At 41.6% G+C, this 72,089-nt stretch overlaps 1 protein-coding gene across 1 annotated transcript; it reads right to left on the bottom strand.

Annotated features, from left to right (window-relative positions):
* Positions 1 to 29,501: 29,501 nt before the first annotated feature.
* HPRT1 (hypoxanthine phosphoribosyltransferase 1) lies at positions 29,502 to 63,053 on the bottom strand. Its single transcript, XM_057538972.1, has 9 exons — positions 62,872 to 63,053; positions 51,401 to 51,507; positions 49,802 to 49,985; positions 39,822 to 39,887; positions 36,496 to 36,513; positions 34,336 to 34,418; positions 30,956 to 31,002; positions 30,731 to 30,807; positions 29,502 to 30,214 (listed from the first exon to the last, which is right to left on the bottom strand). The coding sequence occupies exons 1-9, from the start codon at positions 62,896 to 62,898 to the stop codon at positions 30,167 to 30,169; spliced, it is 657 nt and encodes a 218-aa protein (XP_057394955.1). The 5' UTR covers positions 62,899 to 63,053; the 3' UTR covers positions 29,502 to 30,166.
* Between the last annotated feature and the right edge of the window lie 9,036 nt (positions 63,054 to 72,089).

Genomic DNA, 72,089 nt, shown 5'->3' with positions numbered 1-72,089 from the left:
GCATGTAACTTATTACTAATGTGTGTCCATTTTAAAAAGGAAAAAGTGGTATCTAATGAGTTAATCATTAAGGAGTATGCACAGTGCCGGCCATTTCAGGACGTGAAAGAGTTTCTGTGGAACTGCTTGAGACAAGAAGGAGTGATTTGACATCAAGTATTGAAACTTTTTGATTTATGTTTTGATAGGTGACATTGAAAGGTATAAAATATTTATAAATACGTTTGAGTAATCAGTTTCATATGTAAACAGCCAGATATTTCATCTCGGGACAGTTATCTCTCATTCTTTAATACCTTTAAAAAGAACTCAAAGCAGGGTGTTTGCTGTAATAATGAAACACTGGCGAGTTAAAGAGGACGTCTGATGCTTCTGTGGATGGATCTATATTTCCCAGCTATCATATATGTTAAAATTAGCTGAAGCTGCCAGAGACATTTTGGTGATCTTCTTTAAGTCAATAAATGAAAAGTTATTTTTTTAGTGGGGACATTGAGTGAGACTTATTTATAATATACATCAGGAAGAAGTTTCACTAAGACTTTGAAGCTGGCAAGAGTGAGCCAGATGTTGCCAAACTGCCTCAATTTATTTTCTTACTATTCTTACCTTCAGAGGTAAGATTCTTTCCCACCCTAACTCCTCTGTCTCAGCCCTTGACTTTTCACCGCTACACTTTTCCAAGATTCATCCTCTGGGGGGAAAAAATTGAGAGTCACATTTTTCACTACACCTGCCGATCCTGGAAATCAAACGGCGAAGTTCTAAAAAGTACGTCGATTTGGACTGACATTTTGCTTTATTCCTCGCCATTGGACGGGGCGGGACCAGGCTTCCTTTCAGTCACCTTGTCTTTCTCCATCTGCAGGTACCCCAGAGCGATCCCCCTTCGTTGACTCCGAGGGGATGCAGCAGCAATTCATGTTTTGAAGTGCTTTAAACGGTTCAAAACGTGAGGCGCTGCTATACCCCCTCGCGAGGAAGTAGGAAGGTGGGGTTCTGCTGGACGTGCGTTCCCGCGGGGCACCTGCTCCCCAGGCCAGCTCTGGAGCAGGTAGGTGGGCGGGGGCTTGCGTCTCTCTTCCTCTTCCCTCTGCCCCCTTTCCCCGCCCACGAGGCCCCGCCAGAGTCCGGGGAGGGCGCAACTGCATGCCAGGGGCTGGGGGTGGTCGGGGCCGTGCGCAGGCTATGAGAGCCGAGGAGGGACGCGGCGCCCCGCACTCAGCCGTGCCCTAGCAGCGGGAACAGTACTGCAGTGGGCGATCGGTGCTCTGGAGTATTGTTTCTGCTGCCCGGGCAAGGCTGGGACTCCTGCACGGGCCCACCCACTAGGTAAGTCCTAGTCCAGCGCCCGCCGTGTCCGCCCCAGCAGCGAGACCCGGGAGAGGCGCGTTTTTCCTCCGTCCAACCTTTGCCCGCCTTTGAATGTGTAAATAGGTGTGAAAAAGATACTGCATTTTAGCACTCCTTTCCCTGCCCGGGTAAAATTTAAACGATCGGAAAAAAATTCCTCGTGATTAGCTAAAATACCACCCACAGGACAAAAAACGAAGAAAGACTACCTTCAAGACCCAACAACTAAATGTGGGGGGGCGGTTATTGGAAAAGGAGTATGGGGGACGCCGGAAGGTGACCCGCTGCAAGCAGTCCCCAGGCCGCTCTGCGGCTCCTGGTAAATGGCTCGCGTCCTGCATGTGGAAAGGACGTTGGAGTCCAGAAAAGATGAACGTTTCTGGCCCCTTCTCGACACCCTCTCCACCCTTCTTCCTGTCTGTGTTGCGGGGAGCTTCTGTCGAGATCGGGCGAGGCCCGGGGCCTGGTCCGCCGGTGAATCCCAGGCGGCGTGGAAGGGCGCTGACCTGCCCGATCTGAGGCCTGCAGGGAGCGCGGGGACCGAGGGGGTGGCTGTGGAATGAGGCTCTGCGTTTCAAGCTGCTGCTTGCCCTATCTCCCAAAATCTGGTCCCAGAATTCTACCCCGGACGCGCCGCCCCAAGGCCACCTTGGTCGCCCGGGGCCCTCCCATAAGGGATTGCCCCGCTGGCAGGGCACTAGCTTGACAGCTGAGAAAATGGCAGCACCTGAGCTGTCGACTCAGGGGCTCTTCGTGCCCCCCAGGACTCTGGACGCTATTGCTAATGACCTCGAAAGCCACCTCCATCCCTCCCTGGGGGCCCCGAGTCTACGCTAGGAGCTTGACAGCGGGCCTGGAAAAGAGAGGGCTCACTCTCTGGCTGAGGTCGCACTTCGCCTGTAAAATTCACTTTAGGATTTTGGTTTGATCCGGCGCACGGGCAGGTCAAGGACTATTGGCAAAGACAGAGGGAGGTGTGGAATCTTTCCCACGCTTTCCGCCATCCTGAAGGAAACCAAGCACACGAAAACCCCTCTTGTCTGGACGGGCTGCCGGGCTCCTCCTCCCCGGAGGAGGTCGGCTTTGGGGAGCCCGGGGTTCCCGCCGCCCCCACGCGCACTCTCCCAGACTCCCTTGCGCCACGGCGGACGCGGGCGGGTCGGGGCCCTTCCGGCCGCCGCGGACCCTCGGGTTCCCGGGGCGCCGCCACCCGGCTGCCTGGGGCCAGGCCGCCGCCGCCGCCGCCGCCCCGCCCCACCCCGGCCGCGATCCCCGGACCGGGAAGCCCGAGAGTTGGCTCCCGGCCGGCCCAGGGCCCCGCAGGCCCGCAATCCCGAGGCCTGAACGGCGAACAGGTTCCCGCACCCGCCTGGCTTAGTGCTTCGGGTTGCGGAGGCACCTCGAGGCTGCCCCCCTGCCTCTCACCAGCTCCCTTTTCTCCCTTTCTCCCCCCTCGGGACGGGTCCCCTCGAGCCAGAAGGAAGCCCGGCAGCAGCCGGCGCCCACCCTCCGGGAGGACCCTCCAGCGGGACGCAGGTGAGAGACCGCGAGGGGCGGAGGGCGGGAGCCGCGATCCTGATTGGGGGCGTTGCCTTCCAGATGCGCTGTGGCGCTTTGCCCCGGGCCCCCAAGAGGCATCGAGATTGAGGGCGTCCACGGGGCCCTCAGACTGCGTGGTGCCCTTTTTCTGACTTAAAGCAGTCATCTTTCACCATTATTCACACGGTCGAAGTTGCAGTTTGCCTAGATTTTCCTCCAAGGAGAGAAATGTGAATAAAGCAATATTTTAGCCAAACATTTCCGTGTCAATTAAGAAGATGGCAATTCGTTCCAGACTATAAATTCTCTGTAACAACTCTCTAAGGTATTCGTTCAAATTGTTTTTCAGCACTGCTAAATGTGCATCATAATGTGTGGGAGACTTGTGTAAGATGAATCCATTTATAGTCGACCGATCAATTGATCCGATGTTACCACCTTCAAGGAGGCACCTTTCCATTGTTTCCTCATCTTTTCCCAGCATATGTTATTTGTTAGGAAGCTGCGTGCACACGGCATTGTATTAAGTTTATTAGACAGGCGTGGCCCATAAACTAGGAAAAGTTTAGTCAAGCTCTAAATTTAAAATTCCACATTTCTGTAAGTTGTGGGACAAGATACATAGGTTACTTTTATAAGCTAGAATTGAACATAATTTAAAAACATTTTAAGCACAGGGATATTTTTTGAAGGCATCCAGCATTTCCAGTTAGCAGTACTGACTTTTTTTTTTCCCAGCAAAGGAACACTACATCAACACTCTTGGCCCGGATCTGGACACAGAAGACTCCTGTTTCAAGAAAATACAGTCATCTCTCAAATCCTGTAATTTATATGCATTCTAAACTCACTAGGTATTGAAAACCACCCAAGTGTCCCACAACATGGGGTAAAATATAATCAATCACTCAGTGTAATATTATACATCCTTTAAAAATGTTATTGGAAAGTGTTTTATGATCAGTAAGTCAAAATAACTCTCTCCCACCGTTTCTTTCTCCTGCTGCTCCCTGATACCCACGCTTCTTTGTTCCATTTGGCACTTAAACTTGTTTTTCCCGCCAAATGAGTCAGTCATGATGGGAACGTCAATTGATTTGAACAGATGTGTGTCAATGTTACTTGGGAAACTAGATGCCAATAACCAGGGCCACAAAAAAAGGCAGTGGTTGCAACTCTGTAAAAATTTACGCGTGCATACAGACAATGACTAAAGTGGAACCCCAAACAGGAAAACAGTTGGATACACTCCAGTGCTTGGAGATTGAATGATTGTGTGCTGCTTTTGATTTTCACTAATACGAGTAACTGTCCAATTAAAAAAGACCTACTAAGGACTCTGCAGTGCAAATTATTTTGCTGATTGTTTTAAAAACACCATACCTATCAAATCATCAAGGCAGATGGGGCAGCAGGGGACTGGGTTTGTTCCCCCAATCCGGGACCATTAGGCTCAGGGCAACACTTGGAGAAAAAGTCATCCTACACAGGTGGGAGTTAACTTCTAGGCAGCTTTCCTGAGAGACGGCACAAGATGAAAATAGAAATAGGTCCAAAAAGCATTTTTTGGACGATCAATGAAAGTTTATTAATAGGAATTAAAGACTAGAGTCGGGGCTATATCCAAGTTGGCATAAATTTTTAGAGATCTATTTTCCCGTCAGCCTACAGTGTAACTTATCCTCATAACCCTAAAACTTGACACATGCCTTTGTATTTAGAATAATTACATTACTCTTAAAGGAAAAACTATCTATGCACCAATTATAGCAAATGTGTATCTCCCTGCCACTCTACACCCCAGTCATTCTACCCATTAGTTACTGCTCAATAAATGAACAAAGATCTGTTAGCGCTTTCATAATATCTTACCTATCTGCAGCCTTTACCTCCCTCCCCCGCTCCAGGAGTGATCTGTTTGGCAAGTTCAAAAAGACGTAGACCCCTGTGGGGATTGTAAATTGAGCCATTAGGGAGGAGCCCTGAGAAGACTTCCATTTCCGGCGTTGCTTGGCTTTGGAGCACTCTCCTTACACCAGTGAGCTCTAGAATCTGAGCAGCGGGTGGGAGTTTGGGCGGTGGCCCTGGCTTGGCCGCTGCTGTTAGTCTGGGAGCTGAGAACAGAGCAGTGTCCTGTAGTCTTGAAGACTTTGAAGCGTGATTCTCCCAAAGCAGCTCCCTCACCTGTCCCCTAACCCCACCCTGACCTGCTCTCCAGACTCGACTGTTGCCCCAAGACCAGACTTTTTAAAGTCCCGGCCACAAAAACCGCAATAGTCAGAAACATAATAATCCCAACATCTTGCCTTTTTTTCAGACGTGCGTTTACATGCTTTGCCAAATGCTTTCATATTTTCTTTTTGCAACAACCCTGAGAGATAAGTAGGATAAGACGTCAACAAAGCAATTGCCAACAAGAAAACGGGCTTCTGGAGGTTGCGGATTTGTCCGAGGCTAGTCTGGGGCCTCTTCCTCCAGACCTCGTGCTGTGCCGCTTCTGTCATTACCTGTTAATCGGAACCGAGCACACAGTAGTGACTAGAGCAGGAAATGGAGTTGAATTTGTTTGGTTAGAAAAATTAGAGGTGAAACTCATTAGTCATATGATGAGCTTTTGCCTACACCCTGGACACTTCCTGGGTGAGGCCCAAGACTGGCCCCAGGATGACTAAATAGTGACAGTAAATAACGCAGCTGTATACACGTAGGTGTGCACAAACCAAGAAAAGTGTTATTTAAAATCATTTAAAATCTCTGACCCGTATCTAATACTTTCTAAAGATTCAACCAAATTAGTCTTAAGGAAACGGACTGTCCAACCATAGGGGTTAACTTAATTTAGTCACTCACTCAATGGAAACTTTTTCATCAGCCATTACAAATAATAATTTTAAAGACTACGTCGAAACCTGGAAAATGCTTATGATACCATGTTTTACAAACCAGGGACATAAAATCATGTGGACACCACAGTTCACAAGCGGGTCTATATAGGAGCAGAAACTGGAAAGAACTTCAAAGCAAACGTACTTGTTGCTTAAGGTGGTGGGATTCGAGCTGAAGTTCTTTCTCTGCTTTTACAATGTGTTTTTCGTTATGCCATATTTTTTGTTACGTTGTCAAACATAATTCTCTGAAAAGTCTTTAGGGGTCACGGGCGATGCAGCAATTTTGGGTCAAGGATGCACAGACCTCAGACGTCTCGGGGATCATCATGTCACGAGATACCACTGTGCACTTGTGACAGATTGATAACTGAAAGGTCTGGGAGCCGCTCATCTTCACAGCAATACAACTGGTAAGTATGACAAGACCCATCGATGAAAAGATCGAAAAGTGGGCCCTAAGCAAAGAAGAAAGAGGTTGCTGTCGTGGAAGGAGGGGGACGAGTTGTACTTTAATAGTTTAATGAGGGGGGTCAGACTTTGTGTCTTTAACTGTTATTTTAAGTTCTTTGTAATGAATTGAAATTCATTTAAGGCATAAGATTTTATATGCATGCTAGAATGTTAAAGAATTTATGCTCAAGCACACAACTGGAAAAACATGAACCATAAGCACTGAGTCGATATCAGTGGTCAAGAAAAGGCATAACAACTCCATGAACAAAAAGTCACAAAAAAAGAATACATTAAAGATGCTCATTTCAGTATTTTTGGGTTTTTTTGGCCACACCACACAGCCTGTGGGATCTTAGTTCCCCGACCAGGGATCGAACCTGCGCCCCTTGCATTGGAAGTGTGGAGTCTTAACCACTCGACCACCAGAGAAGTCACTCATTTGACTATTTTTAAGGGTAGAAATTAGAAACATCCTGATGACCAATAACAAAGATCGGGTAAATAAAATATGGTGTCTCTAATATGTGACAAGAGAATATGCTCCGGCTGAAGCATTTAGCGATAAAAGAAATAAGCAGATTTTTTGCACTGTTCCCATCCATGCAATCTGAGTATACAGGGAGCATTCTGCGTGCAGTTTTGTTTCAATATACAGATAAAAGGCTGAGAGGAAATATGTCAAAACCTTAACAGTGGTTATCTCTGAGTTGTGGTATAAAAAGTGATCAAAGAAAGATGCTAAACTATTTTTGCGATGTGTTCCTAATATGTAATCTAAATGTATTGGGAACATTTTGCATTCATAGTTTTGTATCAATAATATGGAAAGAAGCTAGGAGGACGGACACCAAAAGTCTATCAAAGAAAGATGCTAAACTATTTTTGCGATGTGTTCCTAATATGCAGTATAAATATATTGGGAGCATTTTGCATGCATGGTTTTGTATCAATATACAGATAAAAAAGGCTGGTGGGAATAAACCAGAACTTGTATAATGGTTATCTGTGGGTTATGACATCATAAAGTGATAACAGTAAGATACAAAATTATTTTTGCAATATGTTCCTGAATATGTAATATAAGTGTATTGGGAACATTTTGCATCCATAGTTTTGTATCAATATTTAGAGAAAAGGCTAGGAAGAAATATAGCAAAATTTAATAGTAGTTATTTTGGGGTTCTAGTATTATAGATGATATCTGTCTTTCTCTTTATACTTTTATGTATTTTCCAAGTAATACTTGTATAAACAACAAGATGCATTACTTTTATAGCGATAATAAAACTTATTTTATGTTTTTAAAGAGTTTGTACTTATTTAAAAAAAAAAAGCATGGTCCCCTGACCCGGGAATGGGGAAAGTCTTCCTATTTGGGTAGCAATGGGCCTAGAATACATTTTCCCACCTGTCTGGGCAAAACCTACACAGCTTTGGTTGGCTCCGTGGTGCAAATGTATGTTATCATTTACTCTTGGCAAAGGAAAGAGAAAGTATAATTTAAAAATATAACCATGACAGAGGAATAATAGTACTATTGCTAAACAGACTGCTATCTCCTGTCTAATCAAAGTAACACTTCAAGAAGTATAGAAAGTTGAAACAGGCTGCTTTTCCTCCAGGAGCAATTGAGGTCGCGGGACTTGGATTGCCGCCCAGGGCCTCAAGACACGTTGGCCAGTTTGGGACATGCCTGAGTCAGGAAAACACCTTACAGAAAGTCTAATTCCACTTAGCTAACTTTTTGCAGATGCAGATAAACCCCCTGCATTTCCCACAACTCTGCTACACTCCATAGCAACCCTGGTGGTGGAAAACACACGCGCCACTCGAATTTAAGCTTTCCCTGTTCCCTTAAGAGAGACAGAGGCATTTGGAGACACACTAGGCAATTGCACTGATTTGAACAGAGACACTACCTCAGAAGAGGACGAGGGTCCCCCGCCCCGATCCTTTTAGAAGCACTCTGGGGAAGCTGTTTTCCCCCCAAAGAATCATTCACACCCTGTAGCAAGTCCATATTATTAAACATAACTCTTTTTTTTAATTTTTATTTATTATTTATTTATTATGTTTATTTTTGGCTGTGTTGGGTCTTCGTTTCTGTGCGAGGGCTTTCTCCAGTTGCGGCAAGCGGGGGCCACTCTTCATCGCGGTGCACGGGCCTCTCACTATCGTAGCCTCTCTTGTTGCGGAGCACAGGCTCCAGACGCGCAGGCTCAGTAATTGTGGCTCACGGGCCTAGTTGCTCCGCGGCATGTGGGATCTTCCCAGACCAGGGCTCTAACCCGTGTCCCCTGCATTGGCAGGCAGACTCTCAACCACTGCGCCACCAGGGAAGCCCTTAAACATAACTTTTGAAATATATCCGTCATGTCCTTAAAGCAGAAGCTGCAGTTGTGAGGCAAAAATAGACTTTGAGAACGTTCTTCCCGTTTCCTGGTGCCATGCCCCTTTTCTGCTTAAGGACAAATAATCATACAACCAAACGTGTCCTTTTGCAAAAATGGGCGTGCGCCTCTTTAGTCTTTCATACGCATTTTCCTCTGCCGCATTCTAGCAATCTGAGCACGTTTTCGGGGTGCCTAGCTCTGGGCTACTCACTTGTGGGGAGAGGAGAGGACGGGAGAGAAGCAGGAGAAGGTGATGCTGGTCCAGAGCACCCCTGAACACACGAATCCTGTCCTCTGTCTGCTACTGGGTACAGAGCTGGGGCTTTGACCTTCTTCTGAGCCAGGGCAGACCATACAGAAAATCTGCTTTGCTCAGCTGAATTATCCAGCATCTTCCTTTCGCCTAGGCTAGAGCAAGAGCATGGAATAGGGGGAGGGTGTAGGAGGGCGCCCTTCCTCAATGGAAGCCTTGCTGTCCAGCTGAGGGGGCGGGGAGGTGGAGAAGGCGGGAGACAGAGAGACAACCCTTAACCTAAGCACCGACCATAAACTCATTTCATTTACCGGAGAAAAAAAGCTCCAGCCCAAGAGGGGCTGGGGGGCAGGGCAGGGGCCGGCGCAGAAGGAGCTGGGAGCTTCCCTTTGCTAACAGTGTCAGTGCAATCCCTCATTTTACAGAAGAGGAAACCGAGTTGCTGAGAGAGAGGAAATAACTTGTAGAGAGGTCGCGCAGAGAATTGGTGGCGACGTTAGAACTTGAACCTTGATCTTCAGGGCTCTTTCCACTGTAATACACCGCATCTAAAGGACAGAGAGAGCGACCCAGGAAGCCGCTAGAAAGGATATGGGGCTTGATGAGCACCTGCGAAGGTGGACGGGGCCAGAAGAGGCAGAGAGGCAGGCGAGGACATTCTAGGTGGGGGACAATGGCCTGGCACAGGCAGGGATGGATGTGCTGTGGCAATACGGGGGTCAGGAGGTAGGTCTGGAGGAAATTGCTGAGGTCAAGTATAGCTTCTCAACGTGGGCTCTGCAGACCCTAGAGGAGGTAAAACAGTGTCCCACACAATACATACGGCACAACTTCCTAGAGGACAAATTTGATTCAATAGCGGGTCATGTAAAGCACTGTTTTTCTAAGACAAGCACAGAGTCCAAAAGATAAAACTGAGATCTCAAAGTCATTTCAAGTTTGTTGCAGGCCCCTGTGGGCTGCCCCATGACTCCCACCCCAGTCTCATTCGGAGGGAGGATTTATGCACTCGTCTCTAGACAGTTGGCTGTTTGTTTTTCCTGCCAGTACGAGGGTCCTCGACTTCTGATAACAGCTGCCCTGCTCTTCCCTTTGGTGGTTGCTGCTCCCCAGCCAGTCACATGATTCTGGAAGAGCTGCCCATCACAGGAAATTGCTAGAGCCTCATGTCAGGCACATGGCCCAGGTCAGGCCAATCCCATAGTATCCCATGCCCCTTTCCACATGGATTACGCTCGAAAAAGCTCATGTGACCCAAGCCTAACCAATGAGAATACTTCTCTGATTTGGGGGCTGGGGGTTTAATCCTGAAATAGAGAGTCTCTCTTGCAGTTTCTAAGCTTGGGGCTGTATGTGGCTATGCCCTCACCCACCCTGGTCTTCCATGTCCATCACCGGGAGGAAGCCCATCTTCAGCAGGAGAGAATGAGAACAGCATGCACGTAGAAACACTTAGAAACACAGGAGGAAGGGGGTGGGCAGTGGGAGGTGAGGGAGGAAAATGACCTAGCTTAAGTCCCTGATTCAAGGTCTGGAGCACGTATGGTCTGTTGCTTTTTTGTTAAGCAGGTTTCATTTGATTCATTCAACAAATACTTACTGAGAAGCTTCTAGGTGCCAGGCACCATCCTAGGGTCTGGACATAGAGTGTTAAACAATGTTCTCGTGGAGTTTACATTCTAGATTGAGTTGTGCTTCTGTCACTTGCAACTGAAACAGTGCTGCCTGCCAGATCGTGGAAGAATGTACACGCTAAAGATAAGGACCAGAGAGAGAGAGAATCTATACTATAAACAAGGGAGTCTGAAATTTCTTGAGCAGAGAACTCACGTGATCTTTCACAGAAGTCTAAATTTGAGGCAGGCCAGGTTGGAAGTGGTGACTATGAAAAGGCTGGAATGGCTGGGACTTCAATCTGCTCCATTTTTGAAAGACTCTCATGAAAAGGATGTCACGGTTCCTGGGATGAAACACAACTTAGAAGGAAAATAAAGTGCTTCTGGGAAGTGCTCCAGGCCCAGCTCTTCTGGCGCTCCCACCGCTCCCCACCCCCATTGGTTGTGTGCTTCAGCCTTCCCTGGGCCACTCCATTTTCCATTTACGTGGGGTACAGATGCCACTGACCGGAACATGGTAGCTGAAGGGAAGGCCCATAGGAGCTCCCGTCTAGGCTGCCCTCTCCCTGCCCCAACGCACCCACCTAAGACCCATCCCAAGTGCTTCCTTCTCCAGAAGACTCCCTTGACTGCACCCACCCATGTAGAACCTCCTTTGAGCTTCAGCCACTCTCATGTCCAGGCACTTTGCTCATAGCAGAGGAGGCTTTTTTTCAGGTGAGACTCCTGCAATTCAGTAGGAAGCTGCATGAAGACCAGAACCAGACTCGCCTTCACCACCTCCCCTATGGAGACTGAACCTGTGCCCGATGCTGCAGAGGGGGTGTTCCACCCCAGTTGGTTGATGGGGCTGATTGTAGAGATGGCTCAGGGGTACGATGAGCAGAAGTCCTTCTCCTGGGACAGTCCTGGTTTTGGCCTATTTCATTGCCATAATTATCAGCAGCGTCCTCTCACTTTCAAAAGTATCTCGTGATAAAACACATTGTCACCTACTCATCTGGAGAGTAGTGAAGGGGATACTGTCACAGCCAAGTTGAAAGAGCTCCTGATATAAGACAAAAATATTTATAAAATCAAAACCGCATTATATTGCAAATCTGTGCTCTGTCACTTGGAACTGAACACGCTCCTTGCAGAGCTCTGGAGAGTCTTGCCTGCTTGGCTGCATCTGGTTCCCACACTCGCTCGAACACATGAAGCATTAAAGCCATAGTTCAGCCTGTCACAAGATTCAGGTATTGCCTCCATTTATTTCATGCCATGGTATGTAAAATAGCACTGTTACGCCCCACAAAGACTGGAAAGGCTCCCGAGCTCAACCCAGAACCAGAAAGAGTTCAAAGGCAATCATGAACACACGGGAAGTCCAGCAGATGGGGCAAACTGCTGCTTGATGATTCTTTTCAGCTCTTAGCTTGTGAAAGTCTGCCTCCCAGGGGCAGCCAGAAGAGAAAAAACCAGCCTCATCCCATCACCCTCCCATCTTCCTCTCTACCTCTGTCTCCCCAGAGTTACGGCATCATCCTGCCACTGCTCCAGTTGGGAAGTTCCATCTGCTTACCATACTCACGGTCTTCAGAGTGGAGTGCCTACGAGATAAGCATTTCTCCCTTTGGTGGATAAAAGAGGACTACAAATTCCTTTTTTTCTTTTGAAACATTTTATTTTATATTGGAGTATATTTGATTAACAGTGTTGTGTTAGTTTCCAACAAGGGCCACAAATTCTTTGACATTACTCCCACTGGGATATGGGGTCTATGTGCTCTCTCCTCACATCTGGCCTGGCCTCAGTGCCTTGCTGCCCAGTGTGGCAGAAGTGGCCTTGCAGCTTCCACCTGGGTCTCTCGGAGCCTTGTACTTCCACGTACAAGTCCAGCTGCTCTGAGGATGTGGTGCTGGAGAAACCATGTGAAGAGATGCCGTGGACTCCAATAAGGAGAGAAAGAGATGCCCAGGCAGCCCCTAACTGTTCCAGCCCCCAGCGGTTTGGATCATTCCAGCTGAGTCCCTGGATATCACAAGTCATCCCTGCCAAATTGCAGATTCCTGAGCAAAATCAATGATTGTTGTTGTCTTAAGACACTACATTTTGGGGTGGTTTGTTATGTAGCAATCCATAAGCAGGGTACTCCCTCTTGCCAGTATTGATTTATCACTTCTTGGAGCATAAGTCTGATGCGCTATTAAGCTCTAGGACCAAAAGTGAGGATGGGGAAGGACCGAGGGGTGAAGGGAACCCTGTACTTCTGCACTCCTAGTTCCGTAATGTGAGAGCAAGACTGGGGGTAGGTGAGAGAATTGTTAGACAGTAAAGGGGATTTTTTAAAATTTAGTATTACGTGATTATTTTTAGTTTCCTTTTGTTTATGGCAAGTGGAAATGGTTTTGTGTTTACCATAGTGAAATCAAATTATACTTAAAAAAATAAATGTATGTCACACCCATTAGGATGACTACTATGGAAAAAAACCCAGAAAATAACAAGTGTTGGCAAGGACATGGAGAAATTGGAACACTTGTGCATTTCTTGTAAAATGGTATAGCAGCTGTAGAAAACCACATGGCAGTTCCTCAAAAAATTATACATAAAATTACCATGTGATCCAGCAATCCCATTTCTGCATATATACACAAAACAATTGAAAGCAGAGATTCAAATAGATATGTATACACCAGTCAGTGTTCATAGCAGCATTATTCACAATAGCTAAAAGGTGGAAATAACCCAAATATCCATCTACAGATGCATGGATAAAGAAAATGTGATATATCCATACAATGGAATATTATTCAGCCTTAAAAAGGAAGGAATTTCTGATACATGCCACAACATGGATGAACCTTGAAGACATTATGCTAAGTGAAATATGCCAGACACAAAAGGGCAAATATTGTATGATTCCATTTATATGAGTTATATGCTTTTATGAGTAGTCAGACTCACAGAGACATTAATTCTGGTAGCTAGCTGCATTCTTCAAGGACCCAGCAGCAGAATGATGCACCGCTGAGTCATCCCAGTTTTATTGCCTGGGGCCCAGCAGCGGGGGAGCCCCTCTGGCTCAGCAGCTCCCCAGAGGGTGCTTCCAGCCCTCCAGTAAGAGACCAGACTCTTACAGGTCAGAAGAGTTGACCACAGGGCATAGGTACTGCTGGGACGTCCCGCAGGCATGCAGGGCTTCCCACCTTCCCCAAGGACGGCGAGCGCACGCACACTCTCGGGCAACGACTCCGGAGGACCACCCCTCCCTGCGGCCTCGGGGGTGGACCCGTGCGCGTTACCCGGACCTGGGTTGGGGTCGGAGTCTGGGGGAGAAAGCTCAGGCCTCCCGGCTCCCCCCAGGGCCAACCACCTCGACCCAAGGCTTACCAGCTACCGCCCAAGGGTCTTTAAACCTCCGCTCCGGATGCGCTTAGGTACCTGGACGGGGGACACGCGACTGGGGAGCCGGGGAGCGGAAAGGTCTGTCCGCGACCACCCTCGGGACACTAACCTCGGCGCGGCGCTGCCAACCTGTGAGCACGCATCCATGTGGAGGGACAGCCTGGCACATGTGGGGCGTCTTGGCCCAAGTGGGTTGAGGAAGGCGTCGATCTGGGGGTGGGGGTGAAATCTAGAAGATCTGCTGTTGCTAACACTTGACACAGCTGAGGATGCGAGCTATTCGCCAAAGCAAAATGGAAAGGATTAACTGAAAGTCTAAATGAATGAGAACTCCACCACCTTCGCCCCAACCTCCCTTCCCCACTGAGCTTCCAGAATCCTGGCAACCTGGCTTATGACCCCAGGTAGGAGGTGGGATTTTACTCTATGTAGTAGACACCTCTGGTGCCTCTTGTCCTTTCTGCTTAGGCCACCTCTGATTTCACCTGCACAAGTGCACCATTTTGTACAAGATCAGACTGACCTCATGCTGGCAGCGGCTGACCTTCAGGGAGAATTAGGTCTCTTTTTGCTTTCAGTTTCAAGGCCTTCTCTGATGCTGTATGTGCTATGGTCTGAATGTTTGTGTCTCCACCCCAGAAAATGTATATGTTGAAACCTAACCCTTAAGGTGATGGTATTAGGAGGTGGGGCCTGATTAGGTCAGGGTGGGAGGTGATTAGGTCCTGAGGGTGGAGCCGTCCTCAGGAATGGGAGTAGTGCCCTCATGAAAGAGGCTGGAGAAAGATCCCTTGCCCCCTCTGCCAGCAGAGGACATAGTGAAAAGAGGCCAATCTACGAATCGGGAGGCGGGCACCATGATCCTGCACTTCCCAGCCCCCAGACTGTGAGCGATGCATGTCCCTTGTTGATAAGCCCCTCAGTCTGTTGAAGAGCAGGAGAAATGAGCTGGTATCCTGAAAAGCTGTAGCCTAGGAGTAAGGATGACTTGGAAATAAACCAGCTCTCACACGCATTGCAGCCTGCCTTCCATTCATCTGAGTAACCCGTCCCCACAAACCACACACCTTGAAATTGGATTAAGTGTATTCCAGATAGCTAGCAGTCCCAGGCACCTGGGGAAAACAAATCTTCTTTAAAGGAATATAACGATATCCTAGGCTTCAAATTATATCTTTAATTTGAAATCTAATGCCCAACACATAATCAAACACATAAAGATTTAAGACACTATGAGCAAGAACCAGTAGAAATGACAGCCAATAGAAAGCAGAAGAACTCCCAATACCAGAATTTTCAAGCTTGATTGTAAAACAGTGATGCATATTTTGTTCAAAGGGAAAACGCCAAGCGTCACAATTGTGGTAGGAAACTGAAAACCATAAAACAAGTCAGAGCAGATTTTAAAAGAAGAAGGAGAAGGAGAAGGAGAAGAAGCTAAGCCAAAAAAAAAATGTCATGAGCATTAGGATAAAAAAATACTATGCACTTATGACTGTGTTTGGATACATCCTAGTTTTCCCTAATTTCCACATTTTTTAAAATGAATTTTTATTGGTGTATAGTTGCTTTACAATGTTGTGTTAGTTTCTGCTGTACAGCAAAGTGAATCAGTTATACGTATACATATATCCCCTCTTTTTGGATTTCCTTCCCATTTACGTCACACAGTGCATTAAGTAGAGTTCCCTGTGCTATATAGCAGGGGTCCCTAACCCTGGGGCCGAGGACTGGCAGGAACGTGTCCTGTTAGAAACCAGGCCGCACAGCAGGAGGTGAGTGGCCCAGCAGGAGGTGGGTGGCGGCGGGGGTGGGGTGGGGGGAGCGAGCGAAGCTTCATCTGTATTTGCAGCTGCTTCCCATCGCTCGCATTACCACCTGAGCTCCACCTCCCGTCAGCATTACGGTGAGTTGTATAATTATTTCATTATATATTGCAATGTAATAATAATAGAAATAAAGTGCACAATAAATGTAATGTGCTTGCAGGGAGATCAGCTCGGTGCTTTGTGACCACCTAGAGGGGTGGGATAGGGAGGGTGGAAGGCAGACGCAAGAGGGAGGGGATACGGCGATATATGTATACGTATAGCTGATTCACTTTGCTGTACAGCAGAAACTAACACAACATTGTAAAGCAATTATACTCCAATGAAGATGTTAAAAAAATGTAATGTTCTTGAATCAGCCTGAAACCATTCCCCCCGCCCACCCTCCCCCCACCCCCCCCGCCTCGGTCCATGGAAAAATTGTCTTCCACAAAACCAGTCCCTGGTGCCAAAAAGGTTGGGGACCACTGCTATACGGTATGTTCTCCTTAGTTATCTATTTTATACATAGTATCAATAGTGTATATGTGTCAATCCCAGTCTCCCAATTCCTCCCACCCCACCCCCCCAATTTCCACATTTTAAAAAATCAGCATTAAAAACTATAGGAGCACAGATTGAGGTTTTCTTCTTGATGTAATCAGAATGATTGAAAAATAATTGAAAAGAGGAAAAAAGTCAGAGCATTAGCTTCATTTAAAAATTATTTTCTTCTTCCTCTATTTTAGCTACAATAAAAATAGTTTCATTTTTCCTGATTATATACATTTAGATATATACATAAAAGTTCAAAAACCAAACAAACAACCTGATTTAAAAATGGGCAAAGGACTTGAATAGACATTTCTCCAAAGAAGATATACAAATAGCTAATAAGCAGATGAAAAGATGCTCAACATCACTAATCATTAGGGAAATGCAAATGAAAACCACAATGCGATGCTACTTCATACCCATGAGGATGGCCATTATCAAGAAAACAGACAATAATAAGTGTTGGCGAGGACATGGAAAGATTGGAACCCTTGTGCATTGTTGGTGGGAATGTAAAATGGTGGAGTCACTGTGTAAAGCAGTATGGCAATTCTTCAAAAAAGTTAACAGAATATCTAGTAAACAGCAATTCCACTTCTGAATATATACCCAAAAGAATTGAAAGCAAACACAAACAGATATTTGTATACCCATGTTCATAGCAGCGTTATTCACAATAGCCAAAAGGTAAAAGCAAACCCAAGTGTACTAATTTGCTAGGGCTGCCATAACAAAATACTACAGACTGGGTAACCTAAATAACAGAAATTAATTTTCTCAGTTTTGGAGGCTGGAAGTCTAAGATCAAGCTGCCAACAGGGTTGGTTTCTCCTGAGACCTCTCTCCTTGGCTTATAGATGGCTGCCTTCTTGCTGTGTCCTCACATAGCCTTTTTGCATTCTTGGTATCTTGGACTAGGGCCCCATCCTTATGACTTCATTAACTTCATTACCCCTTCCAAGTCCTATTTCAAATACAGTCACATTAGGAGTTATGAATTTTGGGGGGACACAGTTCAGTCCATGACACCAAATGTCCATCAGTGGATAAATGGATAAACAAAAGGTTATATATACATGCAATGGAATATTATTCAGCCTTAAAAAGGAAATTCTGACACATGCTACATGGATGAACCTTGCAGGCATTATGCTAACAGAAATAAGCCAATCACAAAAGGACAAATACTGTACGATTCCACTTATATGAACTATCTAGAGGAGTCAAATTCATAGAGACAGAAAGTGAAATGCTGGCTGCCAGGCGCTGGGGGGAGGAGAGACTGGGGAATTATTGTTTAATGGGTACAGAGTTTCAGTTCTGGAAGATGAAAAAGTTCTGGAGATGGATGTTAATGGTTGCACAACAATGTGAATGTGCTTCATGCCACTGAATTCTACACTTAAAAATGGTTAACATGGTACATTTTAGGTTGTGTATATATTACCACAATAAAAAAAAGTGCAAGAACTTCCCTGAGATAATAATCATTAAAACTTGGGGAACGGGCTTCCCTGGTGGTGCAGTGGTTGAGAATCTGCCTGCCAATGCAGAGGACACGGGTTCGAGCCCTGGTCTGGGAAGATCCCACATGCCGCGGAGCAGCTAGGCCCGTGAGCCACAACTACTGAGCCTGCGCGTCTGGAGCCTGTGCTCCACAACAAGAGAGACCGCGATAGTGAGAGGCCCGCGCACCGCGATGAAGAGTGGCCCCCACTTGCCACAACTGGAGAAAGCCCTCGCACAGAAACGAAGACCCAACACAGCCATAAATAAATAAATAAATAATAATAAAAAAAAAAAAACTTGGGGAACTCATCTTTTCATGCATCTTTCTCTACACTTATGTATATACATATTATGTGTTTTTTGTCCTTGTAGAAATCCTATTATTTAAGTTCAAAATATTATTATCGTAAGAGATTTCAAATGTAAAGTATAGAGAATCATAATGCAGCTGCCCATGTACCCACCACTCAGTTTTAATAAATTTTAGTATTTTCCCATTCTTGCTTGAGACCTTTTATAAAATTCTTTTATCATGTAATATTCAGTACCTACAATATTATGTGTATAATGTGCATATAAAATTAAAATGCACACTTGTGAACCCACCACAATACCCAATCTCAGAACTAGGCCCTGTGGATACCTTTGAATCCACCTGTGTCCATCCCCATGTCATCCCCCCATCCCCCTGCCTCTTCCTACCTGCGTCTCCCCCCACCACCCGCCCCCAAGAAACACTATCCTGACTTTTGTATTTATTATTCCCTGCTTAAATAGCTTGTCACATATGTATACAGCTCTATTCTGGCCACCTCTTGCTGCCTGAAAAACTAACTCAGAATTCAGTGACTTAAAGCAGCAAGCATTTAATTGTATCTGATGATTCTATGGGTCAGGAATTCAGGCAGGGTTCAGCTAGGAGATTCTTTATTTCACAGAGCGGATGGGCTGGGCTGGAAGGTCCACATGGGCTCCGCATAAGTTTGGAGGCTTGGCGGGGATGGATGGGTAAAAGGCTGGGTTCAGCTGGGACTGTTTACTGGAGCCTAGCCTCCTGAATGACTGACTCTGGGTAGTCAGACTTCTCCTAGGGTAGCTCAGGACTTTCAGTGTTCCAAGCAAGCCAAACAAAGCTATAAGACTTCTTATGTAAGTCAGAAAGAGAAAAACAAATACAGTATGCTAACACATATATATGGAATCTAAGGGGAAAAAAATGGTTCTGAAGAACCTAGTGGTAAGACGGGAATAAAGACACAGACCTACTAGAGAATGGACTTGAGGATATGGGGAGGGGGAAGGGTAAGCTGGGACAAAGTGAGAGAGTGGCATGGACATATATACACTACCAAATGTAAAATAGATAGCTAGTGGGAAGCAGCCGCATAGCACAGGGAGATCAGCTCGGTGCTTTGTGATCACCTAGAGGGCTGGGATAGGGAGGGTGGGAGGGAGGGAGATGCAAGAGGGAAGAGATATGGGGATATATGTATATGTATAGCTGATTCACTTTGTTATAAAGCAGAAACTAACACACCATTGTAAAGCAATTATACTCCAATAAAGATGTTTAAAAAAAAAAGACTTCTTATGACTTTGTGTAGAAGTCTGGAATGTCACTTCTGCTGTAGTCTACTGCTCAAGCAAGTCTCCAAGGCCAGCCCAGATTCAAGGGGAGGGGAATTTTCTCTGCCTCTTAATGGGAGGACTAGAAAAGAATTTTTGGCCATCTTTATTTTATCACAACAGCCCCTAAACAGTATGTTTTTAGTATTTTTAATGCCAGATGGTGGCAGGGGCCCTGTACATGTGGAGCATTCCACAGCAAATGTCACCTTCTCAATTAGGCTTATCCTGATATCTTGTTTTACCTCCTTTCTTTTTTTTTGCCTTGATTTATTTTATTTATTTATTTTTTATACAGCAGGTTCTTATTAGTTATCTATTTTATACATGTTAGTGTATATATGTCAATCCCAATCTCCCTTTTATTATGGAAAATTTCAAACGTATAAAAAGGTACGGTAGGATCATGAACTCCACACAGACCGATCACCCAGCTTCAGTGATTATGCGCTCATGGCCAATCTTGCTGCCATACCCCACCTATTTCCCCCGACTCCAATCAAGCCATTTCCATCCCTGAATAATTGAATATGTATTTCTAAAAGACAGGACTCTTTTTTAAACACATAACCACAATATATTATTCCATATTTTAAAAACCACAACAATTCCTTGATATCAATGTATATTCAAATCTGTTCAAATTTCCAATTGTCTCATAAGTATCATAAATGTGTGTGTATTTTAAAGTTTGTTTACTTGAATTGGGATCCAAATAAGGTCCATACATCACTATTGATTGATATATATATATTTTTTAACAGTCTTTTTCTTTTTTCTTGGCTGCGCTGCACGGCTTGTGGGATCTCAGTTCCCCCACCAGGGATTGAACCCGAGCCCTTGGCACTGAAAGCACCGAGTCCTAACCACTTGACCACCAGGGAGTTCCCTGGTTGATATTTCTTTTTTTTTTTTTATAAATTTATTTATTTATTTATTTTTGACTGCATTGGGTCTTCGTTGCTGCGCACGGGCTTTCTCTAGTTGTGGCGAGTGGGGGCTACTCTTCGTTGCGGTGCATGGGCTTCTCACTGCAGTGGCTTCTCTTGTTGTGGAGCACAGGCTCTAGGCTCTCTAGTTGTGGTGTGCAGGCTCTGTAGTTGTGGCACACGGGCTTAGTTGCTCCGCGGCATGTGGGATCTTCCCAGACCAAGGATCAAACCCATGTTCCCTGCGTTGGCAGGCAGATTCTTAACCACTGCGCCACCAGGGAAGTCTCCCTGATTAATATTTCTTTAAGTCTCTTTATCTATAGATTTCTCCTTCATGTCTTTTTTCTTTGCAACGTATTTGTTAAAGAAACCAGGTTGTTTATCCTGTAGACAAACAACTGATAGCATCTTAGACTGAATGAAACACAGGAATATTTTTGGCTTATCAAACCTAGAAACTTTTCCACGTTCTCCAATTTTTCACTTAACAAACACAATACTCCACTTTCTTGGTACTTGAGACCACAGAGGTTTTGGTTGCCTCCCCAGCACCAATTTCAGACTTCTTCCTGTTTCATCGAATCTTGATCTTGTTCAACATATTCCAAGGGAAATGAACTGTAATCTTAGCTCTAAAAGTGGGCTTGATTGGGCAAAAGGCAATCCCACCCCCAATTTCCAGTTACTGGTTAAGAAATGGGACATTTGAGCCCATTCTGGCTAGTGAGACTTGAGAGATTTTTCACCACTTTTAAGAGAGTTGCACAGAAAGTCTTTCTTGAGGAAGCCTGCACTCAGATGACTGTTGGCAGCCCCTATCCTGACCACAAGAATGCCCGGACTTAGGATGAAGCTGGCACTACGGACAGCAGAGTAGACCAATGGAAACCCCATGGGTTCTTGGCATCCTAGTGGAGCAGTGGATCAAACTGGTCAGGCCTGAGCTACCTCTGGACTTCCCAGTTACGTAGCCAATAAACTTTATTGTTTAAGCCAGTTTGATCTAGGCAATATGACTGGAAGCCTAGAACATGCTAACTGATACAAAAGCCATTAAGATGACTCCAATCTGGCTTCCTCTCTGCTGCAACCAAAATAGACTACTCACCATTTCCACTCCCCTGCAATTTTTTTCCCTATGCCTCTGCCCAAGTAGACCTTTTGGCTGAAACCTTTTCCCCCAGCCTTCTTTCCGCTATATCTACCTGTCCAAACCTTTCCCATTCTCCCAAGTCCCATTTCAAATATCGCTTCTCCCTGAAGCTTCCCCCAGAATGCCCTCCTGCCTCCCCCTCCCCGTTCTGAGTTTCTTCTTTGAATTTCCTCGCATCAGGTGTGCCCCCTCTTCTAGCACTGAATGAAGACTTGCCTTGCATTAGAATTGCTTGTACACTTGATCCCTCTCCCCTACTAGACTTTAAGCCCCTCAAGGGCGGGGACAATTTGCATTCATTTCTATCCCCAAAGCACCTCGAGCCTGAGACACAGGAAGGCCCCATAATAATCTACGCTAAGTCCCCTACATACGAACCTTCAAGTTGCAAACTTTCAAAGATGCGGACATGCATTCGCGTATCCAATCACGTAAGTTATTTCACGTGTCTGGTGTACACTGTCACGTGCGTGCATCCTCTACAAGTGGTTGTGCTTTTGTGTACTTTACTGTACAGTACTGTATAGAGCACAGTAGTACAGTGTCTTTATTTCAAGCCCAGGATGTCTGGAGCAAGCATAAAAGCAGCGGTGATGTAGCTGGTACTGCCAAGAGGCGCCAGCTGTTGTACTGAACTACTGTACTTTTCAAGGTACTGTAAGATTTAAAATGTTTTTTAAATTTTTTGTTTGTTTTTTATGTATTATTTGTATGAAAAGCATTATAAACCTATTACAGTACAGTACCATATAGCCGATTGTGTTAGTTGGGTACCTAGGCTAACTTTGTTGGACTTATGAACAAATTGGACTTATGAACACGCTCTCGGAACAGAACTTATTCGTCTGTAGGGGACTTACTGTAGTGAGTTGAACAGTAACAATGCCGAATGTGGTTGCTCCTTTAACCTATGTGACCCCAGACAGTTGTTCTCTATGAAGGCTTAGTGACCTTTTAAAGAAATTATGTCTCCAAATTCACAAGTAACATATGTAAACACATCTTGAAAAAGGGGAGGGCAGATTCAACTGAAGGCAGCATCTTCCCCTAAGTTCCAACCAAAGGCCAGGTGGCCCCTTGTGACCTTGTTTAACCACACCTGACCAACTAGAGCAAGGGTTGCAATCATTAACGGAATGTCTTCAGAAAGGTGACTTCGGAAGTGCTGAGCTTCAGCAAGACCCCCACTGAGGAGGGACCAGACAATTTTAAGAAAGGGGTGGTTTGGAGACCTCCCTGGTGGTCCAGTGGTTAAGACTCCATGCTTCCAATGCAGGGGGTGCAGGTTCGATCCCTGGTCAGGGAGATAAGATCCCACAAGCCGTGTGGCATGGCCAAAAAGAAAGAAAGAAAAATTTTAAAAAAGAAAGAAAGAAAGGGGTGGTTTGAACACCAGCCCTGGTGTCAAGACAGATCCCTCTTTCAGTACTGGTTATGTTCCAGATATGTCACCTTGGACAAGTTCCTTCCACTCTCTGGGGGCTCAGCTCCCTCATCTAAGAAAATGGGGGGAATAAGAGTGCCTACTACCTCAGTGGGTTGTTGTGAACAGGAATGAAGCAATGCGTGCAAAGTGCCTACATGCAGTAAGCGCTCGGTAAACATGTAACTGCCATTAACAACAAGCAGGATGACCCTCACAGGGTGGGAGGGAAAAGCAGTGGAAAGTAGGGGTAACGGGGACAGGACAGCAGGAACGAGGAGGGAACAACCTCTCTCTGAGCAGACTTTTTTGTATAGCTCTGACTCTCATTATGTTTCGCCATAATAAGTAATTATAACTAGGATATGGGAGCCAGGGGCCTACATGAAATATAAACACTAACAAATGAATCAAATTGCTTTACAGGTGAATAACACAAAGTCATTTTGGAAAACAGCATTTTGATTGGATACTGTAAGGCTTACGACAAAGATCTGTCCACAAATACTGGACTCTAGTTAATAAATCTGTGACAGACATATGTAACTACTTTATGACACTAGGGTCGAACAAACTAGTGAATCAAGCCACATTCTCACTGTCAAAAAAAGTTGACAAATAAGGAAAATGGGAAGGCTAGGGTGATTCCTGTGGTGGGGATGAGAATGGAGACCATAGCCTTATGGAAATAAATATACCGATGTCTCCACTCTCATCCATACCACAGGGTTCATTCTAGCCCAGATACAGAAGTAGATATAGATGTGTGTGTACATGGGTTAGTATGCATGCTTATATTTCCAAGCTCTGTCCACTGGGAGGACCTAGAAGCAAGGACACCCCAACAGTCATAAGCACACCTGGCACTCAGATCTTTGTTTCTAACACCATTGTCCAATAAAGAAATCAGGGCTCCTTGAAGTAATGGCTGATTCCAGACCGCGGCAGGGAAAACCCAAGGTGAACCCTGTAATGGCCTATGGTGCCAGGAAATAGGAAAGTGCTTGAAAAGGGGTGGGGCTAATGGGAAGGTGCATGGCAAATGTTCTGGGGGAAACATGTGCAATATAAATGAACCTGTGATTTATGTTCAAAGCTCTCAAATACTGTCATAATGAAAGAAAAAAAAATGTTAGGAAAAGAAGTTCTACTGAAAAGCTACCAAGTTTGAAAGTCACTTCAGTCATGAATCATAATGGGGAAGCTCGTTATGAAGTACACTCACGCTGTATAAAGAGAAAACTTGAAACTTAATTTGACAGTTTTTATCGGTAATGCTTGAAGTTACAAATAATAATGAAAAAACAATTAAAAAATCATTACTCTTTCAAGTGAAGTATCTATAAAATTCACATTTCATAATGGCAAAGAGCACACACAACCCTTCATGCCAGAAAGTTATTCTGTCTGAAGCTGCCCACAGGATCATAAAATAAGCCAGCAGAAAAACTTGAAGATCACATTAGAGGAACTCTGTAACCATCTTTGAAAATGCTTCCCAGTGCCAGAGGAAGTCAGTTTACATTCTTAAAGATCAGTTATGATCTCAAAAAAGCTCTTTAATGTACAAGTCATTTGGAATTATTACCTTCAATGAGCTTAATATTTTCCTCTATGCTCTCGGTGTATTAGTTTCCACATAAGAGGTAGGCGCCAAGGTTAAGTGCCAAAGAACTAAGAGCCAGGTTCTGGAATAAGATTGCCTAGGTTCGAATTCCTCATCTGCCACTTCTTGCTGTGTGATCCTGGGCAAATTATGCAACCTCTCTGGGCTTGCATTTCTTCATATGTAAAATTGGGATGATTAAAACAACCCACTCCACCTCATAGGGGTTATCATAAGGATTCAGAAGTGCTTAGTATGGTTCCATTGCATATGGTGATAATTCAATTAATGATTAATAATAAATAGGGTTTTGGGGTTTTTTGTTTGTTTTGCTCAACCTGAGAATAAGTCTTGCTTCCCATTCTAGGTAATTCAGATATAATTTTTAAATATTTTATTTGCTTTTTAACGTTCTATCATTTATTCAACAAATACTTATCGAGCACTGTAATTTGCCAGGCATTCTTGTAGGTGTCTGGGATATAGCAGTGAACAAGACTGTCCCAGTCCTGCCCTCATGGAGCTGATGGTCTACTAGGGGGAGACAGCTGATAAGTAGAGAAATAAAGGTGCTCGTCAGGGAACAGCTCTGCCATTCACGTCCCCACATAGGCCATGAGGACAAAGTCAACTGCAGTCTGACCCAAGTCTCAGACGAACGCCCTGTGACCCTCCCAGGAACATGGTAAACAGCCACGTGAGGAGCCGTCGGGAGGCCACTGGTCACCCACCTCCCGATCTTGTGGGGGCTGCCATGAGGCAGTTTCTGGTCCGCCTCCTTGGTTTGCAAAAGGCGTGGGGCTTCCAACCTTGCCGCCCCACTGAGGGTACAGCTGCGGGCTATACAGTCACTTAGTTGGAGTACAGAGCCGACTCCTCCAAGACAGGGCAATCCACCACTTGTGTCATCTGTCCTCCCTGTTTTGGTATCATCCTGTGGGACTGGGGATGCAACAAGTGGACAAAATGCTGATCTTGCCTATGCTGCTAAGTAATAAACTCTCTGCATCAGCCTTGGGCTTTGTTTCCTCTGCACCTGAATCGATGGCAGAGTTGCGAGTCCAACCTAGCAGCTGTGGCAGTAGTTGCCATTTAGGGACTGCCTGACCACTTGACAGAGCTAAGGACCACAAGGAAACTAAAACAGAGGTAATGTAATGGAGAGTGACTTTGAGGCTATTAGGGAGACCAGGGAAGTGTTCACCAAGGTGATACGTGAGCCAGACCGGCTGATCTGGGGGAACCGAGTGATAGGCGGAAGGAACACCACGTGTGAAGTGAACTGAGACAGGAGGCAGAGGATAAATGAAGTTAGACCAGCAGACAGAGGCTAGTTTACACATGGGCTTGCAGACCTGAGGACAGCTTGAGTTTTCAAGTGTTACGGAGGCAAGTGATATACAGTTGACCCTTGAACAACACAGGGGTCAGGGGAGTAGTCAAAAATCTGTGTAGAACTTGTTAGTTCCAAGTGCGCAGATTCAACCCACGGCAGAGCATGTAGCGCCGTGGGTATTTATTGTAATATTCAATACATCTGTGTATAAGTGGCCTGCGCAGGTCAACATCATGTTATTCAAGGGCCAACTGTAATCTGATTTATATTTTTTTAAAAGATCATCATGCAGAGAAAGAAAATAAAAAAACACACACACAAGAATGAAAAAAAGATGACCCAAACTGCAGTGCAGGGGCTGAGCGAGAGGGGCGAGCACGGAAGCAGGGCACAGCGGCGTCCGAGCACTCTGGCGAAGGGTGCTTGTCATGCAGCCAGGGTGCCTGGAGCAGCGAGGTGGGGAAGAGTAGATTATCCACCCTTGTAGGAGTTTGGCTTTTACTCGGAAACTGGGAGCCACAAGAAGGATTTGAGCCCAAGAGTGACTCAACCTAATATTTTAATTAGGATCACTTAGGCTGCTGCGTTGAGAGACTGTGTGTGTGTCGGTCAGGGGGAAGGGGGACAAGAATGGAAGCTGCTATGGCCATAATCCAGGGAAGAAATGATGACCCATTTGTCCACGGCAGCCTTCCCTCCACGAATTTGACAACTGAACCTGAGACTCTCTCCTCTGTGAAATGTGCTTACAATAGATAAAAATAATGTATATAAAGCACTGTAGCACAGCATCTGACACATATTAAACCTATTAAATAGTAGGTATTATACTGGCTTTGCCAGTTTTATTCCTAAATCCTCTGCACCCACTTTCAGAACAGCTCTTAGAGGTTCTTGTGCCTTTAAAAACGCAAATAAAACCTTATCACTATCTACTTAAAAACACTGAAGTGCCTTCCGTCTGTGGAATGCAGAAAATCCACCCTCCTGGTCACCGCCTACCAGGTAGGTGGTCCATGGTCTGGCCCTGGCCTTCCTCTCCAGTCTCAGGGCCTGCCCCTCTCCTTGCTCGCAGACACTCTGGCCTTCCTTCTCTCCCTCCAACACCTCAGATGGCTTGTCACCATCTCAGTGCCTTTTGCATTTGCTGTTCCTACCATGAGAACTTTCTACTCCAATGCTTCATGCGGCTGGTTTCTCTCCCATTCAATCGCAGCTCAACCATGACCTTCCCTGGCCGCCTTATCTAACATATGGCGCCCACCCCTCATCCCCCAGTCCCCGGCACATTGCTGTTTTAGGTCCTTTACAACCTGCCACTATTGGAAATTATTTTGTTTACTGCCCCTTTCCCCAACTAGAATGAAATCTTCACGAAACCAGGAACCTTGCCCATCTTCCCCAGCACCTAGCACAGAGTGGATGCTCAGTGTATTTCTAGGATCTCAAATGCAGGGAAGGACATTAACTGATTAACTTTCCAAGCTAAAGAATTAAGGCAGTAGCCCAGGTTATCTATAAATCTTTTATACATGGAATTAAAATGGGGACCTAACTATATTTACAGGTATAATACATACAATATTCTAAGCATTCACAAAATGGGAACATATGAAGGGTTTGACACATGAATTTTCCAGGTTGCTAAGGTTTGCTTCTTCTTTAAGCACCAACATTCCCCTGGATGGTAATACTCCTAAAACAGGGTCCATGTTGCCCTAGCTCCTAAAATCAAGCAAATGAAATTTCATTTTCCTTTCCTTATGAACATCCCTATTGTAAGGGGTTGTAATGAAAGAGCAGCCCTGAGGGATTACTGGAGTGTGACGTTTATGACCATTTGCGCCAATCCTCAATGACCACACGGCCCCAGAAGGCTACAGCTTTTTTCTTTTGAATACTTTTCCTCTACCTTGACAGACTGCTATCCTACAAAAATTACTGCTATTCCTGTCAGTATCTCCCCTCCCCTCCCTTATAAACGGACTATATCTGATCTGTTGCAAATTGGTTAAAGAAATAAAATTGTTAGAACTGTATGCCCCCAAAGCAGGTTAAGTCAAGTCTGTCTGCACAATATTCTTAAAAGTGTGTGAGCTTCAGCAGGCCTTTCCTTCCTGGCTGTTAACCTGGGTTTCTTGCTGGGTCCGTCAACCAGCTAAAACAGAACCACAAACTAAAGAGTCTGCACAAGTCAGAAGGGGAAACAGTTCAGCTTCTTCATGATATTGTACCAACAATCAGACTGATCTTGGTTTAATCCCTGACACTTACTAGCCATGCACCTATCTTCTCGAAACATTCATTTTTCTCAGCAGCGACTTATGTTTATGGAGCACTTGCTAAGCCCCAGGCCGCTGTCGTGTTGCACCCGTACTTTCCCATATAATGAATCCTTACAGGAAGCCTGTGAAGGAGACAGCATTATCCCCATGAATCAGTTGAGAAAACAGGTTCCAAAGTTAAGTAACTCAATGTCACATAGCTAATAAGCAATGGTCAGGACAGTCTAACCCAGAACTCTTAGCTGTTCATTCATTCAACAGCCACCATCTGAGCTGCTACTATCTTTGAGGCACTAGGTATACACCTCAGTGAACGAGACAGACAGAAATTCCTGCCCTCCTTTATTTTATACATAGTAGTTTGAACCTCTTAATCTCCTCCCCTTATCATGCCCCTCCTCCCTTCCCTCTATACTACAATGAAATGAAGAAATTCTTGCCCTCCTTATATGGAGCGTACATTCTAGAGGACATGAAAGGAAGAGACAAACAGTGAGCAACAAATACAAATGTAAATTATACTGCATGTTATTAGATTATACCACTCAAAATTGCCAACTGCCAACTATATTGACCTACAAAAATGGTAATTTCATACGGTTCGACCTAAGAGAAGGTGGCAAGTGCAACTGAACAGAGGAGGGTGAGGAGGGTCCGCAGTCGGAGGCAGGGCACAGTGGTGAGTAGGGCGGCCCGGGAGAGCCCAGTGAGGTGGCGTGCTGAGGACACTACACGCACATGGGGTAACGCCCACCTCGGCCTCAGAGGTCACGAAGATCAAATGAGATAACAAAAGTGAAAACTTTTTGTAAACTAGGAAGTTCTAGGACTATAACAAATTATTATTTAGTATCATTTAAAGTTCCCTGTTCTGCTGCTGGGAATTACAGCAAACTTTTTAAGGCATAAATATAGCTGGATGGCCTGCAAGGTTACTACTTCATACCTTACCTGGAGCAGAGAAGCAAGGAAGAGTTTTGGCTTAAAACTTTTCTTCCTGCTCCCAGAAAACAAAAGGTTTTGTTGTTGTTCTTTAGTCGATAGAGTATTCTCTACCCAAAGAAGGTAACAGTGTATGTAAGAAAAACTGCTGAACTGCAAGTGAGGTTGCGATCGAAGCAATTTAACAGAATTCCAAGAGAGAGTCATGTTATTTTAGCATCGGAAAATGTAATAAACTATATACCACGTGTCTAAAATCTGAGGTCTCTGAAGTAGGTAAGAATCTCACTAGCTCCACCAACCCATTCTACCAGATAATCATTATTTGCTGTGCTTGGTAAAGATTACAATTAAACTAGCTACTAAAATTTAACAGACAAGGAAAAGGTAACCAACAGAAAACTACACTAGGTTAATTTGTAGAGAAATAACAGGTATGCATAGTTTCTTTTAAAGAGACAGCCTTTATTTTAAGGATTTTTACATTGAAGACTTCAAAAAGTGGTAGGTTTTTAGAACTTATTTACCTGTATTTAAAAGGAACTGTTGACAAAGATTCGCCAGAAATAATCTGAACAAGCGGGAAAATACAGTTAATACTACTGAAACCTACTAAAATAACTCCAGGACATATGGTTTATCCAACATAATGATACCTCTAAATGCTGTCACTGATATGAAACTGACTGCTTCTTTTCTAAACACAGTGGTATAACTAACAATATTCAATCACTTCTGTTCTTTCCTGAATATATAAAAATTAAAATACCAATTAGAAAACTAATATATTCTCCTCTTTCAATGTTTCTTACAGATACAATTTCAATATTTTCATTCAATAGTGGTGTGGTTTAAGAGATTTTTCATTCACAAGTCAAACAACAATCCACCCAAAGGGAACTGATAGTCTATAGGCTCATAGTGCAAATAAAGAGTTCGGGAATGCAGCAACTGACCTTTCTAAAATACAAAACGGATAAAATTCTTAGAAGATACATGCAATAAGCTCTACTAAGCAGCTGGCCACAGAACTAGAACATCTGATAATTTTCCTGGTGACTTCAATGGGACTCCAGATGTTTCCAAACTCAACTTGAACTCTCATCTTAGGCTTTGTATTTTGCTTTTCCAGTTTCGCTAATGACACAAACATGCTATAAAATAAAAATCCAGAGATTCACATTAGAAAAGTATACTGTGAAGTGAAAGGCGAGAACAGTACTTGGCATGTCTTCTATGAACAGTATTCTGCTGCAGGGGTTTTTACAAAACAAACGGCCTTCCTCATCTTCCTCACCCGTGTTCACAAACGCGTTCTTGGCACTCCTGCTTCCAGAGGAGGTGGTGGGTATTTGAAGGAGAGTGAATTAAAAGACTTAAACTAGTTCATTTCTCGCTTACTTATGAGCACATCTATCATCTGAAATAATAATGGGACAGTTACTGTATATTAAACCTGTTCAACTGTTTAGCCAGCAAGAAGTGTTACCCTAGCCTGGCCAAGTTCCAGCTTTAAGGACGTCTGTACTTGACTACAGCTTTATGTGACTAATGGGAACCATCAGTCTGTTCAAATTATGAGGTGCTGGAAAGAGAAAACAATTCTTCCCTTTTATAAATTTTTATATGGGTTCTGAAAAATGAGAATGAGGAAAAGAAGCATTACTTACATTCAAATCCCTGAAGTATTCATTATAGTCAAGGGCATATCCTACAACAAACTTGTCTGGAATTTCAAATCCAACAACTAAAAAGAATCACATCATTTAGATACAGAAAACATCACTTCCAAATCTAATACGTGCAAACATTCTCTAAAGTGACTCTAAGCCATTTTATATAAAACTTGTTGGGTTAAAGCTGGTTAAATGATTGACAAAAAGTATTTCACTTACAGTCTGGTCTATATCCAACACTTCGCGGGGTCCTTTTCACCAGCAAGCTGTTAATTATAAAATGTGACATGTGACACACGGAGACACTGCAGGGCATTACAAAAGAGAATATTCATGTTCTGCAACACGGTTTCATGTGCAGTTTAGCATACTATGGTCAGTTTTAACAAACCCAAAGAAACACTATGAAATGGAGAGAGCTAAATCACAGGGCTCCCTGGGCAGGGGTAGCAATGAGTTCACACTGCAGATGAGGACCTTGACTGATCTTCACCTGGAACACGATGGACTGTTCTGAGAGCTGCCCCCTGACTACCCACACGCCCATCAAAGGGCAGCTACTTGGGGAGGATGAACAGGTGGGGAATGCCAATGAGCAAAGATGACAAGTAAAGGCTTTCAGTCCAAAATCCCTGGAAAACAATCCCTAAGCCACAAATGGTGTGGGAGAGGTGAGCATCACCTTTCAAGACTTTTAGTAAATAGCTTACAAAGAGGAATATTAGCTTAAAAAAGAACTAGCATGCTAAAGGAGCTAGTATTTGTTTTTGAGAGCAGAAGCTGCAGGTAGGATGCGTCAACTCTAACGAAAGCTAATTTCATAATCCAAGTGCTGCCTGCTGAAATTTTTCAGCCATTAAAAAACCTGTAATGGTGCTCTGAAAGCCTTTACAAATGATAAGGGCAGTCCCAATAAAACTTAGGATTTCATAACTTCCTAGATAAGTATATTAAAAGGGCTGGAAAGGACCTAAAGTGATTCTCAACCTTAGCTACACATTGGAATCACGTGGGAACCTTAAAAAATATATAACAAAACTCAGATACCCAGGCCATACCCCTCACCAATTACATCAGAATCGCTGGGGATGGGACACAGATGTAGGTGATGTTTTGTTTTTTAAACTCTCAGATGATACCAGTGTGCAGCCCGAGTTGAGAGCACTGGCCTAAGCCTTAGCCCCCAAGGGCCCATAGTCCAGGCAAGTCCCTTGAGATTCTCCTTCCAGTAATTAGAGGACACACTTGGACTCGGGTTCCATTTAGAAAGAAAATAACAAACCAATCACAGCAAAACCCCCTCCATCTACCTGAACTCATTCAGGAACAATCCAAAAAAGGTATCATTAAACTCAGTGCAAGCTGTACTAAGAGTTCAGGGGAACTCGGCACCTCATATTGCTATAGATCTCAATGAATTATTTTAAAATAATTGCAGATTCATAGGAAGTAGCCAAAAAAAAAGCACAGGGAGTGCCCGTGCGCCCTCTCTCCGGTTTCCTCCAGTGAACATGTCACATAACTGTAGTAGATTACCACAACCAGGACATGGACGTTGGTGGACCGACCTTATCCGAATTTCATCAGCTTTCTGTGCTCATGTTTATGTGTGTAATTCTACGCAATCATATCACACGTGTGGATTCGTGTAACCACCACCACAATCAGGATACAGAACTTTCCATCACGCACGGCTTTCTCTTGCTACCTCTTTATTTATAGCCACAGCCACCCACCACCCCCTAACCCCTGGCAACCACTAATCTGTTCTCCACTTCTATCATTCTGTCACTTTAAGAAGGTTGTATAAATGGGATCATACAGTATTTACCCTTTTGAGGTTGGCTTTTATTGGCACCGTTCCTTTGAGGCTCCTCCAGGTCGTGTGCATCAGCAGTTTGTTCCTTTTTAGTGCTGAGTAGGACTCCATGGTAGGGTGGACCACAGTTTGTTTAACCAGTCACCTACCAAAGGACATTTTGGCTCTTTCCAGTTTGGGGCTATTGCAAATGAAGCTGCCATGAACATTCACACACGGGTTTTTGCGCGGATGTAAGTTCTCATTTCTCTGGGAGAAATGCCCGGAGTGCAGCTGCTGGAGTTGTATGGCAGTTACAGGTTTAGTTTCGTAAGAAACTGCCAAACTGTTTTCCAAAGTGGCTGCAGCATTTGACATGCCTGTCAGTTAATGGTTTTTTAATTTTTAATTTAACTTTTAAGTTAAAAAGCTTTCTAGTCATTCTTAACCCTGCTTTGTACTTAATCTTTTTAGGTATAAAGCACAGATACACATACACTACATAAATAGATAACACAATATATCTGTGATATTAAATTTAATGGCAAGGAAGAGATTAGGAAAAGAAGGTTGAGAAACAATCCACTTGGGCCACAGCCCCATCACTAATGACCCTCCACACCTCCAGCTACAGGAAATATCTCTCTCGTGAGGCAGTCTATCTCAGTTTCACAGCATATTCCAGGAAAGAGGCACACAAGACTATCTGGAGGAGTATACGCCACAGTAGGCTGACATTTAAAACCCTGAAAGCATGTAGAGGAATAAGCAAGTGCACTGATTGGTCTGCAGGAAACTGCTTAGTGCCCTAGAATGCAGCATTTCTACACTCTCGTCATGCCTGTCCCAAATCCATTTAAAGTAAAAGCTCACTGATGATACACTGGCACTAGCTATCAGAAAAGCCCCAAAGGACAAACTGCTGACACACGACTCAGTAGAAGGCTTACTCTGATTCAAAGATGTTTGGCAAATACTTTGATCCTTTAAAAGGGGTTTATAAAAACCAGTTAATCGTTTAGGAAAAAAAAAGTTAGATCACTATCTGACCCCTACATAAAAATTGCAGATTGGTCAAAAATTTAAAAAAAAAGAAAAAAAAAACCCAAAACACCCAGGGACGTCACCTGACAAAAAAAATAGTAAGGCATGAACTCTGAGCCAGGTTGCCTGGGTTCAAATTTTACCTCTATAGTGATCCAGCTCTGTGCCTCTGGATAATTCCCTATGCCTTGGTATCCCCATCTGTGAAGTGGGAATAATAGTCTACCTCTGAGTTGTTGGGGAGTGAAACTATAATTAGGGATAAACACAAGTAGAACTAATAAGTCAAACAGCATAGGTAGGACCAGGAAGTGAGGCTGGCTTACAAGAAAGGAAGCAGGCATTGTACATTTTCAATGTGGCTACAAAACAAGATGCAGCACACGGGACCACTACATCACTCAATTCCAGGAGCTCAGGATCTCCAGGGCCCACTCCTTCCTACCACCTCCTAACCCGTCTTTGGGATCCTTGGTCTCAGTTTTGCAAAGAGGCCCCAAACCCTCTGCCATGCTACCCAGGACAAGTTTGATATCATTATTAGATTGGTGAAAAACCAAATATTAATAACATTGGGCAATAAGGCGACTGCACTGAAAGGCTTTAACACATGACAAATTATTTACAAAGGACACTCACTGAGTCTTATTTGAGATTATATTACTTTTTGAAGATAAGAAAATTTACCCTTACAAAGAAGCAATTAATCTTTTTACAAATGAAGAAAGTATCCTATGTCAAAATGTTATATACATACCTTGCAACCTTGACCATCTTTGGATTATGCTGCTTGACCAAGGAAAGCAAGGTTTGCATGGTTTTGCCAGTGTCAATTATATCCTTTAAAAAAAGAAAAGACATTTAAATGGTAAATAAAACCATCGTACCTTTAAATTCAGTCATTATATAAACACAAAAAAACAAAATCCCATATATAACTGGAATAATGCCACTTTTTTTTTCGGTGCAGTGATTCTCACCACAATTCATACTGAGATATTCTGGAATCTGTAAGTCATCTGGCTCTCAGCAAGCAGAAGGAATGCCAGTCCTCAGGGCTGGATTTTATAGGCACCAAGAGATCAATGACAGCTAATTTAAATATATATATGCAAGTATGTACACACATATTTTATTAGAGAGTTGTGGTGCTGCCCTTCATTATAAAAGATATTAGATTTTTTTTATAAACTCAAGATCAGGATGCTCCAACTCTCGGATGCAGGTGGTTGAGAGACCACACCAAGAAACACTGCTTTATACCATCTTAAAAGTATCCAAAGTATTAAAGTTTTACCATATAGAATTACTTTACATGAAAGTGAATCTTAGCTATTTAGTCAAAAGTAGGACATTATTCAAAACAAACCTATCTCTAATTGGGAAAACATTTCTTAAACCATAACCCTAATGCTCTTCAATGAAAATATTCTCTACAGATGGTATAAAGCAGCGTTCACAAAGTGGGGCTGTAAGTCATCAGAAACATCAGGGCTGGGGATTTGTGAAAAATGCAGATTTCTGGGCTGTGGTAGACACAATTCTGATGGCCCCCAGGACTCCTGCCCCCTGGTGTACACACTCAGAATAATCCCCCACTCCCTGAGTGTGAGTGGGACTTGCGAAATGATGGGGTTGTCAGTAGGTTGTGTTACACAAGACAGCTGTAGCAGCCTGGAGAGAGATTCTGCTGGTTTTGAAGAAGTCAGCTGTCAATATGAGAGGGCCATGTGCTAGGACATGAGGACAGCCTAGCAAGAAAACGGGGCCCTCAGTCCTGCAACCACAGGAACTCAGTTCTGCCAACAACCTGAATGAATTTGGAAGAGTACCATGAGTCACAGGTGAGATAGGAACCCCAGCTTTGATTCAGCCTGATGAGACCTGGGGCAGAGGACCCAGCTACCCTGTATTCGAGTTCTGACCCCTGAAAACTGAGATAATCAGCGTGTGTTGTTTTAAGCTGCTCAGTCTATGGTAATTTGTTAGGCGGCATTACCCCAGACAAAATGAAGCAACCTGAAGTGGAATTAGTGAATCTGCATTTTAAAAAAGCAACCAGTTCCCAGGGATACTCATGTACACAAACCCTGTGAAAAGAGTGTTATTTGTTTATTTTTTAATCTATAAGCTAAAGTTTCTAAAAACCTTGGTAACAACAAAAAATGAATCTGGGGTTACTGTTGCTCTTAAGCCTTACACCATCTTACATAAAAGAGTAAGAACTCATTCTATTGGTGGGAATATAAAGTACTTTGATGAGTAATTTGGCAACAGTAGTAAAATTGAAAATGTACAAATTCTAAAACCCAGTTATTCCACTTCTAAGTGCCTGTATCCAGAGGGAACTCACACACGTGCACACAGGACAACGCAAAAGGATGTTCTTAGCAGCCCTGTTGTAGTAAGAAAAATTGGAAGCAAACTCCCTATTTGTAGGGCAATAAATAGGTTGATTTGTACATTGAAATGCTATGAAGGATTTTAAGGTGAACTAACTCTGTATGTTTCAACATGAATAACCTCAAAACCAATTTTGAGTAAGAATAACAAGCTGCAAGAGAGAATATATACAGTGTAGCACTAGATAAATTATCAAAAATACATTTTGTATATGGTTATATACGTGCAATAGAAGCATAAAAAGCATGGATGGGAATGATATGTGTAACTTTAAAAGGAACAAAAAAATTTCAAGCCAAAAAGAGAGGGGTAAGAAATATATCAAAATGTTTCCACTATCCAGTAAAAGTAAATTACTAAATATTTCTTAGAAAAAAAACAATCTCACTCCCTTATAACACAAGCCCACCATTAAAACTGATGAAAAGGAATTTCTTTCCCTGGGTTACCTTTAGGACTGTGCATACCAAGTTAGAAAATCATAAACACTATATTAAAAGTATGTAAAACTTACTTCAACAATCAAGACATTCTGGAAGAAAAAGAGAAATGAAAATCAGTACAATGAATCAGACAGTGTTTCCAATTATAATTCAAGTCACATCATAACAAACTCTAAGGATTTATCCAAATTCTTGCTTTAAGCTACTTTACTATATCGAACCCTGATTTAAACAAATGGGCCATCTGTTGGGATTTGGAACTCTTTAATATAAAATTTTCACTGCAATGGAATTTTTAAAAATAAAATTTGACCCATATGTTCATTTTTTAAGAGTTTTCATTACTTAAACAGAGGTCTAATCTTGGGCAAGTCACGAAATTTCTCTGGGCCTCAGTTTCCCATGTGGAAAATGAGGGACTTCAACTAATACGTGTATTCCAACTCTAACATTCAAAACTATAATTTGTACAATAACTCCAAAATCATGCATTTAACTTATCATATGGAATCCAATTCAAAATGCATTTTCTCAGTAGGTTGAAATTGATCTGCATTTTCTGGATGTGTTCATATTCTTGGACTAAACTAAAAGATACCAATGCTTCCTCCCACCATAAACCCTTAACCCAATTTCTACGTCTCAGAATTTTATAGCTGTTAGAACCCTTAGAGAAAATACTGTCTAACGATTACCTCCGAGGTAGAGAAGAGTCCTATATCTATTCCTGGGAATGAGGTAGCATTTCACATACTGGTTACAAGAAGATTCGTGTTATATTGCTTACTTGTAGTTCTCATTTCTCTATCACATACCTACAAGCATCAGAATTTTAATGTTCTATATACTCTTCTAAGTCAGTGGTTATCAAGGTAGGGCACACAAGATCCACTGGGTTGAAAGAAAGAAATATTAGAACTTTTTTTAAACCTCACCTTATGTAATCTATAATTTTATAACCTCATGCATTTTATAATATACATTATATTACTACCATAGTTCATATGCAATTTACTCCTTTCCTCATATCACAACTAATTTCTCTCTTTTCAAAAGATATTGTAACCTAAATCTTTAGGAAAACTGAATATACAGTTGATGCTTGAACAAGGGGACTAGGGACACTGACCCTTCACACAGTTGAAAATCCACATATAACTTTACAGTCGGCCCTCCATATCCACAGTTTCTCCGTATTCACAGATTCAACCAGCCACAGATCGTGTAGTAGTGTAGTAAGGATTTATTGAAAAAAATTTGCATATAAGTGGACCCACATAGCTCAAACCCATGTTGTTCAAGGGCCAACTGTAATCAATTAATGGACCAATAATTGTTTCACCACCTACCATGTGGTTCTTTCTCAGCATTTTCTCTAGCCCAGCTAGCACATCTGAAGGACAACATTTTCCCATCAGTAACTTTGGCTCACTGATGCAGCAATTTGCACCATGGGATGGAATTACAGTTTGAAAAGAGCATTGAATTATGAGACAGAGAAACTGGATTCTAGTCTTGCCTCTAATACTAAGTAGCTACAAAACCTTGTCTAAATCATAATCAAAGACTTTTAGTACTATGAGGCTGAGAGATTAAATATTTGCCACACAAAATTGCAGTACCCAGAGTATGATGTCATTGCTGTTTAAAAAATAAAAGAATGAGAATTGCTACCATTACCGAGAGCTTATTTTACATCAAATAGCTACATCCTTACTTAATAAATGAAAAAAATGAGGCTCAGAGGTCAAATGACTTGCCTAAAGTCATAAAAATAGTCAAGTGGTAGAGGATAGATTTGAAGAGGGGTTTTCAGGGTCCAAAGCCCATATTCTCAACCATAAGTGGAAAAAAGGGGAAACCTATTCATATATATATGTATCTGCACACACACGGTATCCGCCAGAGATAAACTGAAATAGAAAGTCTAAATAACCCATAATCTCACCACCAAGAAACAACTTCACCCAACTTCTGCATCTTGTTTTTTTTCCACAATAAATGTGCTTACTGTGACTATCATGAAAAGAAAGTTATTTTAGAAGCAGAGACCTTTTAAGATCACAGAGCTATGTAGTGGGACAGAGCCATTAGGTGGGAAAGGCAAGGTCAAATGGAATCACAGAAAGCTTTGAAGGCTAAGTCCCTTCCAGCACTAAAAACTGATTATAGGAGTAAGGGCTTCAAATGACTTCTAAATATGGGCAAAGCACGCTGAAGGGGAAGGAGGATAGGTCTGGCAGGAAGGGAAAAGAGTCAACAGATTATAATTTCTCCTTTGAAGTTCTCAAAAGATGTTGAGGAAGACAACATTAGTTTGGCATGACCCTGATATGGGACCATAGAATTTGACACAAGTGTTGCATGTTAAAGTTGCCTTACAGATACTCAGTGAAGTAAGCTATAAACATTAAAATCTAAAAACCAGAGGAAGGAAAGAGCTTTGGAGCCAGATAGACCTGCATTTAAATTCAAGCTCTACCACTTAACTGGCAGTGTGACTTTGGACAAGTCCTTCAACCTTGCTGAGTCTTAGTCTCCTGATCTGTAAAATGGGGATAATATCTACCTCACGAGGATTCTTGTGAAGCTTTTATGAGATTATGCCTTTATATTTGGCACTGTGTCTATAAGCAAAAAAGTAACTGGCAGCTGAAAAAAATAGCATTCCATCATTTATCATTGGTTACTCAAAAATCATTTCAGTGTATCTGAAGAATAATATTGTAAATATTCAAGTATTTTAATAGCTCTATTATCTCAGCGAAATGTCTATGCTGGAAGAATTTTGATGTATTTTAAACTCTTTTTTGGGATTCCTTAAAATAACAGTATGTTTGAACATACTAAGTGTTCTAACTACCAGAAACTGTTTTAAGAGCTCTACATGCATTATATCACTCAATCCTCTTAACTCACTGAGATGACTGCCAGTAGCATCATATGGGAGACGAGAGGTTAAACAACCTGCCCAAGGTCACATAGCTAGGAGGTACTGAGCCAGGCTTTGAATCAAAGCTCTCTAGCTCTAGAACCCATACTTTCAGTCACTACATTATACTGTTTCTCTATCTTTTAAGAAACTATGTGCTATTTTTAAAAAGAAGACTGTCCTTTCCCCCATATATTCTTTTGAAGGATCCCAAATTAGATCCCCACAGAAGCATACCAGCAGTACTTGGCAACACAGACTTGATGTTCAATGTTGGATTTTGCTGCCTCTTTGCTATATGACCTAGAGAAAGATACCTAACTTAGGTTGTTTCCAAGGGTTAAATAACCCTTGTTTGAGTGCATAAATAACTATCTAAACTGCCTCTTGGTGATGGATTGAAAGCACAGTGTTACTAATTGACTCGGTATGGAATGTTCTTTTCTTCCCCTTCAAGATACATACCTTTCCAGTTAAAGTTGAGAGATCATCTCCACCAATTACTTTTATGTCACCTGTTGACTGGTCATTCTAGTTAAAAAAAAAAGATAAATATATATGTATATCTTTCCATGTATACACACACATTTCAAATTATCAAATGGGAACTAGAAGATTTAAGAAGTTAGCTATCTAATGTCATAGCATTATGATTTTCTAAATGATACAAACTGTAAGAATTATGTTTCTAGAAATGAATGACTAGGTAACTTTCAAGTAGAGATTAGTAAAAATTAAGAAGTTCTAATTGGCCATTACTGATTTGATGCTTCGAAGAGTCCTAAAAATGGGGTACACCCATTTTCGAGTGGGCAGTGTTACAGAGGCCGCCCATCTTCAGTCTCAGTAATTTCTGAACCACGAAAGAGGTTATTAGCATGACAGGTGTCTGGTTCTGGCCCTGGACCATTCCCATGAGTCAATCAAGTTGTAGGGTCTCGTCTATATCACACTCGACTCCAAAGATATTTCCCTCAAAAGTCTAGCTCAGGCCCAGGTCATCTTCAGCACAGTCTGGGAAATCAGGTCTGATCAGTAGTCCTTTAAAGCATACCTCTTAGGCTCCCAGTTTTATGCTATCACAGAATCTAGTGGAAACCCTTAAAAGAGTTTCAAAAGGGAATGCTCCACACCCACTGTAGTTGGTGGTGATAATGATCATAATTTGGCTGTGCTGGATTCAAGACAGAAAACTGGAGTGAAAGAGCAGGTGAATGAAACAGCTTAGACTTGCCCTACCAGAGAGCAAACCATACCAAAGCTGTGGCAATTACAATGGTGCTGTACCAGCACAATAATAGACAAAGAGATCAAGGAACAGAATAGAGCCCAGAAACAGACCCAGAAATATATGAGGATTTAGTATATGATAAAGATGGTATTTCAAGTCAGTAAGAAAAAGATGAATTATTCAATAAATGGTGTTTCATCAACTAGTAATCCATTTGGGACAAAAATAAAGTATGATCCCTACCTCACAGCATACACAAAAATAAATTCCAGATGGATTAAAATCTAAACGTAAAAAATAAAGCCATAAGCAGACCAGAAGAAACGTAGAATATTTTCACATTCTCAGAAAGGTAAAAACTTAGGCATGACACGAACCCAAACTGAAAGAAAAGATCTGTAACGAGTATTTCTATTATACACTGGGCTCCAACAATAAGAATCCAATAGAGAAATGGAGAATGAACACGAATAGGTAATTCACAGAAAAGAATGTCATAACATATAAAATGATATCTGAGAAACAAATACTCAAACAACATGATTCTACTGTTCACCCATTCACACTGGCAAAACTTAAGCCTGATGATATATATTTTGGCAAGAGTGACAGGAAACAAGCACCCTTGTTGTTGGTGAGAGTATAAATCAGTACACTGTCCTTTGGAAAAGATATAGCCATACCTATTAAAATTGTAAACACGCATGCCATTTGCCCCAGCAATCCCACTTCCAGGAATCAAAGCTACAAAAACACAAGTGTGCAAAGGTACATACAAGGATGTTCATTGTATCAACTGTTATAAAAAACAAAAATTGGAGACAACCAGCATGTCTATTAACAGGGAACTATTTAAATTAAGTTCATCCACACAAAGTAATACTGTGGAGCTATTAAAAAGAATCTGATAATCTATACACACTGACATGAACAATGGTAACTAAAAACACCAAGTTACAGAGCAATGTGTTGCCTACGAAACCATTTCTGTTCAGCATTTTTAAAAAGCTTATAACTGCAATTACCTCTGAGTAGTGAGAAGGGATAAGAAGACTTTCTACTTTTATATACAGGCATTCCTCAGGTATTTCGGGTTTGGTTGCAGATCATCACGATAAAGTGAGTGTCACAATACAGCAAGTCACACGAATTTTTTGGTTTCCCAATGGACATAAAAGTTATGTTTGCACTGTCCTGTAGTCTATTAAGTGTGCAATAGCATTATGTCTAAAAACACAATGTACAATACCTTAATTTAAAAATACTTTATTGCTAAAAAATGCTATTGTTTATATGTGTAATCTAAAAAAATGGTACAAACGAACCTACTTACAAAACAGAAATAGAGTTACAGATGTAGAAAACAAACATGGTTACCAGGGGGAAAGGGGCGGGGATAAACTGGGAGATTGGGATTGACATACACACACTACTATATATAAGATAGATAACTAATAAGGACCTACTGTATGGCACAAAGAACTCTACTCAATACTCTGTAATGGCCTATATGGGAAAAGAATCTAAAAAAGAGTGGGTACATGTGTATGTATAACTGACTCACTTTGCTGTACACCTGAAACTAACACAACATTGTAAATCAACTATACTCCACTAAAAATTAATTTAAAAATAAAATAAAATAGTGATGTCAAATACTGTGGAGGATGCAGAGAAACTGGATCACTTATACTTTGTTTATGTGAATGTAGAATGGTACAGCCACTCTGGAAAACATTTCAGCAGTTTCTTTAAAAATAAAACATGAAACTATGGTAAAACCCCACCCCACCCCAAATAAATAAATAAATAGATAAAAAATAAAAATGCTAACCATCATGTGAGCCTTCAGCGAGTCTTAATCTTTTTGTAATGGTAACATCAAAGATCACTAATCACAGATCACCATAACAAATACAATAATAATGAAAAAGTTTGACCTATTGCAAGAATTACCAAAATGTGACACAGAGACACAAAGAGAGCAAGTGCTGCTGGAAAAATGGCATCAATAGACTTGCTTGACACAAAACTGCCACAAACCTTCAATTTATAAAAAATGCAGTATCTGCAAAGCACAATAAAGTGAAGTGCAATAGGGACTCCCCTGGTGGTCCAGTGGTTAAGAATCCATCTTGCAATGCAGAGGACACCAGTTCGATCCCTGGTTGGGGAGCTAAGATCCCACATGCCACAGGGCAACTAAGCCCATGTGCCACAACTACAGAGCGAAAGATCCTGCATGCCACAACTAAGACCCAACACAGCCAAAAAATAAATATTAAAAAAAAATTATTTAAAAAAAAGTGAAGCGCAATAAAACGAGGTATGCCTGTACTTCTATTTTTGTCATACACTTCTATATATGTGTCCGTATTTTATGGAGTGCTATTTTTGAAAAACACAAATGGGCCAACAGTATACAGTGTTGCAAACTAAACGTAAGATACGTAAGTATGACTACCAATATCAAAAAACTCTTGCATATTAGTTCTCATCTTAAGGAAATTTCGGACACCTCTTATTCTAACTAACTTAAAACCTAGAGTTTCAAAGACAAGAGAATTAATAGCAAAAAAAAAACCACAAAAAACTGCATGAAACCTGAAGCTTTCAATGAGAGCGAATCACAGTAGTAAACGATTTACACAGTAAATCAAGTTAAATAGCGACATCTTCTGTATAAATTTGGTATTACAGTCGACTTCAATTGACCCTTTTCTACAGAGAAAAGGAGTAAAGATCTGAGAACTGAAAAGTATGGGAAAAACCCTGTGCTCCAAAGGCGATGGTGATAGGGTAAGAGACAAGAGAACTCCAAGCACGCAAGACACTGCTGCTGCACTAGATCTAAATCTCCATATTTCTGTTCGCCCCAAGGGTTTTACCTTCGAGGCTCCTTTTTCTGGAAACACAGCCACCTTTTAAATGAAGGGTAATACAGAAGATTCATTTAAGAAAAATGTTACAGTCCACTGCGCTAGAATACAGGTATAAGTGCCCAAATTGCATACAAATGGCACCCATGAATCAATTACCCCACCAGAGGATTTTCCCTTGCTCCCTCCCTTCCTGTCTATGACAAGCTTCCCACTGTATCCCTGCTGCATTTCATTACTGAGTGACTCTTATGTGCTTCATCTTTAAGGAGATGACGGGACTGGCATGGCAGAGCCCAATCTGTCCTTAACTCAGAATGTCACTGTCAACTACATAAAATCCCCAGAGAAGCTCTTTGGGTCTACCAAATACATACCCTCAGTGTCTGTGTTTCCATTTTATCTACCTTTTCTCGAGTCTACGTGAAAAAAAGACAAGGGAAATAGGAAGGAACTTTCTTATTTGTCTATCCCTAAAAATTTTGCAAACCTCCAGGTAGCAACAAGAACTGAAGCTTGGTATAGGAAAAGAAAAGAGAAAGCTGTGTGAAATCACGTGAATGAGTGGGCTGCAAACGAACGGCTTGGAACAAACAGCTTGAGACCATAAGAGAATGCAGAGAGGTTTAATCACCGAAACTGGGCTCCCAAGGGGGTGAGACTAGGAGTATCACTGAGGTAGGAAGTCCAGCCTTAGCACTTAGTGGCTTAGCAATATGTGGCTTCCTTTTTGCAGTGAACTTCAGATCATTCCTTAGGACCCTAGAATGGAGTTACGGGGAAACAACTGGTCCTTCTACATCCAGCTAGGTCCCAAGTCCACCACACTCAATCATATTTTCTCTTCACATCATAATTTCAACCATCCTCTGTGTCCTTTAACTGTTTTCCTGTACCCTGATCAAATATCAACAAAAGTGAGAATATTAGAATCATAAACGTTTAGAGGTAGACTGCAACTCAGATGAAAAACGGCAGATATCCAATTTTCTAAAAATATATGCAGAACATAGTAAGTCTGGAAGGATATATGCCCAGGTAATAAGTCAATTTATTTACCTGTTATTTTAAACTTAAAATGTTGCTTTATAGGAAAAAGAAGCTATTATCAGTTTTAAAAATGATGCTGATGAAACAGGGCCCTTATAGATCATCTAATCCTGCACTATCCAATATAATAACCACTAACCACATTATTTAAAATTAAATAAAACTGAAAATTCAGGGACTTCCCTGGGGGTCCAGTGGTTACGAATCTGCGCTTCCACTGCAGAGGGCATGGGTTCAATCCCTGGTCGGGAAACAGATTCAACATGCCACGCAGTGTGGCAAAAAAAAAAAAAAAAAAAAAACAGATCCTCTGTTGCACGAGATGTATTTCACAGCCTCACAGTCACATGTGGCTAGTGGCTCTGTACTAGACAACACAGACACAGAACATTTCCATCATCACAGAAAGTTCTGTTGGTCAGCATTGCTCTAAACACATCAAAGATATCATTTAGTACAACAGGGTACCAGAAAAGATTGAAATGTTAGTGCTGATATTTAATATCTGGTATTTTCAAGTACACTGTTTTCAAACCTTCAGAAGTTATTGCATCCTGTCTTCTTGCTTTTCATTCCATGTCTGGTTTGGGACTAGGATCTGATAAACATGTTCAAAAGAACCACTCTTCATGGCCTAAAAGACAGTACCTTGCATACAACAGGTAGTAATACGTTTGCTGAGTGAATTAATCAATTTCCTTAATTTTTAAAACTTTATGTATGTATGTATGTATGTATGTATGTATGTATGTATGTATGTATGTATGGCTGTATTGGGTCTTCATTGCTGCGCGCGGGCTTTCTCTAGTTGCGGCGAGCGGGGGCTACTCTTCATTGCAGTGCACAGGCCTCTCATTGCAGTGGCTTCTCTTGTTGCGGAGCACGGGCTCTAGGCGTGCAGGATTCAGTAGTTGTGGCACGCAGGCTTAGTAGTTGTGGCTCGCGGGCTCTAGAGCTCAGGCTTAGTAGTTGTGGCCCATGGGCTTAGCTGCTCCACGGCATGTGGGATCTTTCCAGACCAGGGCTCGAACCCGTGCCTCCTGCATTGGCAGGCGGATCCTTAACCACTGCGCCACCAGGGAAGTCCCTCCTTAATTTTTTTAAAAAATAGAAGTTGTGGTTTCATGGGGCCAAACCTGACCACTACCTTCATGTTCTACTAATCAGGGTGCTTACGTAAAACCTAAGTTGTCCAACAAGGACTACATCACAGTGAAAATCCACAGGCAAGAGTTAGAAAGTATACTTTTGACCCTAGTTCTGTTAGCGTTTCCTTATACCATGGACAGTACACATCCCCATTCCTGCCAATTTAAACTGAACAAATTCTTTTCTCCATCCACGTCTATGGTCTTAGTTCAATAAGCAGGAGAAAGGCATAAATCACTTCACTTTCTTTATATATATATAAATAGATAGATTTACAGAAGATAAGCTTTAGACTATCTAGTGTCAACATCAAAGTGGTACGTTTACATTTAACTTCAACTGTTCTGGGGAAAAAAGCATACCTTAAAGCAATTGACTAAATACATACAGAGAAAAGTGTCAGACCAAAAGCTACTGACCTCTTCTTAGAAGAGACACTTTAAGAAACTACTCCAATATTTTCTGCATTTTTCTTCAACAAGCTCACTCAAAAAGTCAGCTTCTTACAAATAACAAATTGCTATAAAGTAATTTGTACCTTTGATATACTAAACAGATAGCCTAATCAAGCTACTAATCAAGTGACTTCCAAGATTAATACTGAAACTTATAGCTTTATGAACCTTGACCCTAACTGAGGAAAAATCCCATAATTGGCAAAATGAATTGTTTGCATGCAAAACTTCTAAAGAAATAATAGGAAGCCCATATTAGAGGATCCAAGTCAGTAAAAAGTTTTCCCAAATAAGACTCTCAGTTCTGCACAGAATTAAAGGCTTGTGTTCAAATTGAAGACCTGTATGATCCTGGGCAAGTCACTTAATCCCTCTGCCCCTCATTGTTCTCAAATGTACATGGAGATAATAATTCATAACTCAGAAGTTTTCTGCAAGATTTAAAATCCTAAGAAGAGGGACTTCCCTGGTGGCGCAGTGGTTAAGACTCTGCACTCCCAATGCAGGGGGCCTGGGTTCGATCCCTGGCCCGGGAACTAGATCCCACATGCATGCCACAACTAAGGAGCCCACCTGCTGCAACTAAAACCCGACACAACCAAATAAATAAATATTTTAAAAATAATAATAATGAAAAATAAATAAAATAAAATTCTAAGAAGAATTTCATTTTAACGTAAGCCATTTAGTCTGGACACACCATAAATCAGGTTAATTTCTCCTTTGCTTAGGGTCCACAAAAAATATTCCCACAAAAAATTTACTTGTCGGACAACTTTCCCTCTCAAGACTTCCTCATTTTTTTTTTAATTAAACTATTTTAGTAAAAAAAAAAAATTTCACTGCAAAATTGAACTCACAACAGAGAAAATACATTTGCACACTTATCAACTGTTTCTTTTTTTAATATCACAGAGCCTTAGGGATAGAAAAGTCATTGAATATATAGTACTACATTTTATTGTTCTAAGATGTACATTCACATTTTAATACCCCTGAAACTGACATATTACAATCGACAGCAACTTACAACAATAACTGACAGCGTCTTCTTTCTTAGCAGTACAAAAAAATACTGGTAAATCTTAAAATCAGTGCTATCTAAGATTTAATGAAACATGGTATTTGGAATCCCCAGGCAATTTGTCAACTAGGCACTAAGCAAATAAAATTCTGCCTAGCTACTCTAAGAGTATGTAAACTATAATGTGAGTGTGTATACACAGAGAGAAAATTCTTCAAAATATTAGAAATAAAAGTGGTAGTGGAATTTAGGGTGACTTAATTCCTTTATAATTTTCCGTGGTTGTATGTTCTTTATAATAAACATGTATTTTTTAATCGGAAAAATACAATTTTCATTCTGAAGAAAAACTAGATGGGGTGTGTTAATATTATTATGACTATATATTCTGGGAACATTTAATAGTTCATGGAGCATTTCTATAGGATAAGTACAGATCAGTTAATGTTTAATTCACTGTTTCAAACTGGTCAAGGTCAACATGTAAAACTGCATTAACATCAATGTTACTGATGCTGCAAACAATTTTAAATTCCCATTTTATGATTATATCAAATTAAATTGCCTGTTTTTTTTATAGGCACATGGGAATATCTTCCACAACAAGCTGATGAATTATTAAATAGGGTAGAAATGTTACTTCAAATCAACAGAAAGTATATGGTTTTCCTAATTTCTATTGTTTAGTAGTAAATCTACACAGAATTTCACATAAAACAGAACAGATATTTTTTTCTCTACGTGAAAATTTACCTAAATGTTTGCTTTAACCATGTTGAAGGTTCCAACACTTTTTATCAGTTGAGGAGTTCAGCTTAACAATCCTCTAAGATCTGAAACTAATAGGAAAAAAACTAGGACTTCCCTGGCGGTCCAGTGGTTAAGACTCCACGCTTCCACTGCAGGGGGCACGGGTTCGATCCCTGGTTGGGGAACTAAGATCCTGCATGCCACGCAGCGTGGCCAAAAACAAACAAACAAAAAAATAAAAATAAAAAACAACTAATAGGAAAAAAACTAAAAGTAGAAAATGGAATTAAAATGTCAAAGTGTTTCTACCGCTTCAAAATTGCTCTATAACTATAAAACACTCTTAAAAAGAAAATATTAAACTCCTCTCAGTTTTTTAATGAGCTTTCTTTTCAAAGAAAGAACATTCTGCACAAGTCCCCAGAGCAATGAAGTATAAGTCATAAAGTAACAAAATTGATTTTTATGTGCACATGTGGGGGGCAGGGGGGGCGGTGCTTAAGAAGACCAAACAGAGAAATCACGCCCTGGACTGTAAGCCCATGTTTTGCCTCTAAGCAACAACATATTAAAGTCTGGGCAGCTATACTGCCTAGAATTAAATCTTAGTGTAAATCAGCAAAATAAATAACTTCTGTTGAGTAAAAATCCAAATTTTGTATTTAAGCAAGTCTTTAATTCAAGTGAGACTTTGACAAGTTAAAAGGAGCTTATGAGTATGAAGTAATGTCATGATATATGAGCACAAAGGGTTTTAACAGGATAGGGAAAATGTCTATGATAATACTTAAATGGCTGTCCAATCACCCACAGGACTGATGAAAATGGGGAAAAGGTCAAAGACTTGGGTCAAATAGATGATTAACGAAGAGAATGGAGGCTGAAAGTTAAATGTAGATGAGTGGTCTTATTCTCAATGAAAATGTAAACATAAGCCAAGTTTCTACAAAGATGCACTACAATACTGATTCATGAAAGAGCAAAGATCAGACATTCATTCTAATCCTTGAAGAAGCTAGGAAAAATCCTATTTTTAAGGAAAACAGTAACTCTCGGGAACTACAATGACAACACACAACCAGAAAAAAAGCAACAGTATGAAGTAATAAAAATCAAACATTCACACGATCAAAGAAATTGTGGATGATGAAATTCATGTGTAAAGATGACATGGATTTTGGTTCACCCCACAAGTGTCAATATTCTGAAGCATTTGAGATTGTGTGACACAGACAGAGCGACTGTGACTCAAAAGTGGTCTTTTCAATGTGCTAATGCTCTCGCTCCATTCGCGCTTTTTAAGAGACAACCGTTGACCCACCTTATTACGCACACCTAACTCCAAATACGACTCCCCCGCAAGTCAGTCTAGCTCCAGAGAGGACATCTGCCACCAGTAAGTACAGTCAAAAGAGTATATCCCCCAAGTCCCAAGAGCAATTCCGAAAACGGGTTTTTCAAAATCCAAAACAAAACTAAACTAAACTAAACCAAAGAACCTTTAAAATAAGTATAGGCGACTAGTTTGAAAAAGACAATATTCACTTGGATATACAGTACTAGGGAATATATCAGAAAATCTCACTCTAACCAAGTAAAATGAACATGTAAGTGTAGTTTGCAGAGCTTCAAAAACATACAGGAAAACCTACAGTTGCCATGGGTTTTTTTGTTTTGTTTTTTTTATTTCAGCAAAACGCAGTCCTTCACGTCAAATTAATGTTAATTTGAATTTTAGAATTCATATGGTTTTGTTTTTAGCTATTATGTAGATCAATTTTGGTTCTTTAGTTGTATAAAAGTTATAAGCAAATGGAATTTATATATAACCAGTTAAAGCTCATACATATAGGATACATATAATAAAAATGCCATGTTTATTTTAAACATGTATTAAATATACTTACACAGTAGCTCTTCAGTCTGATAAAATCTACAGTCATAGGTATAGATCTATCACTATTTCTGTTCAGTGCTTTGATGTAATCCAGCAGGTCAGCAAAGAATTTATAGCCCCCCTTGAGCACACAGAGGGCCACGATGTGATGGCCTCCCATCTCCTTCATCACATCTCGAGCCAGCCGTTCGGTCCTACAGAAATAAAATCAAGAATTTAATAGAAATTAAATTATATTATAAAAGGAACATTTAAACTTTACAACAAACATCCCTTAAGGATTAAACTTCCAGGGGAATTCCCTGGCAGTCCAGTGGTTAGGACTAGGCACTTTCACTGCCGCGGCCCTAGGTTCGATCCCTGGTCTGGGAAACTCAGATCCCGAAAGCTGTGAGGTGCAGCCAAGCATTAAAAAAAAAAAAAAAAGATTAAACTTCGACAAAATACATCCTTTACCCCCATGAAGTATAATATCCTTGCTCATAAAGCGAAGATAAAAATTTCAAAAACCTTCAAAATCCAAGTGTACTGTTAACATCTATCATAAATTTTAAAAACGCAAAGTAAAATAAGATACAGTTTTCACCTATCAAACCAGCAAATTCAATAATACAATATTAGAAGAGACTGTGAGGAAAGAGTACTCTCATATACCATTGGGAGTACAAATTAATATAAACTTTTTGGAGGATAATTTGGCAGTATCAAAACATTCAATAAACACCTTCCCCTTGTCACAAAATTTCCCCGTGGATAAATTTGAGCAACTGCCCAAACATCTATAAAAGGATGTTCGCTTCTAGTATGATCTGCAAAAGCAAAATAATGGAGACATCTTGCATCTATCAATAAGGAACTGGTTAAATCAATTATGGTACAGAGAGAAAATGGAATGCCATGCAACCTTTAAAATATATGAGATAGTTCTGGATGTATTAATATGAAAAAATGCCCAATAAATTTTAGACCTATATGATAGTAATACCCATGTGTTAAAATATATAGTATATGTACATGGCCAATGTATAGGGAGGAAATGTGTACAGCAGGCTGAGAGAACTTTACTCTTCTTGTTTAAGCCTCTATAGTTAGAATATTTTAGAATTCTAGAATATAGCTATATTAGAATAGAGTTATAATACTGATATTATAATTTTAAAATAAAAAACAACAGCCAGACACACAAGGCAAGCATTTAAATAACAAGTAAAGTTTTTCACTGCAATTCATTTAAAGGGAAATTTTCAAGCTAGACGTGCATAATCATCAAAATCTGACCTTGTCTTCCCATGATTCAGCCCCAGTCCATTACCCTGTTCAGGGTTGAGAAATCAAAGACTTTGTGCCTAGAGTTCATTCTTCCAATCTCCCTTCAATATTTACTTTATTCTACTCCCTACAGATTCCCAGTATACCATGACTTATACTGGGTAATTAGTAAGCTCTCCCTTCCTCCCTTTTTTTGTCAAGAGGGCTTTTAAAACAGAAAGCATCTATTATGTGACAAGCTGGCCTAGTTCATGTTCAAACATCAACTACTTAAAACAGCTGCTGACACTTGAAATTAATATAAGAAAAAAACAAAATTTCAGTTTAAGATCGTACTAACCTGTCCATAATTAGTCCATGAGGAATAAACACCTTTTCCAAATCCTCAGCATAATGATTAGGTATACAAAATAAATCTAGGTCATAACCTGGTTCATCATCACTAATCTGAAAAAGAAATATGGCTGTTTCAATGAGAGCATTTCATGATACAAACACTTGATTGGATTTAGACATTTAAAAACCTTAGCCTAGGGCTTCCCTGGTGGCGCAGTGGTTGAGAATCTGCCTGCCAATGCAGGGGACACGGGTTCGAGCCCTGGTCTGGGAAGATCCCACATGCCGCGGAGCAACTGCGCCCGTGAGCCACAACTAATGAGCCTGCACGTCTGGAGCCCGTGCTCCGCAACAAGACAGGCCACGATAGTGAGAGGCCCATGCACTGCGATGAAGAGTGGCCCCCACTCGCCGCAACTAGAGAAAGCCCTCGCACAGAAACGAAGACCCAACACAGCCAAAAATAAATAAATAAATAAATAAAATTAAAAAAAAAAAAAAAAAAAACCTTAGCCTATCACAGAAATTTAGGTATGAGATATCAAGAACTTTCTGTAATTTCGTAGGTATGATAATGAATTATAGTTATATAAGAAATCAACCACATGTTTTAGAGATGAATAGTTAAGATTACAGAAGTAGGGCTTCCCTGGTGGCGCAGTGGTTGAGAATCTGCCTGCCAATGCAGGGGACACGGGTTCGAGCCCTGGTCTGGGAAGATCCCACATGCCGTGGAGCAACTAGGCCCGTGAGCCACAACTGCTGAGCCTGTGTGTCTGGAGCGTGTGCTCCGCAACAAGAGAGGCCGCGATAGTGAGAGGCCCGCGCACCGCGATGAAGAGTGACCCCCGCTTGCTGCAACTAGAGAAAGCCCTCGCACAGATACGAAGAGCCAACACAGCCAAAAAAAAAAAATTAAAATAAATAAATTAATTAATTAATTAAAAAAAAAGATTACAGAAGTAAAATGACATGATATGAAATTTTCTTTAGTTCAGCAGAGTAAAAGAAAAACTTTAAAGAGCTAAGACAAATGTGGCAAAATCTTGATAACATTATAAACGTGTGATGAGTATATGGGGATCCATTATATTATTCTCCCGACTTTTGCATATGTTTGAAAATTTAGTAAAAAATGTTTAATACAGTGTAGTCTAACAAGTTAAAATATCACAGTGAACAAGAAAAACTGCTGTTCCCCACCTCAAACCCAAAGAGTCTCTCTCATCTCACAGTAGGAAAAAAAAAATCACCAAAAAAAGCTAAGTGATTCCTTAAAAATCCAAACTCCTAGAAGTCTGAGATTGTTATAATCAACTCATGAGGTGCCTTCATAGTAGATACTCTGAGTAGGACCACATACTGGTCGTCTTGATCTGTCCAGTCCCTGTAATGCAAAATGTTTAATAACACTGATGATGTGGTACCTGTGGTGGTAAAATGTACTATGATTACAGTTTTATAATTATATAATAGACCTATAAACACAGAAAAAATATAACAAAGTCATAAAAAACTTTTGTCTTGGGGAGGGGAGTTACAGCGATTTTATTTAGCTCTTTATACTATATATTCCAAATTTTCTTCAGTGAGTACATATTGCTTTTTAAAAATATCAAGTCTTTCTTATAAATTATTTGTGGTAGTATGTGTTTTTATACATATATGTGAAAAGTATGGGGAAATTTTACGATATATTAAAACCAAATCTATCGGATGAGTGGATAAAGAAGATGTGGCACATATATACAATGGAATATTACTCAGCCATAAAAAGAAATGAAATGGAGGTATTTGTAGTGAGGTGGATGGACCTAGAGTCTGTCCTACAGAGTGAAGTAAGTCAGAAAGAGAAAAACAAATACAGTATGCTAACACATATATACGGAATCTAAGGGAAAAAAAAAAAGGCCATGAAGAACCTAGTGGCAAGACGGAAATAAAGACACAGACCTACTAGAGAATGGACTTGAGGATATGGGGAGGGGGAGGGGTGAGATGTGACAGGGTGAGAGAGTGGCATGGACATATATACACTACCAAATGTAAAATAGATAACTAGTGGGAAGCAGCCGCATAGCACAGGGAGATCAGCTCGGTGCTTTGTGACCACCTAGAGGGGTGGGATGGGGAGGGTGGGAGGGAGGGAGATGCAAGAGGGAAGAGATATGGGAACATATGTATGTATATGTATAACTAATTCACACATGAAGGAATGCTCAACATCACTAATCATCAGAGAAATGCAAATCAAAACTACAATGAGGTATCACCTCACACCAGTCATACTGGCAATCATCAAAAAATCTACAAACAATAAATGCTGGAGAGGGTGTGGAGAAAAGGGAACCCTCTTGCACTGTTGGTGGGAATGTAAACTGATACAGCCACTATGGAGAACAGTATGGAGGTTCCTTAAAAAGCTAAAAATAAAACTACCATATGACCCAGCAATCCCACTACTGGGCATATACCCTGAGAAAACCATAATTGAAAAAGAGTCACGTACCAAAATGTTCATTGCAGCTCTATTAACAATAGCCAGGACATGGAAGCAACCTAAGTGTCCATCATCGAATGAATGGATAAAGAAGATGTGGCACATATATACAATGGAATGTTACTCAGCCATAAAAAGAAACGAAATTGAGTTATTTGTAGTGAGGTGGATGGACCTAGAGTCTGTCATACAGAGTGAAGGAAGTCAGAAAGAGAAAAACAAATACCGTATGCTAACATATATATGGAATCTAAAAAAAAAAATGGTTCTGAAGAACCTAGGGGCAGGACGGGAATAAAAACGCAAACCTACTAGAGAATGGACTTGAGGACATGGGGAGGGGAAAGGGTAAGCTGGGACAAAGTGAGAGAGTGGCATGGACATATATACACTACCAAATGTAAAATAGCTAGTGGGAAGCAGCCACATAGCACAGGGAGATCAGCTCGGTGCTTTGTGACCGCCTGGAGGGGTGGGATGGGGGCGGGGAGACACAGGAGGGAGGAGATGTGGGAACGTATGTATATGTATGACTGATTCACTTTGTTATGAAGCAGAAACTAACACACCATTGTAAAGCAATTATACTCCAATAAAGATGTTTAAAAAAAAAAACCAAAACTACAAACAAAAAAATTTTAATACAAAACATTTAAAAAACAGGAGAGAGAGGGAGAGAGGAAGAAAGAAAGGGTGGGTATGGAAGAATATACCAAACAATAGTCAACTGTAAGAAGTGGGGACCTGCCACTTTCTATACTTTGACTTCTTTTTTTTTCCCACTGCCAATTTCACTTTTTAAAAAAATTATAGTTGATTTATAATTCCCACTCAGCATTATATTTAAAGCTTATTCAAAGACACAAACCACAATTATAATACTCTGTCTCACATGACATTCAAGACTAAGTATCTTCCAAATCACATTCAAGAAGCTGATGACATGAACTTTGGCAGTTTGCAAGAAATATTGGTCAAACCATAATTAAATCTCACTGCATCAGTTAATATCTATTGAGTACCTCCTCCTTCAGTCAGCACTGTATTAGGTGCTTAAGGACAAGTAGCTTGGTTTTCAATAAATTTTTAAAATATATATTTAAGATACATTTATTATTCACAGAATTGATAATGATATTCTAAGAAATTTGAGGTTCACGTCATCTCTCTTTCAGTCCCAAGAGCTCTGAGTTTTCCAGACTTCGGTGGAATTTCAAGTACCGTCGTGTCAGACTGGAAGTAGCTGTGCACCGCTTCCGCTTGGAGCGCGTGGCCAGGAGTCCGGCAGCGATTCAGGCAGGTGGACTGGGACGTGCCCACAGGCAAGCTCCAGCAGCACACAGGGCACAGGCACTCGCTCGGCACGAGGTGCGAAGTCAATATTGATTTGTTTTTTAAGTAACATGTATTACTTTCATATGCAGGAAAAAAAATCCTATTTTGAGGGGCAAAAGATTATGCCAGGTCCTCTAAGGTGAAGTACTAATGTATCTGCTAAACATTGTTATCAGTCTTATTTCGAAGACATTTACTATAAAAAGAATGGGAGTATGGAGGTTCCTTAAAAAACTAAAAATAGAGCTACCATACGACCCAGCAATCCCACTACTGGGCATATACCCTGAGAAAACCATAATTCAAAAGAGTACCACAATGTTCATTGCAGCTCTATTTACAATAGCCAGGACATGGAAGCAACCTAAGTGTCCATCGACAGATGAATGGATAAAGAAGATGTGGCGCATATATACAATGGAATATTACTCAGCCATAAAAAGAAATGAAATTGAGTTATTTTTAGTGAGGTGGATGGACCTAGAGTCTGTCATACAGAGTGAAGTAAGTCAGAAAGAGAAAAACAAATGCCGTATGCTAACACATATATATGGAATCTAAAAAAAAAAAAAATGGTTCTGAACCTAAGGGCAGGACAGGAATAAAGACACAGACGTAGAGAGTGGACTTGAGGACACGGGGAGGGGGAAGGGTAAGCTGGGACGAAGTGAGAGAGTGGCATGGACATATATACACGACCAAACGTAAAATAGATAGCTAGCGGGAAGCAGCCGCATAGCACAGGGAGATCAGCTGGTGCTTTGTGACCACCTAGAGGGATGGGATAGGGAGGGTGGGAGGGAGAAGCAAGAGGGAGGAGATATGGGGATATATGTATATGTATGGCTGATTCACTTTGTTATAAAGCAGAAACTAACACACCACTGTAAAGCAATTATACTCCAATAAAGATGTTAAAAAAAAGAAAAAAAAGAATGGGACTAGGACATTTGTGTCACCTACAAGAGTATTTCAAGCAAGCATTACTTTTATAATGCTTCGTAACAAGCAAGCATTACTTTTCTAAATTTTATAAACTGAAATTTAGTTAAAAGTTCTGGGATAAGAAGAGCTAGACCTTGCTAGATGCTACGAGAGGATAAACATTGATATCAGGCTCATCAGAACAGATCTGCTATTACCTGACAAGAATGAAACGTACCATTTTATAGTGCTTTAAAGTCAAGATCCGGAACGCCAAAATGGCTTCCCTGAGACTTACTCACCCCTTCCTCCCAGTTACTCACTGCTTCTGCCACAAGCATAAACCAGGACCCACCCAGGACTCTTTGAAACATGCAACACTTATAAAGCCTACTGGTTCTGTGAAAATGGCTCAGTGCCTGGCTATGGGTTTTGCAGGCAGCCTAAGAACTTCAAGAGTCTTGTCTGTCTCAATCAAAGCCAATGTGAATTCTGCCCAGAGTTCATCCCAAACATGCAGTTTAACACAGACAGACCAGCACTGATGTACCTCCCAAATAGGAATTCTCTCTCTGTCAACACGCCAAATTAATTTCCAATTCAGGGACTTCCCTAGCGGTCCAGTGGTTAGGACTCCGCGCTTTCACTGCTGAGGGCCCTGGTTGGGGAACTAAGATTCCACAAGCCGTGTGGCGTGGCAAATAAATGTTTTTTAATTAAAAAAAATTTTTTTCCAATTCAAAAGGTTTTATTTTCAATCGATACTATTAGATTTATATATTACATTCAGTGTAAAAGGGTTGATATGTTATTTCAAGATAAAAAAAAACATGTCAATATAACTCTTCCCAAAAGGCAAAAATAAGGATTCATAAAACCTGTATCACTTGATGTACTTTAGGCATAAATTCACAATTTTGTTATAATTCACTATAAATACATGGGGTGTATTTATGGGGGTCCTAATTTAAGAAACGTATGATTTGGCCACGCAAAGATAATTGTCAGAACTGGGCAAGGACTACATGAGGGTTCATTATACTAATATGTGTACTTGTGTATGTTTCAAATAAAGTTAAACAGGAAGTAATTTATTTAAATGATAACAAGGCACCAACATCACTTTTTCTCAATTTTACATTAATGAAAAATCCAAGTTTCAAAAATTCATATTTAATGATCAAGTATGTATTAGAATAGTAATTTTTAAATGGTGAGGACCTTATTCAGAACCTGTAATTCTTATCACTAACACTCAAATATTTATTGAGTACCTACTATGTTGTACATACTAGAGAGGATTAGATAAGTTTGACACAACTTCCCTCAAAGAGCTTACAGTGTAGTAGAAGATATGACATATACATGAATAACCATAAGACAGTGTGAAACTATTTTAAAAATACAGAAAAAGTATTATGGGAGTTTAGGAGGGTACTCAAACTCTCACTCAGAAGCCTTGCTTGCACCTAGACCACTGATAATAAGAAATAACAGAAGATATAATTCAATAGACAGGAATTTGTTTTAATCATCCCAAGCACCAAAGCTTCATATTAAACAGGCCTAATAATCTCAATTCTCTAGAAGAGCTAGACAGAAATATACTTGGTGGCCTTTAATCTTATCAGCCCTGATTTGTTCCATCTGATATTGGTTAATATCTGGTATTAATTAACCCCATCTAACATGGATTAGTTAACAATCCAGTGGGTACTTTGATAGGAAGGGATTGCAATATGTTTAATTACATAAAAATGCATTCAGCATCCACCTTGATTAAGGTACTATGCAATAGATTTTGTAGGGGGATACAAAGGTTATAAATTTAGAGCCTTCAAAGAGCATATAATCTAATGGAAAAGACATATACACATACAACTAACTATACAGCACATTAAAGCTTATAACCTGTACCAAATCTAACTTCACAAGCCCACAAACGTGTGATTATCAAAAGCGGTTATACACACTAAAGATAAACATGGAACCCAAGGTCAGCCAGCACCAATGACTCCCTCCTAAAGCAACATCAAGCTTAAAGTAGTCATTATATTCTGTTGCCTGGATATAAACTGAGTAAATTAGACTGGCATGCCTCTGATACTGAATTAGCACAGCCTTCTAAATCAACTAGGCAATAGCAATGCCCAACTTTATATATGAGTATAAATCACATCTGTTTTATTATTTGTGACTGTGACATGTCTAAGCACGTGGTTATTACCAACACCTTCTAAAAGAACTGCATTAGTCTGCCACAACAAAATACTGTAGACCGGGGGGCTTAAACAACAGTCATTTATTCCTCACAGTTCTGTAGGCTGGGAAGTCCAAAATCAAGGGGCCAGCAAAGTAGCTTTCATTCTGACGCCTCTTCTCTTGGCTTGTAGGCGGCCATCTTCTCCTAGCTATCTGTGCGCTGAGCGCTGGGGCTGGGAACTCTCCGGTGTCTTTCTTAAAAGACCAGGGCCCCACCCTCATGACCATACCTAATCCTAATTACCTTCCAAAGGCCCCATCTCCAAATACCATCACATTGGGGGTTAGAGCTTCAACATATGAACTTAACATAAAATGGCTAAAGATCGCAAAGAGGGTCCTGGATGGCTTTGGGGAGGGCCCAACCCCAAAATATTTGGGGCAGAGCCCTGGAGGGGCTGGAAGTGGTAAACAAATGAAATGTGGTTTCTCTGCAGATCCACCTTTCCTATTCTGATTTCCAGTTTAGCCAGAAATGGCCAAAGGATAGGTTATTAATAGCTCTCAGTTACTTACCATTTACCCAGACAGTTCCGAAATCTGACTGCATCTCCTCAGAGCTTTAAAACATAGCTCTCAAATCCTAACCTATCTGTAATATACTTGTTAATGGTAAAATCTACAAGGCACTTTTATTAATATGAAAGATTATTGAGAAATGTAACATTACTATATATCTTTTGTCTAGAACCAAAGTCAATCTTTTGCTATCATAAATTACCAAAATAATTTTATTTTCCAGTAAAACTGAAGCCACAAATTCTTAATAATTATGTGTCACATCGATAATAATGGTTTTCATACATGAAAAATTTTGTGGTTTACACATGTCTAATTACAGAGATATACTATCTAAAATTACAGTAAGCAAGGAAATTAACTCGAGCTAAGACAACAACATGCAACATCAATTCATCATCTGTGAGGAGGATTGCTTAAGCCTGTTTGTGGTCAAAAAATGACAATGTTCCTGGGTCCAAACAAGACTAAATGGAAGTGAGGAAGCGAGTCTTAAAATATGAATTAAAAGATGCACAGTAATAGATAAAATACATTTTATTTTATCCCTAGTAACCATCAATAATTCCAAGCTTCTAGAATGGGCAGAAATGGCTAGGTGGCAATATTTTTACCTTTTATATTCAGACACTTTAAAATTCTCAAAAAAACACCAAAGCAGATGTGTCATCCCCTTGGGATAATTTGTGATAACTCAGGATATCATAAGACCAAAATTATGAACTACTGATGCATTTATCCCTAAATGTGAAAAGAATTAAAAGGTTTACAAGAATCTAAGGGTTACAAGAATTAAAATCAGCATTCTATTCAACTCAGGGATAAATTATTACCTGCTTCTACGTAAGCGGGCCCATAACTACTATCTAACACTATCATCTTTCCTTTCCAGTGTGCACAGTGGAATGACAGGCATGTTAATTTTGGGCAAAACATAAATGCCTATCAATTATCAGAAGCACAGTGCTGAAGATAGTAGTTTCATAGCAATTTGAAGTGTTTGTTTGAATTCTTATTAGTAGCAAGATATTCTAAATGTTTGTTAGTAATTTGGTAGCCACTGGCAGGAAAATAACAATCCAGTCTCAGTATTAACGATGGTGGTTGACACTTTTATAGCATATAAATCTGACCAATGCACACAATATACAATTACAGATAGGAAGAAGAGCGCACTAGCACATCTTTAGCATCTCTTCACAGGGGAAAAGAATGACATGGCCCAGTTACTGCCTAGTGAACTACAGAAATCTAAAAGAGAACTCTGAGACCCCTCTTCTCTGCTGATCTGGTTGGTCCTTTTGTCTTTTTCCTACCTCCTGCCTATGGACTTTCTGTGATACCTAGATACAAAAAATGGACAGAAAACAATTAAGATGAATCTACAGTATGCATGTCACGTTAATCAATTTGTAGAATGAAACCCCCAAACTCAACTGCTCCATTTCTTGGTGGTCACCAAGAATAATTTTGGTCTACATTGTCAGTCTAAACCCTGATGATAACAATGATAGGGTTGTGGACCAAAACAATGCACTATTTTATCAATTCTGTGAAAATTATTAGCAGGGTAAGATTTAAGTCCAGTTAATAGGGGTTACATTTCTAGCACTACCATCCTGAAATTTAGAAGATATTTTATCCACATAATGTATATCTGATGTTTCACAATAACTTGCAAAAATTCAGAAGTTTGTTCTTTGTTCAAGTGTGTCCAAGTTTACCCTGGAAGTTTAGAGAGATAGTTACAAGTAGCATGGGTCATATCAGGCAGATCTGCGGGTCAATTTCATCTAAGTGATACTGGGCAAGTTATCAATAGTTCACCCATCTGTGCCTCCAAGGTCATACTAGTGTTTATCTCCCTCCCTCCTATTATGTATCTTTAGGGCAGTTATATTAGACAACGTTGCAAAATATTTACTTTAATGCCTAAAGCATAGTAGGTACTAAATAAATATCTACTACTGTCACTATGAACCTAAAAGTGGAGAGGTTAAGAGCAGACTCTGGGGCCAGATAGCTTAGATTCAAATCCTAGTATTGCTGGGTAATCTTGGGAAAGTTACTTAACCTCTCTGAGCCACATAAAATTTTTTTTTATAAATATCAAACCAGTTAATATGTGTAAAGGGCTTAGTAACCAGCACACAGTAAGCACTATTTAAGTGTCCGTCACTGCTAACATGAAGACAATTTCTGGGAAGGAAATAAAAAAAGGAACAGGAATTTGCAAACCGAAAACACAATGAATATCTTGATGTTCAAACAAAACTAACAGCCAGTTCTAGCAAAAATAATTCACTGTATGCTGGTGCAGCCATTGGACCCCAAAGCTTAAAAGCATCTAACTTCCTCAGCAACTGAATAAAAACAGTTGAGTACCTACTATTAGCATAACATTTAAGTGTATGGGCCCTTGAGAGAGACCTAGGTTTGAGTCTGAGGTCCTCTTAATAACTGTGTGACACTGGGTATGTTATGTTAAGAGGTTAAGTTACTTAACCTCTCACTGAGGCTTCAAGGATTCCTCATCTGTAAAACAATAATCATACTTTTGTTAGAGGGTTGTTCTGAGGACTAAACAGGACTATGTAGGTAAACACATCGATAGATATTATTACTATTCCCAGTCAGGGACCACGCAAAGGTTGTTCATTCACAAAGACCGGCTATCCTTTCAATAACACCATGAGGTAGCTAGCACCTCAGTTATACATAAGACACTTAAATCCAGAAAGGTAGTTACCCAAGGCCACACAACTAGTAAATAACCCATGCAAGCAGGATCCCAGGCCAGACTCCATTAAGAGCACTGCTCTTTACCTTAAGTCACAATGCCTAATATGAACTAGAGCCCTTCCCTTTTTAGGGCTCAAGTGGTTAATTATTTAATTTATTCATCCAACACACCATCACTGAGAATTTCTTGCATGCCAGGCACTGTACTACGCGCTGGGGTTACAGCGGTGATTCCTGCCCTTATAAAGTTTATGTTTTTGTGGGCGAGACAATCAACAGGTAATAAGGTAACTGCTAAAATAAGAATAATAATAGTAATAATGCAGGCTAAGGCATTTAACTATTGAGAGAGGGTTGGCTATTTTAGCAAGCGTGATCAGAAAGGGAGGGTAAGGGGAGGGAGCAGCTTGGCTTGTTCGAGAAACAAGGAAAAGAACCAATGAGGTTGGAGACAGGATACCAAAGACGGATTATGGTGCCAATGTCCTTGAAGGTAAGGACCAGATTCGCATTTTTTGTCCCCTGCAGCATCAAAGAGCATAGGATCCGGATTCAAGCAGATCTGATTACGAGGCCTGGCTACCTCTGGGCCGTGGGAAAGCTACCTAATATCGGCTAACTACTTTCTACGTGTGTAAAAAGGTAGGCATGGTTACCGCTGCCAAGGCTGCCGTGAGGATGCAATGAGGCAATGCGCATTCCCACAAATAATCATTACAATGTTTGCAGAACTAGGTGAAAATACCAGTCCCCGCATGCCTCCCATGTGGTCGTTTCCGTGCTCCTGGGCCCTCTCACGGAGCTGCCCCAAGGACCTTACCCACACACCGCAGACCGACAGAGAAGAGCCCCTCCTAAGAAAGCTCCCACCCTCACCCCGCCAGATCATTCCCGAACTGGCCCACGGCCCCTCCCCATAGCACGCTCGCAAGCGGCACATGTCAACCAAAACGCCATTTCCACCCTCTCCTCCCACACGCAGCCCTCCTTCCCGGGGCTCATCAGAGGCGGCCACCCCGACCTCACCGTTCCATCCCCCCAGCCGCCCGGGTGTGACGCGCGGCCGAACCCAGGAGGCTGCGGCCGCCCCCCGCCCCCCGGCCCCGGGCCACGCCGGCCCGAGCCCGCACTGCGGCCCCGCGCCTCCGGGACCGGCCGCCGCCGCCACGGGCCTGGCGGGCCAAGCTGCTCACCACGACGCTGGGGCTGCGGGTCGCCATAACGGAGCCGGCTGGCGCGCGGGCTGAGGGCAGTCTGGGGAGGAGGAAGCCGGCGGCGGGGCCGAGCAGGAGGCGGAGGCGCGGCAGGAGGCGGCGCCGCGCGGGAAAGCAGAGTGGTCCGCCCGAGCGCTCTTCGCCGCCGCCGCCGCCGCCGCCAAGAGCCCAGGCGCAGCAGGCCCCGCCCCCGCTCCGCCCCGAGGCCCCGCCCAGAGCCGCCCGCGCGCTCCCCGCGCCCCCCCCGTGGGAGCCTGCGGGTTTCCACGCTCCCGAGGTGGCCGTGGGAATTTTCTTCCCAAAGAAGCGGAGACTCCCGCGCAGCCTCTCTTCCTCTTTCCCTCAGTCTCCCATCCAGACGGCTCCCAAATTCCCAGACCTGCCGCCGCCCTCCTTTCTTCCCAGTGGCCCTAAACTGGGCGCCGGCTCTTCAGGTTCCTTGGACTGCATTGCGGCTTCCATTTTCCTGACTCGTGGCCGGGTTCTAACAAAAATCTTTAACTGGGTATAAGAGTTGAGACCTAGAGCCCTAGAGTCAGCCCGATAAGGGTACAAATCCGAGGGGAACCCTTAACTGTTCTGTGACCTTGTGCGAATCAGGCTCACTGAGCCTCTCTTTCTCGTCTCAGTAAAATGGGGATATTAACAAGGATCGTTGAGGATTAAAGAAGATGATGTGTATGTATATGGTGTATGCATATGTATATATATATGGTACAGCACTTAGGACAGTGCACAATCAGTAAATGGGAACTATCTCCTTTGCTGATCTATATTCTTTGCCGCCACAATTCCCGATACGGAAATGGGGGAAAAAATCTTCCCCGACTCTCCAATAGGTCGGGTAAGCAAATAAGAATTGTTCCATTCCTAATGTGCTCATCTGTGTAGCTCCAGCACCCACCACAGTGCCCAGCACAAAGTTGGTGGCCTCCATTAAGGCCACTGAGGGAAGTGTGATGGTAGGAGATTTGTGAAACGGGGCAAGTCATTGAACTCGGAGCTTCAGTCTCTTTCTCTAAAAAATAGTGCTATGAACTTTTTTTTTTACATATCTTTTGGTGAACAAGACTACATTTCCATTGGGTATATAGGCTTTGAAGTTCATATTAGCACATTTTTATTACTTATTCTTTTAACAATCATTGTTTCACTGGGAAGTTAATTCAGAGAACTTTCGGTTATACATTTGGCCCCTGACGCAAACGGACTCAGCCACCCACACTGGTTTCTAAATTAGATACCAACACTTCAGAACCCTTGCAGCTTGCTTCTGGCTTGCAGTTTCTTTCTCCAGCCCCTATGATGCCACATACTCCTGTATTTTAACAGAGATTTGAAATAAACGGTGAAAGCCCTGTGACTTTAAAGACAAAGAAACAGTCATTATTTCAACCCTGTCATTCTAGGTGACAACTTGGAGCTTTTACTTGTGTTTAAAATTTAAAACAGCCAACAGAATGCAGTCTACAAGACGTAATCCTTTTGTTTGGTAAGTGAAAATCTGGTTAATATATGAAATTTTTTACTGAATTTGGACAATATTTAAAATTGAAATGTATTCTTTTAAATTTTTAATTGTTTTAAAACTAAAGACGAAATCAAGAAAATAATGTTTTTTACTAATTATTACAGAAAATAATTTTGTCAGATAGACAAAATAATTTTCTCGTATAATTTTGTCATTCTGGGTGTCAAATATGCTACGTATGCCACCGATCTTTACTAGAATATCTGCATGCAGGAAGAAATAAGGAAAGCATGGGTATAACCCAAGATTCCCCTGCCCCACTCCTGACTTTCCAGAAACAGTTTTGTAATCCACTTATGTGGACATAATGAGGAATTATTTCTGTACCACAACCAATTCTGAGTATATTTCTGCTCCACACGTTGCTTCGCTTAGTAAAAACCTTGTTTTTACCATGGTGCTGTGGTCCACCAAAATCTGTATTTCTATGAAAAAAAAATTATCACTGCATAAATACTTATCCTAGGGCTTCCCTGGTGGTGCAATGGTTAAGAATCCACCTGCCAATGCAGGGGACACGGGTTCGAGCCCTGGTCCGGGAAGATCCCACATGCCACGGAGCAGCTAAGCCCGTGCACCACAACTACTGAGCCTGCGCTCTAGAGCCCATGAGCCGCAACTACTGAAGCCTGCGTGCCACAACTACTGAAGCCTGTGCACCTAGAGCCTGTGCTCCACAACGAGAAGCCACCACAATGAGAAGCCCGCACACCGCAACGAAGAGTAGCCCCCGCTCCCCACAACTAGAGAAGGCCCGTGTGCAGCAATGAAGACCCAATGCAGCCAAAAATAAAAATAAATAAATAAATTTATTTTAAAAATACTTATCCTAAATGTTGAATTTTCAAGCTGAATTTACAATAGCTTTCTCAATGTCAGATGTTTCGCCTTCATCAGAATAAATTCCCATTAGCTTTACTTTGATTCCATGAATTGGATGACAAATTGAACCATTACTGGAATTAACCAATGTGATGGTTAATTTTTATGTTTCAACTTGGCTTGGCCATGGTGCCCAGATATTTGGTCAAACATTATTCTGTTTGTTTCTGTGAAGGTGTTTTTTTGGATGAGATTAACATTTAAATCAGTGGACTCCGAGTAAAGCAGATTACGTTCCCTAATGTGGGTAGGCCTCATCCAATCATTTGAAGGCCTGAATAGAACAAAGGCTGACCTCCCCTGCAGGCAAGAAGGAATTCTGCCAGCCTTTGGACTGGAACTGCACCTCTTCCCTGTGTCCAGCCTGTTGGCCTTCTCCATCAGATTTTGGACTCGCCAGGTCTCCACAACCGTGTGAGCCAATTCCTTAAAATCTCTCCCTCTCCCCCCCCCCCCCCGCCACACACATCCTGTTAGTTCTGTTTCTCTGGAGAACCCTGACTAATATAACTGATTTTCGATTTGAATCATCTCACGATATCAATATAAAACTGACATCATTTAACTGTGAAGTTCTCCTGCAAATAGAGCTACTTATTAAAAGGTATTGTTTCATTTTTCATCATGTACAAGGAAACCTGAAATCAAAACTGAGTAAATGAATTTTGAAGAAGTTATTTGATCTAAAAAAAGTCATTCACGAGCAACATGAAGATACCCTCTCTGCAGCTGCATCTTGTTAAATCACCTTTGCTGCACAGCCTTCTTGAAATAACTACAAACCTTTGAGGTAGATGATGATGCTGTCTCTGTAGACATGTCTTCTGGTTTTCACGTGGTCAGTGACATCACTGAGCCCCACCTGCGTGTGGCTAATAACTATCAAAAATGTTTTGTTCATGTTACACATTCATGATCAATTTTCTTGAATAACAAATTTGGTATTTTTTTATCAGTTATGCACTTTAGTTTTTTGAACCCATGCTGAAACGGTGGACTGCAAATTTTAAAAAAAATAAGGGTTGTAGATTTGCAACATATAATGAATGACATAACCATTGTACCAAGAGCATTCAGATTACTTGCTGTATTATGTTCTATGGCAGGACATATTTCTGCCTCTATTTCCTGAATATATTTTACATACACGTAAATATGTAATTCCCTGTGTCCACCGGCCTACTGACTGGTGGCCTAGCAGCTTCTTTTATCTTGCACGGGCACACCCAGCTGGCACACCCAGTGTCCAGCAAGGGGCACAGTGGTGAATACTGCCCCCCCCCAATCCCTACCCAGGACAAGAATGAGTCGGTTGTCTTTAACTCCCAGTGTCAGTGCCCTTGCTTTGTTATCAGTGAACACCCAGCACACTGTCCTTGAGAGGGAGGGAGCTGTTAGTTACATTGTATTTGGAAAAACTTAGGAAAAGGGAGAAGAGTTATCACTGGTTGTTGTTTAGGTTTAACTCTCTGTTAAAGTGAGAATTTGGTTCTCTGTACATGCATCTTACAAGCTAGTAGACGAGACCAAGGCAGAAGCTGGAATTAAAAAGTGGTGATGCAACAGACCCATCCTGGCTTATTTCAATTCAACTATTAATACACTTCGTGGGAAAATGAAAACTCTGGGACAAATGCTAAACTGGACAAGATGCCGGGATAACACATAAACTGGGAATGTTTTGGGCAAACTGGAATGTATAGTCCCCCTACAATGGTATAGGGCCGGCTGGGGGATGCTTTCCAATGCTGCTGATGGCAGCTCTGCAACTGAAGTCCCCCAATCTCTGAGAGTTTTCTTCCTCTCCAGTTCACTTTGGCCACCTGCCTAACGTTAAGCGTGCTTCAGATTCACGGGAGACCTCCAATTCCACAGTCTATCACCCTGTTCTTGGCTTCCCTTACATCCCTGACTTCCCAGTTCAGTTTGCATCCCACATGAACCACTCTCTCACCACTGCCAGAAGTCCTTTGTACCCTTCTAATTCTGCTCTGTCACAATGGCAAAGCCACACCCTGGCTCAACCCACAGCCTGTTTTGTCTACCCCTGTTAGGCTGTGGAGGGCTGTAGGAGAAAACCCTGCAACCATGGGGATTGGTTCCTCTACAGATTCATGGTCTCAAACCTCAACTGGGCCCTAAACACCCCTCCACAATCCTTTACAAGTGCTTGGTCAGCTCCCCATCTTGTTCCCCTCAGTAATGCTCTGAACATTCATCCCCATTCAACCCCATCAAATTCACTCTAGAATGAAGACTCAACCCATTAACTTATGAAGAGAGGGAAGGAATCAGGCCTGAATCACATCAGTTCCTTCCACCCACATCTACACTGCTTCTTCCCCTTTATCCTCCAGGCCCAGAGGTGATGAGTCTCTCCATATTTGCTCTACTTTCTCACTTCCCAGCTCCTCTCAACAAACTTTCATTGTCCTCTGTCTTCTGCACCCACCATTGGACTGAAACAGCTTTGACAAAGAACACCATTGACTGCTATCTTGCCAAATCCAATGGACACTATCTTTGGCCTTGTATAACTGTCCTTTACATTGCATTTGATACTATTTATCACTTTGTTCTTGAATGTCTCTGCCATCTCTTTGGCTTCTGGAACACCACCTTCCTGATTCTCCTGCTGCCCTATTTCTTCTTGCTTTCTCTCTCAAAGTTTCCAGTATAACCTTCCCGTGTTAACATCCAATACAACCACACCCAGTACAATGATCAAAATCAGGAAACTCACATTGCTACAACAGTGTTAACTAATCTAGAACCCTTATTTAAATTTCACCAATTGTCTCGTTAATATCCCTTTCCTGGACCAGGGCTGAATTCAGGAATGCATGTTGCATATCCTTAAGTCTCCTTCATTCTGGAACAGTTCCTCAGTCTTTGTGATCTTCACTTTTTTTTTTTAATTGGAGTATAGTTGCTTTACAATGTTGTGTTAGTTTCTACTGTACAGCAAAGTGAATCAGCTATGTGTATACATATATCCCCTCTTTTTTGGATTTCCTTCCCATTTAGGTCACCGCAGACCACTGAGTAGAGTTTCCTGTGCTCTACAGTAGATTCTCATTAGTTATCTATTTTATACATAGTATCAGTAGTGTATATACGATCTTGACAATTTTGAAGGGCACTGGCGAGTTATTATTCTGTACAATTTCCCTCAATTTGGGTTTGTCCAATGGTACGACCTCATTAAATTTCAGGCATTCCATTTTGGGCCAGAGATACAACAGTTGTGATGGTGTGTCCTTCACAGTGCTTCGTATTTGGAGGCACATGATACCAATCTGTCCCATTACTGATGTTCATTTGCATCACTCAGTTAAGGCAGTGTCTTGCCAGGTTCCTTCACTATAAAGATACTATTTTCCCCTTTGTAACTAATAAAGGTTATGAGGAATGATACTGAGACTATGTAAATATTGTTCCTCATCAAACTTTCACCAATTTTAGCATCCACTGATGATTCTTACCTGAAATAATTATTACTGGGGTGTTTGTCAAACGTTGATTTTCCTATTAACATCATTCCTTCTTAGTTTATTAGCTGAAATGCTATTATAATGGAGAGCGTTCCCTTCTCCCCAGTCATTATTTATTAAATTATTTATATCATCATGGACTCACGGGTTCCAATTTTATCTTATAGGTAATGATCCATTAATAGCATTACTTTGTTGCCCAAATTGCCCAAGATTTGGCTGTTGGGAGTCCCTCTATGTTGGCTCCTGTGTCTTGATATTTCCCCACCATTCTTTGAGCACTTTTTTTTTTTTTTGCAGTGCCATGCGGCATGCGGGATCCTTAGTTCCCCCAACCAGGGGATCAAACCCGTGTCCCCTGCATTGGGAGCATGGAGTCTTAACCACTGGACCTCCAGGGAAGTCCTGGGCACTTTCTTAATTTCTGGCACCGCATGATATTCTAGGCTCATCTTGTACTTTCCCTGCCCTAGCCTTGGAATCAGCCATTTCCCCCAAAAGCCCTGGTTCCTTTCATTGGAGAGTGGCATTAGAAACCAAGCTCTGGGCACTAGGTTATAATTTAAGTCATGATGATAAAAACCAAGAGTCTTATAATAAGCTTTTAAAGAGTAATTTATATTTATTTGTTTGTTTGTTTTGGCCGTGCCATGCAGCTCACGACCAGGGATTGAACCCGGGCCCTTGGCAGTGAAAGCGTGGAGTCCTAACCACTGGACCTCCAGGGAAGTCCCAAGAGTAATTATATTTTAACTACTAAGGTTTAAAATGTAATGCCATCTATCAGTATTTAGTATGTGTATGTATACTTAAATTTGTATATTTAAATATTGAAATATGTACATTTTGAGGTATGTTAAATTCTTTTTTGAAAAGAGAACCTTATATAAAATAGAATTAGTAGCTCACAAAAATAAAAAGGACTACACATTGAGTATACAGTTTGTTCTCAAGGTGAGGCAATAAAAGAATTACTTTAAAAAGAAAATATTTATTTATTTATTTATTTGGCTGCACCAGGTCTTAGTTGTGGCATGTGGGATCTAGTTCCCTGACCAGGGATCGAACCCAGGCCCCCTGCATTGGGAGCGTGGAGTCTTAACCACTGGACCACCAGGGAAGTCCCAAGAATTACTTTCTAAATGAAGGCAGAGTTGTTGCCTCACCCAACATAAATGTGTACTCTTAAAAGGCCTACCTTCATGCTTATGTGCTGCATTTGAGTGTTTCTGCTATCGACAATTGTAGAAAAATCAGCAAATAAGACAGAAAGAATAATAAAGGGTTCCTTACTTCTAGAGAAGTTAAAATCCCTAAGGTTATGTTACCTGCTATTGTGGTTTTCAGAAAGCACTGTTGCTCCGGTTATTAATACAGCTAAGGCTGTGGCTTCTTGGGGTTCTCAGGTATCTGTATGCTGACATGACATCTCTTCCTAATGCTGCTCTTTTCCAGGACCGGGTCCAAAATTCAGAATACTCAAATGGACAGGGTATTGTACACCAAACCATCTTTAGCACCCTCCTAGGTGGGTGCTAGCACCAAAGGCTTACTCCCTCATCTCCTGACCCGTGGTATCAGGATGGAGGGCTGTGTGTTAGAAATAATTAGGTATAATAGATATGCTTCATATATTTTTAATGAGCTCAACAGTAAACTGTCTTATATAGTTCAGGCTTCCAACACAGGGAAAGTTGTAAGTCAAAGACAGAAGCTCAGGTTACTTTAGGTTAATTTTGTATAGGCCAAATACTACTATAGGAAATTGTGTACCTTTTCAAGCTGGGTAGTAACAAGGTGACAGATAACAAACTGACTTCTGAAGAAGATTTTGTGGCTGAGTTTAAAATAGCTCTGTTGTTTGAAAGTGATTATATAGCACACACTGTACTGGGACAGATTTTAAAACCCTGAAGAGTTATCAAGGCCTTCTCTGTTCATAATGTTTTTGCCTCAGGGTTATCATACACTAAGTTAATAAAAAGTTACAAGTAGGTCCATTCACTTGTGTACTATTCTCTAATAAGGCATTCCAGTTTCCTCCATTCTGATACTGTTGGTTACTCTAAAAAATGAAACGGAACCATTCCATCTTTCAGCACTTGGTTTCTGCTCTCCCTTCACGCTTACTTAAAGGGCCCTGCTACAAACCCGATAGAGCTGCGCCATCTGATAGAGCAGCCACTAACCACATGTGGCTATTTAAATCTAAGTTTAAATGAATTAAAATTAAATAAAGTAAATAATTTGGTTCCTCAGTCCTACTTAGCCACATTTCAAATGTTCAACAGCCAGACACAGAACGTTTCTACCACTGTAGAAAGTTCTGTAGGACAGCTCTGGGCTAGAGTGAGTCTCCTGGAAGGAATGATAAAGAACAGTCTCAGAGCCTCGGGAGGAAGGAAGCAGGCTTCTCAGTGTAAGCTGATACTGCTACCAGGTGCATAAAACTGACAGACTGTTCCAGTGCACCTAAGAGTCAGGATTCCCAGGACTATTTTGGTGCAGGGGCATTTGACTTCACAAAAGTAGACGACTACTCCAAGTGGAAACCCAAACAGGACTGAGTAAAACTGACGAGAAATCTAGTTGCGGTTGTCTTAGAATCTTATCAGAATTGCTTTTAATGCTCTATTTTCCGACAGGCATAGACAAAGGCCCCATTCTTTCTTTTTTGCTCCACTTCCAACCCTCAGTTTAGCAGGCTGTGTCAATGCCCTTGGAATGAACACATTTGCTTAAAAATTCACTATCAGTGGACTTGCAACTGAAACTTAAATTTCTGAAAGAAAAGCATAACTCTTTCCCTGACTGATAACGTTATTTCAATTCTCTGATTTGTGGAGGGGGCGCTCTTAAAGAAAAACTCACAAGGGAGGAATCGATGCAGGAGAGGGAGAGAGGTGAGCAAGGACACAGAGCCCTGGACTGACCGGCTGCAGTAGTCCTGCCTTCAGGCCCGGGGGACAAGGATTTTGTATCCTAGTATCATTGACTACCTGGGAAGAGGGGGAGTGTAGCCTCCCAGGCTCCCACCAGGCAAGGGCAAGAAACCATAGGTCCCAGGTAAGGTGCACTCGAAGCTAATGTGGGATGGGGGCACAGCTGGTAAAGGGACCTGGCCAGGGCACCAACAGCAACTACCACATCTGGAGGAAACAGTATAAACTGTATTTGGATCAGGTGGCCTAGAGAGGACCCCTCTCCTTTCCCATTCAGGAATCAGGGAATTGGGAATCAGGGTGATTCCCAACCTTTTCTACTGAAGTACACCCAAAATAGAGGAAATT

Source organism: Balaenoptera acutorostrata, chromosome X (assembly GCF_949987535.1).
Source record: "Balaenoptera acutorostrata chromosome X, mBalAcu1.1, whole genome shotgun sequence".
In the NCBI taxonomy this organism is placed as follows: Eukaryota; Metazoa; Chordata; class Mammalia; order Artiodactyla; family Balaenopteridae; genus Balaenoptera; species Balaenoptera acutorostrata.
This window is presented reverse-complemented; position numbering and strand designations above follow the sequence as displayed.

Bases quoted from the DNA above. Each gene is read 5' to 3' on its own strand.
- HPRT1 (XM_057538972.1), bottom strand. From the start codon at position 62,898: ATGGCGACCCGCAGCCCCAGCGTCGTG. The intron at 51,508-62,871 runs GTGAGCAGCTTG...TTTCTTTTTCAG, and splicing joins CCCGCAGCCCCAGCGTCGTG to ATTAGTGATGATGAACCAGG. The intron at 30,808-30,955 runs GTAAGTGAAATA...GATTCTTTTTAG, and splicing joins TGTTGGATATAGACCAGACT to TTGTTGGATTTGAAATTCCA.